General features: G+C 43.0%; 1 protein-coding gene across 1 annotated transcript; it reads left to right on the top strand.

Moving 5' to 3' along the window:
- Positions 1–22,046: 22,046 nt before the first annotated feature.
- Positions 22,047–71,688, top strand: runx3 (RUNX family transcription factor 3). Its single transcript, XM_042389011.1, has 8 exons — positions 22,047–22,166; positions 22,536–22,646; positions 41,132–41,373; positions 42,127–42,283; positions 43,796–43,900; positions 57,096–57,242; positions 63,307–63,384; positions 68,406–71,688. The coding sequence occupies exons 2-8, from the start codon at positions 22,589–22,591 to the stop codon at positions 68,885–68,887; spliced, it is 1,269 nt and encodes a 422-aa protein (XP_042244945.1). The 5' UTR covers positions 22,047–22,166; positions 22,536–22,588; the 3' UTR covers positions 68,888–71,688.
- The last annotated feature ends 401 nt before the right edge of the window (positions 71,689–72,089 follow it).

Genomic DNA, 72,089 nt, shown 5'->3' with positions numbered 1-72,089 from the left:
CACATCAGCACAGAATCTGAAGTTCCAGAGCATAATGTGAAGAGTAAACCCTGATCAATGAGATATGCATTTTGTCTGTCACTGGCTTTTGTACAAGAAACATTATGTAGTCATCAAAGGATGTTATGTCTTCAAACATAGCTCACTGTGTGATCATAACCTGCACAGTCAGCAAAGTCACTGTGTCAACAATTCTCGGAAAAAAGTGTACAGATGTTATTTTGGTGCTGCCTGAAATCACTAAGAGGAAGAATGATAAATAAAACAGATACAGATTCACAGTCATGTATACATATATTTGTGTGTGTGTGTGTGTGTGTGTGCATGTTAGCAAGGATGTGAATATGTGTGCAGGGGTGCATATCTGTGAGCATGTCTGTGTGTGATCACAGTTTTAGCCTGCTGAATAATTCAGTGTCCCCCCAGTGCGAACACTAACACTAACGGAGGGGAGCCATTAAAGATCCATGAGGAGATCATTACAGGCCGCCGCCCGGCCTTCTCCTCTGCAGCCACCCCTCCACTTCCCTGGGGCACCCCCCTCTCCAAACAGTGGGGCCTAAACCCTCAACATGAGCTCACTCTCCCGCCCAGAGCTGCTAGAGGGGCTGAGGGGTCAGAGGTTAGCCAAGCAAAGGCGTGACCCACGGCACTAATGCACTTGTAACACTTTAAAACACTTTGGCGAGAGTTAAACAGAACACGCTCTGAAGGAGGACCACACAGAGGGCCCGCTGGCTACTCTTTCTCCTTTTTTTCCTTTCCCCCTCACTACTTGGTCTGCTCTCAATGCTTCTGTTGCTGCTCTTCGGGCCAAGGTTAGAGGAAAGCGAGATGTGTAGTTTGTCTCTTTCCTCCTTTTCCCTTTTCGGTTTTTATTTCAAAACAAACTGATACACTTCCATTTATACAATTGGATGTCTTGGAGCCAGCGGTCATAAAACAACACAGATGATGTTGGTTGCAGTAGGCAGAAAAACTACTGTATGTACTCTAATGTGCAGAAATGTGGATCAAAAAACATTAAAAAAAATACACACGTCTTGACTGCTGGTTCACTAACAGTTCTGTGTTTACAGCGACCTCCAAAGAGCCAACCAATGTGTGATAAGCATCATTTCACATGTCCACTCTGTCCGCAGCACCTCGGCCCCTTGAGACTTCCGACTGTTATCGTGTCATGTGAAACCATTGGAGTGGGCTGAGGGCATCTGGCATACTGCCAGTCAACAATTAGCTCACATTGGAAGTCTCCCTGGGTGGCAAATCTAATCAGGCAAGACTTATCGCTGGCTGTCCTGTCTCTATCCAGCATCCCACACGGACTGATATTGTCACTCCCAACCACCTCTGAAACACACTTGCAGCAGATTTGATTTGCTTCCACTCTAATCATGTTGACCTGAAAAGCGGACTTTTCCATACAGTAGATTTAGAGGAAGTATTGTGAGTAGAAATACTGTGTACAGAATGCATCTGCTGCTGTCTTGTAGAGCATTGGGAACCCCCAATAAATAAGTGATAGGGCTTATTTACATATTCTCATTATGGGACTGGGGATGTTTCAAATGTAGTTTTCTGTTGAGGTTGAAAAACCTTTAATATGACTGTTGCATCTTCCATTTTTGCAGATTAAGGTAACCCCATGTCAACCTCTACTCCACTTCCATTTCCTTGAATGCAACTGTGGTATCTGTTGTTATTGTAAAAAGCCTCTTAAGGAGGTCAGGTTGGGGTCATTTTTTTACGAATGGCTCGGGTCAGAGGGTCAGCCAGCCACCAGAGTGGCAGCTGTCATTTGACTGATGACCAGAGTCCCTCTTCCCACCAGGAAGTAGAGGTGTGTGTGTGTTGGAGGCTGTGGAGTGTGTGGTTAGTTGGCAGGTTGGTGGTGGGTCTAGAGTGGTCTGGCTCCAGCCACCACGGAGCTCTCAGGCAGCAGTGGCAGCCCAGAGCACTGACAGATAGTGGGCATTATCATTTGTTAAGTGCCCCCTTCGCCTCTGGTCAGGAACACTTAACACTGCCTGTGGTCACTAAATGCTGCTGGACTGCCGGTAGCAAGGTAAAATATTCATTGTCGTGGAGTGGTGGTTTTCCTCTGCAACAACCCTAAAAGCCTGGCTTGGTTTTGTGTTTTTAACCAGGGCCCTAAAACCAGGCCTTTTACTGGACAATGTAATGGATCTCAATAGGATCTGCTTACCTTACCACAAAATCACAGGCATTGAAAAGATTCAGCCACAGTGTGGATTGAAGATCTTGTAAAATATAGGACAAATATGGAAAGAACTGTAATTAAAATAAATAAAAATTCTAAAAGGAAACACTTTTGTTTAGTAGATTTGACATGATAAGCAACATCTTCACTAAATTTGACAATTTGCACACATGCATAAATTGTATGCTGACACTAACTGGCAAGCAGATGTACTTTTCGAGGGGGATTTTCACACTCCCAAATTCCAAGTAAAACGTTTATTTCTTATGTAGGTCAGAAAATGTTTTTTTTCCTTTTTTCAGTGAATGAGTGAGTCACCTGTGGTACACTTAGATTTGGATGACAGTGTTGTTGGTGACCTTCATGAATACCATCACATCTATAACAGACGGGACTTCCCAGAAGACCCTAGCAGTCTGTCCCCCCCTCTAACCAAACCACATAGCATTTACAACTGTGTCAACACACTGAAAAAAATGATCAAGTGGGCAATCTTATTGCTGAGCTGTTGTTCTGTGCTGTTGTGGCCACTACTTGCAGCATTGTTGAATGTCAAGTCACAGAGTTGTTGAACAGACCCTCCATTTTGTTTGGTTTTAATGGGTTTGACAGAGGGGCTCCCACCTGTGGTGAGTCTGGCATTTAGCAGCCCATAAACTTCTCCCCACTCTTTCTCTCCTTCACCCCCCCTCCCCCCTCTCTCTTTCACTCTCTCCCCGCTTTGCACACATAAACGCACTGCAGTTAGTATCAGGTGCTTGTTTCCATGTGATCTGTTTCCAGTTTCATCTTTGTCCCAGTTCGGCAGTGCTTTCAGCCTCTGGTATCTGAGCACCACAGAACCCAGTTAGAGGCGAGGGTGGTTTCTCCCCCGTTCGCCTCAGACTGGCTCCCTCTCTGGCTCTCGGGCGGGCTGAGGCCTGGGGGTTGTGGGGTTCTGGCTGAGGGGAGCCCTGTCCCCAAGGGTGCTTGGTGGCATGCTTGGTCAACCTAAGCGCAGCTCAGAGGAGGCTTGAGGCCAAGCAGAAGCCAGGCTGTGGCAGGTGTGGCTATGGGATATGGGAGGAAACAGCCACATGCACAGCCACACACTGCAACTGCAAGATGCATTGCCGCCTGTTCTCTGCAAGAGTTACAGTAATACTATTATACATTGCAGAATTCATAGACACACACATATATGTAACACACTTAACTTGACTCATTGCTCATGCAGGTCAAAGATTTATGTCCCAGATGAAATAAAAAACCAAAGGCGTATTTGACGCTCTCAAAAGCTATCAGACTCTTACAGACATAGTTACTGACAAACTTAAAGGCACAGCAGCAAATATTAGAAAAAGAGAAAAGAAAAGGGTACAAGATGATCCAATATTCAGCTCATGTGCATGACTCAAGTTTTTAAATGAAACTTTATTAAATTAATGTGATTATTCTGGTAAAGCTGATTACTGGCTGTGTGCAGAATATAATTTTCATGTCACAATAAAGCTGCATAATTTTGGCATTGCAGAATTCCTGCAGGATAGAAAGGCGATTCAGTACTACGTAAATCATAGCCTGGCATACAGTAATGGTGTAAGTCAGTGAAGGACATATGTTGGATTTATTACCCACTTCAATCATAGCCTGCAGAAATGGATATAAACTGAAACAGAAAGCAAATTGTCTTTAATATCTGCAGAGAGAGAGAAAAAAGAAGAAGAGTTGAAGATGAAATTTCATCTGTGTTGTAAGATATTAGTTCCCGGAGACACCGGGCACGAGCCAGACAACCACGAGAACACACAGGGCCAGAAGCCACAGCCGCCATGAGTTTGCAGTTACTTCGAGCTTATTTACTCAGTATTTACAGTTGCAATACATGACATTCAGCCACTAGATGTTGCACTATAGCACCAACATCTCAGACCAAAACAAACGTTTGTGTCATTTACTCAATAAAGTTAGAAACAAAAAAAAATGGAAAGCCGACAACTCACGAAACTCGGATCAAACTGTCAAACTAGGCAGTGCTGATCAAATATGGATCAAGATTATGTTACTGCATTGCCTATTTCTTGCCTCAGATGTTTTCAGAGACATATTTTAGTGTACTGTTTAGCCGTAATTTGAGAAAGTTTGTGACGCGGCCGCCATCTTGGAAACGGACGTGGAGGACACGGAGGGACTCACATGCCCTAACGTGCACATGTGGCCAGTGTGGCTACCAAAATAAAGAACAGAGAAGCTCAGATAACAACACACATAGAGCGGGTGTGACTTCGTTCACTGCTCAGGTCGCCTTTACTCCACTATACCTTTACTTAGCAAATAGTTGTTTGCTGACATCCAGTTAGGCTCAATGTTATTTATTGCACCTTTAATAATGATCATTTGTCATTAGGCAACCTATTGGTGAGAAAATGAGAGGTCACTATTAAAACTTCATTTACCTCTTGACTTACAGGAGATCAGACAATGTCAAATCATTGTAGTGTGACCTCACTCAAACCACTCTGAGAGGCCTCAAAGGTGGTGTTGAATCTTACTGATTGTGTGAGTGTCTTTGAGAGGTTCTAGTGAATTTATCAAAAAATAACTCTACTACTGAATGTCTGTGGTTGATATCTCGTAAGTTCCTCCTACACTTACAAATTCAACGCAAAAATTTAGAGAGAGAATTTGAGTGTTAACGACAGGGTGACGGTGCTGTGGTTTGCTTAGACCAGGTGAGAATTACGCCACTGTTTCCATGGCAGCAGACAGACACAGTGACAGCTGAGCTGGCTCTCCTTGCATCGGAAGAGCTAATGGTGAACTTGCAGGACAGATATGCAGTTTGCAGTAATGACGTGTTTGTGAGAATGATGAGGGAAATGTTGTGAGGCTCAGGCAATGCATTATTTTGCTTCAGACTGACAAATCTATATTTTAATCTCCTCCTTTGATGCTGACTCTTATCTGAAATCACATGTTTGAAGATATCAGTCTGACAGACGTGGCTTCTGTCATCATCATAAAGTCTACATTCCCACGCCGGCTGACCGTGGTTGCAGCACCAGGGCCGAGTCACGGTCTTTCTCATGAAACCACGGCAATAGCCATCAAAAAACCAATAACTTCCTCAGCGTCAGCTCACTTCCGCCTTCTGCATATGGGGACCTGCCGTTGCTATGGTTCCCGGGCCAGCGTTTGCGTGCGAGCAACTTAGACAGACGTCTGGGGTTTCACGCACACATAACAGGAAGACGCTTGTCGTACTTCTCAACCGTTTCTCACTTCTGCCTTCTTGATTTAGGGAAGGTTGGGGAGACGTGCAGACACAACACACAACGACTGGGAACAGCAGCCGATCTCCCCACAGTGACAAAAAAAAAAAAGTCTGTCTACAAAAATATGATATTAATGCTGATGCAGCCAGTGTGATGTGTAATCGTGATGAATCATTTTCCTCAGCAATTCTGAGCAAACTGAAAGTTACAACCATTGGTTAACATGCAGGCAATGCACTTAATGCACTCTTGCACTAATATAGTGCATACTTTCAGTAATTATGTAATTAGTACAGAATCATCTTCACTAGTGATATCAGTCAAATTGCTCTCAGATACTTTTGTCATTGTGGGTGTACATGGGAGCTTGTCACCAAGATCAGTGGGTTTGGAAGGAGGTCTTCTTTCCTCATTAACATAATGGAAACATCCAGCTATTGAGTGAGACGTTGTCACAACCACAAGTGTTGGATGAGGTGATTCATATGTGCCTCTCAACTCCAGGCTGTTGACTGTTGGCTTTGTCGATGCTTATGTAAATTGTGAGTCACCCCTCTATAATTGTGCAGCCTGAAGGAAACACAAAAATTAAAAACACTGAATGAAACTCCATCTTTCATTATATTTAACCAATCAAAGATCATAGACTCTCAGTAGTGGCATTATTTTAATCTTAAGTATGAAACGGGTACTGCAAGATTAGCAATCACAAATATGCCCACACTGATCAACTTTGACCTTTAGTCACCCACCTTAAGTGTCAAAACTGAGATGAGACAGACAACCACAGCTCTCTTGTTTAAAACACACAATAGGCTTGTCCGTCTCTTAAGAGGAAGAAAGAGTAGAAAAAAAAGAAGCTGCTGCAATATTAGGGTGCCAAGTGTAAATGTTAAGCAACCATAAGAGTAGCCTTAGCTGCTCAGTGGCTGTGGGAAAGTGCATAGCATGCCTGTCGCATGGTTAAGTTTCTCTCAGAGTACAGAGTCGTCAAGCCACAGAGAGGCAAACTACACTGTAAACTCATACCGGAACCCGTCTGCGGGCTGAGCTGTGCCAAGGCAAGTCTTCCCCATGCCAACCTGTCTCTGATTTCACTCAACTACAGCAGTCAGGTCTGCACATTGCATATAGCAAACAAACCTAAAGCACATTCACACACACAGAAACCTTTCAGCAAAATTTAAAATCACTTCAGAGAAGAAATTGTATCCTTCAACATGTTTCTATTTTATAAGCAAAAGGTTCAAGTTGTGAGAGGTCACTGACATTCCACCACCAGTGCTTTATGTTATTCTGAAAGTGGTTTCAGGTTTCTTGCACAATGATGGATATCTCAGTCCAGCTGAAATTAAAATGCATACTTCTTTGTTTGTATGTAGCCAATTCAAACATTTTATTTTAAACTGGATTTCCATAAAGCTGTAAAGGTCACCTTTCTATCGTTGGTGCCGTAGGCCAGTGACGCTGACAGCAGCCTCGGACATAAACATATAAGATCCATTAACTGTGAAGTGCAGCAAATATTAGCTGTCTAGCCATAATGTCTCTTTCTTATCTACATGTACGGGCACATTTTGTCCTGTGACCTGGCTTGATGACAAGCTAGCAAACGATATCAACCAGGGAAAATGCACTTACTAACATCATTTTCCAGCTAGCTTTCAAATTTCATTTGGACCTTAACTTTAGTGAAATTTAAGAACCAAGAGCTAAATATTATGGCCCATTGAAGTAAAGTTATGTGCAGTAGAAGAGTGCTTTCAAATGCTTATGTGTTCAACAAAGGTTGAGTCCTTAAATAGCTATTGATAAGGGAAACTCGCCAACAGGAAGATTAATGGATGTTCAGGCTGTCGTTGCCTTTTTAATAAGTGTCTAGTAGCTGATCTTATTTAAGCCCAATCACATAAGTGGCTACTGTATCTTAACCAGCTTTGAGAACTTATTTGGTTAATCAGACCCAGAGGAAGAAGAATTAGGAAATTAATCAAAACCTGGCACACCTTAAGAATTTATGTCTGAAAAAGAACAAGCGGTGCTGAACCTTTTTACAAATACGTTTAGTGTTTGTCTCAAAATTATGTATTAAAAAAAATATTCATTTGTTCATATATTTGTTCTCTTTGGAGTAAAAAACTTAAGGTACAGTAATATTAATGTGTGCTATGTCAAATCTAACATTACTGTTTCTTCTGAGGAATAGTGGGTTACACACAGTGCTAGTAATGCAACAAGGCCAGTCATTCTCATACGCACATGAATCATGAGAGTGATAGCTCATTGACATCAGGTGATGTGTAATAGGTTGACGCTGCAGTGGAAAAGTATGTATGTGTGTGTGGGTTTGTAGAAACCTTTTTTTTTCTCTTTTTGCTAATTTTGTGAGGTGCAACCGAGCAGCAGATGTGGGTTGTTGTCACACACTAATATATACTTCACAAATTACTTTTAGTTGCTGCAGTTTCACTTGTGCCTCATGATGTAGGCATCTAACTGAAAGGAAAATGAAATTTTCCAATCAACCAATCCACAGCTGCATGAGGTCAAATCAGGACTTTGACAATGGCTAAATCTGTGTATTTAATATGTATGTGTGCAGGTTGAAGTACTTCATCTTTGTGACTCAGATAGTAAGTCGTGGTTTATGTGTGGGTGAAGCTGAAGCCTTTAGCTGTGTTGAGATGACTCAACTTAGCAGAACCTAGCCAAGAGTTCTGGGTAAAGAGGTTTGGCTAACCAACACCGTGAGAATGTGGCAACATACTGTATGTCCTGTTCTGTGGCAACGTCAGCCTTGGAGCCAGTCTCTCTCTGCATACATTCGCAAAAAAGGTGTTACGTTCCTTCAGAAAGGAAGTGATATTTATCAATATGAAAAGATCCAAATTGTTTGTGTAAATTCATATATAAAAAATCTGCCTTGTATTTAATTAAAATAATGAGTTGAGATGTAATTAGATGTTGTCCTGGGTGTGGTAGTGCATCACTCATCAGCATAAAACCTAAATTGACCAAAGGACCTTAAAAAAAACACCCCAATACAATTCACAAACAAATGTGACTTAAAATCATTGCTGATTAGTGAGCGAGTGATGTAGCCTTTCATGATGGATTGAAAATAGAATCAATATTTTCTAGTCAGCCGTTGTTTTACCACACCAACTGATGATAAAAGTGGCTGTTTACACGGTGTTTGAGTCTTGGCTAGCCAAGTTTGACCATACCACACCCATGTCATGTCAGACCTGTGCTGCTGCTTTCAAACCTATAGGGCACAATCATATTCACCTTGGGCATCATGTGACACCATGCCACCATGAGTCCTGAGCCAAGGCTGTGGGAATGGCAATGCACTATCTACTCCCACTCCAACCATTGTTTTCCTTTGTAGTGAGCCCACAATAAGCTCCTCATGTGGGTTGGAGCAGGGCCTTTGATAAAGCCAATGCTACTATATCCTCTGATCTTTCACCTGCTGCCTCTAAAACAGCCTGCTTCTGTTTGTGTATACAGTACAGTTACATTTGAAAATGACAAACACAAAGATTCACTGTGGAGGCCGCAAACAGAAAACAGAACTGATGACGCTACACTTTGTCTGCAAGGCTACAAGCATGTATGTTGCATTGGACACATTTAATACATTCACTGTTTAAATGTGTGTTGTGAGAATTAAAGAAACAAACATGCACCAAGCACTCACATGCACTCAAGTAGCACTCAGATAGAAACCAAATCCCCCTAGTCTTGTCTAAAACCGCGTGTCAGTCTGTAAACGATATAGAATAGAATTTATATTCACGTTACATTCACATACTCACACACACACACACACACACACACACACACACACACACACACACTCACACAGAGCAGATAGAAATACCGAAAAAAAAAGAGACAGTTCCTTCTCGGTTGTCTGCACAGCAAGCAAGCCACCAACCACAACCACAAAGCCCCAGTATGTCAGCAAACACCTGGCTATACACTCGCTCCCAGACAGGCAGAAGATACACACACAGACACACACACACACACACACACACACACATGCAACAATCTTCACACGAGCAGTAAAAGATGCACTTTGGCTTTTCCTGAGTCTTCTAAGGAAGAAGATGAAAAAAGCACCTGCTTCACTCAAAGCCATATACTGTATAATGTATGGTATATAGGTGAAGCAATGCATAGATAACAGCAGGAGTCACACAGTTTCTGTGTCGACATGCGTGTGTGTGTGTGCATGCGTGTGTGTGTGCATGTTACACATGAACCCAGTAGCTTCTAGACCTATTTAGAGCAATGAGCGTGGGAAACAACATCAAAAGTGTTGTCTCCAAAACTGAGAGATTGTTCTAAAATGCCATGTGTTACATGTACATGATGAAACGAAAACCTAAATATACTGCATATACAATATATGTCTATCACATCTCTCTCTCTCTCTGTCTCTCTCTCCATATATATATATATATATATATATATATATATATATAGATATATAGATATAGATATAGATATAGATATAGATATATAGATATATATATAGATAGATAGATAGATATGTGTGTGTAAAAATCTTTGTTGGATTATTATCATGACAGAGCATCCTAATACTGAAATTTTTGAGAATTTTCAAGTTTTATTTCCAAGCTAAAAAAAGTTGTCAGACACAGGCAGGCAGCTATAGGCATGTACTCATATATGGACACCTTTATGTAGTGTTTGCACACTACTTAGACACAGATACACAAGCTAATCTGGGTAGATGGCAAGATAGTTTTAGTAGATAGCGTGGAAATGTTTGCCAATAACACACACACACACACACACACACACACACACACACACACACACGCACGCAGAGCAGCTCGAACCAACATGTTACTCTTATCTATCTCAGCACGCATCACTCACCCTCAAACAAAGTTTTATAGCAGTAATAAAAACATACACTTGGACTCAGCTCAGCTCACTTGTTACATTGACTGCATCGTCGTATTGTTTCTCATCAGTGTGTTCAGTTTTTCTTTTTAAGGCCAGAGGTGTTTAAACCACACAACCAGCGTGTGTATTCACAACTCTCTCATTTCTACATTGGTCTTCACCACTTAGACATCAAAACCCAAGAGATGTGACAACTAACATAACCATTTTTCTGTGTTAAACGACACTCCATTCCCTCATTTATTACACAACAATGATCAATGATATAATTGTTCCATATAGAGTGAAATATAAGGGAACGAAACAATTTTTATTGAGAACGAGTGTAAATTCTTGGTTTTGTTTTTCTTATATATATGCGTGTGTGGGGTTGGGGTGCATGTGTTTGTGTTGTGTTCTTGCAGAAGGAGGACAGAAGGAGACAATTCAGTGATGCCAACAAGATGCTCAAAATTACATGTAGTCCAAAGCTGTGTTCCAAGTAAATTACTGTGTTTTAGTTGTTTAGTAAACTTGCAAACTTCAAGGACAAAATTAGAGTAAAACTGCCAATTCACAAATAATTTGGAAAATGTAGCTGTTTCTAAGTTGTACATGATTCCAACAAAGAAACCACATCCTCCACCAAAATGTTCCTGTTTGGAAATCTCATTTGGCAATTTGGTCATGTAGTGTGTCCTATCGGAAATCTGAGCTGTAGATAAATAACCATTTTTGTAAATTGTTTTTGGAATTTGTAAAATTGAAATGGATGGAATTTGGCAAAATTTGCAAAAAAGAAGTGTGTGACAGTGCAAATTCAAAATTGTGAGTTTCTTCTTATTTTTAAATGATTAGGCTGTAAATATTTTATATTTTCTAATTGTCAGCAAATCCCATGAAATAGCAAAACCAACAATGCGCTAGTACATCTTTTAACGGGTTTTATTGTGTTTGTCTCTGGCACTAAGCTCCAACTTCATTCATTATTACAGAGCACGTAAATCTTTTCATGGGATTTGTAAGCTATTTCCATTGTTCAAACTGTTTTTTGTCTGACTTCTCCATCTTGAAAGTCAGCAATAAGTGACATTTCCTGCAGCTTTCTGTTTCATAGCCAGTTTTAAACTGGCTATGAAACAGTGTCAGTTTAAGACTGATACCTCTATATGACCTACATAAGCAAACAAGATCATCAGCGAGAAGATTGGTTATTTCTATATAGTTATTCTAAATGCCAGCCACTGGGTCGGATTCCCCGCAAAATCAGTTGAAACAATTTATGGCATGCAGACCGTTGTTGGTCAAGTTCATCAACAAGGTCGGGAAAAATGCTGGTCAATCAATGACGACAGCTGATCAGCTGATATAGGGAACAGTTTGCCATTTCCTCTTACTATGGTAATGGTACGACTAAGAGCTGATCACCAGTCAGCGGACTTTTGACAATGAGTCAGAAAAAAAGCTTGTCTCACAATCAAAAGTATATGCTGGTCATCAGGACTCTGTACACACACCACAGTAGTTCAGTTTTGTTTAACAGCATTTTACTGTGTCATGTAGGTAATGTTATTTGTGTTTAGAGTGTATAAGAGTGAGATTATTGCTAGAATACAGGCAGTTAATCAGCCATGTTAAGCCTGTAGAGTTGTAGGCTGGAAAGCAAGGTTTATTGTATTTCCCAGCCATTGTCAGACTGTTGAGGTCATTCAGTAAACACAGTTAAAGGTGTAATGTGATGCATTCAGTTACTTAAAGTGAGTAAGAGCAGTCTGTGGAACATCAGAAAGTTTTACTCATACAGATGAGCTCCATATTGCACCATATTGTTTCTGTTGTGTAGAAACTGTTCAGGTGCTGGTTACACATGTATATGTTTGTAACTTTGTGTACAGGATGTTTAAAGTAAGGGAAGTCCATTGAGAAGTTTAAAGCAGGACTGTAAACTAAAGTTAGTAGAGATAGTAGAGCTGATGCAAGCACACACTCTTACAATGGATGCTAACATGTGTTTTGGAATTCAATTATGATTTATGTGTGCCTACGTTGAAGCAATGTGATGCACTGAACATCTGTATTTACACATCTTGATCACCTGCCTTTCATTAAGGTTCACTATGCCATGGCCACCCCACACTAGCTCTGTGTCCTATCATGGCCACCCGAGTGAAAATGTTCGGGATACGCCACTGGAAGCACCTATGTTTACCTAACATGCTGCATTGTAGCATGAGGGAGTACAAAGACGTTGCTAGGACGAGGGGAGGACATTTCCCGCGGTTTGATAATGTTAAAAGTAAATTTAGACTTGTTGTCGGCTTCCTGACTCATTTTAGAAAAGATGAGCGAAAAAGAGATAGAGAGAGTGTGCAAGCTGACCGCACGTTCGAGAGAAAGAAAGAGAGAGAGTTGTGGTCAAGCGAGCTTGAGAGTGAATGATGTGAGCGAGCGGCGGTAGCAAGAACAAAGCAGTAGATCAGAGAATTAAAACATTAATAAAACTGTGTTTCACATGGTTATGTTCTAAAGCACAAATCAACACGGCAACACCTCTGCACAGCCCTGCAGGAAGGTGCTGCATTGTCAGATCTGGTGGTGAATTATATGTAACCTAGGTGTATGAACGGTACTAAAACAAAGTTGACTTTGCTTTACCATCGTCATATTACAATTATTAATCTTACATAGCCACAGATACATTACCTCATCACTATTCATCCTAAAACAGCTGTGTTTAAAAAAGAGAAATAGTATTAAAAATAAGTAGCATTTTTCTTTCACTCTCTTCCAAAACAAATGCAACACTAGCCAAGATCTTTAAGTCATGAGGCAGTGGTGCTCATGGGAAATGTAGTCCTCATTCTGGGAAAACACTACCATTTTTTTGTCCATAGGGGCTTTTAAAATCAACACAAAATGAAAGTTCCTTGTAATAACTTTAAAATCCAGATGAAACAGCATTTTGAGAATATTTAACTTCTGTATCATGATGTTTTTTCAAGGGACAGGATAGACAAGTGGGACAGAACATTGGGAGGAATTTGATTTGAACGTAGAAAAGTGGGCGTCATAACGAATCCTAGCTCTGTGCAGCTAAAAAGTGAAGACTGATTGATGGGTGGATGTCGTGATATTATTAGTTGAAATTGGTTGGTTCAAGCCTACATGAGCACACATTTTGTTTTACAGGAAGAAAAAATGATTGAATTCAGATATAAGAATACAAAGAAATTGATTTTTTGTATTTTTTAGCATATATTGTTAAATAGGTGCACGATATGTCTGATGTGATCTAAAAGGGTTAAGAGGGCACTTTTTATTTAATCTGGACTTTAAAGGAGCGTTTCTTCATATAATGTTAGGTTAAGAATGTATGGTGTACACAAGGAAAGCTTATACGCATTTTATAAATAACAATTTTCTTCTGTGTGCGAACAATTTCAAATTTAGAGAAATTTAGTAGTAAGTAGAAAAGTGCATTTCCTCCTGTGAATAACACTCTTTGCGAATGCCTGAGGAGCCTATTCCATATCAAACATCAGTCTGAGCAGGAGATTCATTAGAGGTGGTCTCAAGGTGCTCTTTGACACTACAGGCACTATGTAGCATATAGGTCTTTAGACCAGGGGAGAGGTTTACGCAGTACACCTACTCTGCTGTTGTGCACCCTCGAGCCCCACCAGTCATCCAGCCTGCCAGCCAGTCCAGGGGGCCTGGGATGCATTAGAGGCCGGGGGAGAGGCCGCCCTGAGTGGCCTTCATTAGGAGCAGCGTTGCCCCCCCACCATACACCCACACACATACACACACTCCCCTCCCACAAAGGAAACACTGTATGTCTCCGTCAGAATAAAAGCCAGCCCTGGATCATAGATCAGACATGTGTAGGGCATGCCTTGCCTGGTTCTCGACTTGTGAGGAGGGCCTGCCAAAGCTGAAGGATTCAGCTACACACACACACACACACACACACACACACTCAAAGGCAGCACAGGCATGCATGCATTGCAATGGATGACAAAGAGCAATGAGCTCTGATATTAAAGAGCACAGAGGATGAACGGGGAGGCAGAGCGAGACGGGGAGACTTTGGAGTGTGTGTTCGGGGAGTTGAGACAGTGTTAGGGGCCGTCAAGAGTGCCCTGTGTCACCATCACCTCATAAAGCATCCTAATGGACATCACTCCTATTTGTCAAAGAGAGAGACAAATGAAAGAGAGGCAGCGTGAGGGAGGGGTGAAAGAGAAAGTGAGAACGACATTTTGGAGAAAAATGGTGTGTGCTATCATGTTACTGGCTTTCAGAAGACTATAAAAGGCTTACGCACATATGCCTACATTTACAGTTACACGGACACACACAGACGCAAGCGCGCACACTCACACTCAAACACAGCCGTGGGTTTCCTGGGCCCCCTCCCCTTGTTCTAGGTCAGTAAAACCCACCGAGGTACTGAAATGTGTGGGCTGCCATATGAAAGCAGGTCACTGCTACACATACACACACACACACAGAGGGAGAGACACACACAGAAATCAGTGGCAGAGTGATGCGTGAGGAGTACGGTTTCGATGCTGCCCATTACACTGAGTCACAAAATTCTAGAGAATTTAGAGATTCTAGAGGCAAGAAAATAAACATGGCGTTTTTATTTATATATAAATGAATCAGTTATTTACTTCACACAATGCTGCTAAAGTTTGAAGGTGAGGTGATTTCTCAGTGGCACTCAGAGTTCATAAGTAGTCAGATTAGATGGCAGCAGCTTTAAACATACCAGTAATGACATGTTTTAGTTACTTTAATATAGAGAACAAGATCACATATAGTTTTGAGTTTCACAGTGGTTGCATTTGCAATATGACCTTGAACAAACTACTTTTAATAGGTATCAACAGCATTCTTACATTGGCATTAAGAATGCGTGGAAAAAATGAATCATTTAAATATTAGAGATGAGGATGTTTTTAGTTTCAGATGTGTGCAAATAATAAACCGCACTACTAATTTGGTTAAACCAGCTGTTGGTAGTCTCTCAAAAAACACACTCACTCAGTCATGTGTTATCATGCTGCAAATGTTTTCTCTCACTCGTTCAAGTTGTTACTTTTAGTCAATGAAACTGAACAAACACTCGTTACACACGTTAGGTACCGCCTCTTAACGATCCCGAAATGTTTTTGTAACAAGTAAGTGAGTACAGTCCTAGTTACTGTACTCTGCTTGAGTATTTCTATAACTACATTTCAGAGGGAAATATTGTACTTTTTTCTACACATTTATTTGAGAGCAACAGAGGCTTTACAAAGTAATATTTTACATATATTGATAATATATGACCAGCTTATAGAATCCAGTACATTATTATTAATTAAATTGCCTTATTAACAATATGTAGATAGTTCAAATTTTGACAACAATCATATTGACCAAATACAACATTAAAATGCAGCTTAAATGCATCAGTAATTTTTAATCAGTATTTTTACATTGTAGTATTGATATTTTTACGTAAGTCAATAATCTGAATACTAGCACTGCCTTTAAATCTTAAATTGCTACAGAATTATTTTGATTGAGTTGAATTTCAATGTGAATCTTTCCGATGTGCAGACCAGCCAATACATTCTCCCACAGGTCATGTTTCCTTTGAACTGTTCTTTAACAAACTGTAGTACTGAAGTGACTGTTTCACGCAGCGACGCAGGGACACATGCTCACACGCACACAGTGTTAAAGTTAACCACTGTGCATCTGCTGTAGAGGAACATCCTGCCCCACACACTCTAGCATGCTTGCAAGCTTGTCTGTCACATCCGAAACCCATGTCTGAACCACAGGAAATACGTAGACGCACACACGTAGACTCAAATACACAAGCACACGCACGCAGACACGCACAGGTAATAAAACATGGTGAGAGCAACAGTCTGACATACTAACTGCAACTCTGCAAAGCGAAACTTGAGATGCACAGAAAATATGCATTTCCATGTGAGCTACATTTCAGTGGTAGTGGCGGCAGCTATCAAATATTGAAAAGAAAAAGAAAAAAGACTTCAACATTCCACCTGTGGAAGCTCAGATCCCGATGCTGCAGTGAGGTCAATGGGATCAGTTGGGTTTGTGGCAAGACCATGGTCTGCTCTATTCTGGTCTGGCTGGGGGTGAGCTGTGTGTATGTTGAGCGTTGGGGCATTTGGGGTAACTGAGGTCTCGGGTTTACGGGTGCTTTTATGTGAGGCTGCAGCACTTCACCCTCCAGCTGCTCCGTTGCCGTGATGTGGTGCCTCTGTGTACCTCAAAGCCGAGTGTAAATTTACCACTCTGGTAAAGACAAGTGGTTCACAAAACACACAGACACAATGCGATAAGCATTGTGAACCAAAACATGATAAAACTAGACGGTACTAGACGGTACATCTTCCTGATCTGATGTTCAAAGGAATAGAAACTTGAATGTGACACACATTTAGCAGTAAACAAGTCAAATATTAGATCTTACCAGCAATACTGAAGCTAGATAAAGAAAACAGTGGAAATCCTGAATTAGTGAAACTGCTTCAAGATCCAAGAGTCACTTTGACACAAATTTTGGAAATATAGTTGTAGATTCAGACACAAATCACCCCTGTCTAACTCAAAAGTAAGTAAATAAACTACTGTGCTCTATAAGTTGCTGTCCTTATGTTTAAAGCAGTAATCGCCAACATTTCTATATAAATAAACAATATGTTATCTATTAGGTTTGCTTGCAATAAATAGAAGAACTTCTTAGCTGACACAATCAGTGATAACTGGCTGAACAGAATTATGAATTTCAAGGTTCTGGTTTATATTATGAGTAAATTATGTCTGAAAAAGTAACCGGACTTCCTTCTTGAGACAGTTTTTTATTGACTTTTATTTCATGACTATATCTATAGATATATCTATAGCTCAACTAACAAAGCCACACAACACATCACTTTTTTTTCACAGTTGAACCAGCATGTATGTTTTTACATTCAGTGTCACATGACAAATGCAGGTCCACAAAGCTTCTTCTCTTTTAGCGGACATACTTCTCATACGTCATTCTCATGTGTAGCTATTCTAATGCTCCTTAATATAGAAATGTTCATAGTATAGAATAGAGAAACATCTTCAATCTTTAGATTGTTTTCAAAAAAGCAGATTACGACTTCAAACTTTACTTCATTTGTTCCTCTTCGAATATCTTAATTTGAATATTTAAATCTGTATAACTGAAGATTGATGTGACGTGATTGATGAAATGAAATGCATTTATTTTTTATTTCATAAGCAAAACTATGTGACAGCCATAAATCGTCAAATTAGCCTACACAGCTCATTGCCAGGGGTTCTGAGGGTTTTGAATCGACCTGCTGTAAAGGAAGCTGGATGCTCAGTCTTTGCGTTGGCACAGTTTCTGAATAACAGGAAGAGCTTGGGTGAAGCGGGTAGGATGGAGGCTTACTACCTGTAAACATGGTAAATTTGTCTGAAAGAGTTGCGGCAGGTGCCAGAGGTGCCAGTTGCAGTGAAGGAATACAGCTATATCTGTGACGGCCCGTCACAGGCTTTCTGTTGTTTTTGTCCTGCCACAAGTTACTGTATACATGTAGCGCTCCTCAGAAACTCTGGGATACGGCCTGCGCAGTGTGTGGCGACACCGCGGCCCCCCCCTCCTCTCTGTGTGGTTACCACAGTCTCCATGTCTGCTGGAGCCAATAAATAAATAATGGGCCCGGTGATCACTTCCAACCGTGATACTGCACGCTAAAACCACTGCATCTGGGAGTGCCTCGCTTACAATGACAACAACAACATAGACACACACATGTGTACGGACACACAAACACAAATTAATGCTGAGTTGGTAACAGTGAACTAATTTCTCATGCAGCTGCAACTTTCTAAAAACTCACATTTTGACAGAACTAACTGTGTCGACTGTTTTTCTGCTGCTGTGTTTTCACACAGGTTTATTTCAAATGTGACCAGTCAGGGAATTTTTATATGTTTTATATTTTTGTGTCTTACACTTACACTTTTGCCAACTTCCTTTTTGGTGGGGCCAATTCTTCTAGAAATACTGAGAATTAATTTAAGATTTCCAGAAAAAAATATCTGCTAAAAGTGTCTCGTGTCAATATGAGTTACAGATAAAAGTTTCAAGTACACTCAATTGGGACTCTTTTTCAGTCTTTTTATTCTTGTTCTTGTTTATTTTATAACCTGTGCAAGTTATAAGAATAGATTATGAGTATGCTGTAGTGAAAGTGAACAGAAATGAGCCTGTGCAATATAATTTGAAGAAAATGGCCAGTATGAGGTGTGAGTGAGCAGTTAGGACATTGGACCTGTGCATGCAGCCCAAAAACGGGCTCCCATGGCCTATCCTAGAGGCAGGAAGGACCATGGTGTTTGATGCAATGACGGCCACTTCATTATAAAAGCCTCCTCAAGTCCCACGCTGCATTCCACGTTTATGGGGAACATATGGGGAAGCCTGCAATTTTTAGACCACAAAATAAGCCCCTTTGCAGCTGGACGCACGACCGCACTGGGTCCTTTTTGCCTCGCGAGCCACACCCGAGAGGCGTAGGACCACTGACAGTGATTAAACCACCACAGTTTTCTCAGCAAAACAGGAGTTATATTAAGCTTAAATACAGGGGCTTGATAAACAAGGCCTGGGCAGGGGAAAAAAAGAATTGAGTGAAAGACGGCCACAATGATCTTCAGACTATTTTCCCCTTACGGTCATGGGCAGTGCAAAGCCATGAGATACATTTCAAAACATGAAGCAGATGTTTACCTAGACAAAGAAGAAAAACACAGAGCGGACTGAGGACAGAGGAAAAGGCCTTGACTCCAGCGCTTTCTTCAAATGTCAAGTTTGGACTACACTACAATGGAGCCAATTCCCGTTCTTGCACAATGCTGTGGGATGTTCCTATATTTGTTTTGCTTTTCTCTATTCCTCATTGAAAATCCAGATGCAACGTTTTTCTCTCCACAAGTGGACAAAAATAAGGAAATTGACAATAATCTGAAACAGCCTCTTCTTGTGAAGACAACAAGCAGAGAAATATATTTCTCACTTAAATGAAATCTGAAAAACAAAACAACATGAATTATTACCAGCAACATGTCTCGAATAATCACTTGCACAAATACATGCACGTTAAATGATTATAAACTGAAACAACCACAAGCCTCTGAACTGTAAAAGCAGTGACTGCACTCGTGAACATCCCCCTTTCTAAACAAGCACCAGGTCTAAACCCTGCAGAGACCCTCCACTCCAAATACTCCAGACCAACTATACCAGGGAAAAGAGACTGGATCCGGCTAGTTGAGAACAAAAAAAACAAAGTTGCAAATGTTTACAGCTTCCTATTTCTTTCCTCAGGACTTTAGCTAAAGAAGCTGAATGAAGTATAAATCAGCACAAAGATTTAGTCATCGTGTCTGTGGCCTTGCACAGAGCAGTGTTTCCATGTGGGCCTGTGTGACAGCAGTACCTCTTGTTCAGCAGAGAGAGACAGAGCTGTAATCTGTCCCTGGGCTGGCAGGCCAGGGCCGAGGCCATGTCGGGAGGCAGCAGAGGTGTTAGAAGAGGAAGCCTCGCTGTGTGTGAGGTTAAGTCAGAGGCCTGTAGTGGCCGCGTGGACGGACTGATAAAAGCCCTGGGGCCACGGCTGTGGCCTCAGCATTCGGCCACACTTGCCGACGCGCCGTGTCATTTAGCCCGCGCTGCCGCCTAACTCAACGGCAACTGCTCATTTACAGGGCAGTGCGGGCTACCAGGAAGAGCGGCAAGCACTCTCTCTAGCACACACACACACACACACACACACACACACACACTCAGAACATGGTACTGTATATACACATACAAACACATGCTGTGATCCATGCTGCAGTTTTGTCCAGCAATTAGCGGAGGACAACGTGGGCTAACATACATATACAAAGCAGTGTGAAACAGAAACACACACACACACACACACACACACACACAGGTTTCTAGGGAAAGCAACTGGGTCACATGAGTGACCAGACGGTGGTTTGGGTCTGTTGTCCCGTGGCCAGACATGGTCAGTGTGTCACTGAGAGACAGGAGAAAGGAGAGAGGAAGTGTGGATACCACAGCTTTGCAAATGCCAGTGATTTGTGCACTTACACACACACAAACAGACTGAAACACACACACATACACACTGTAGGATCGGCAGGTTAACAGCACCTCAGCGAGCAGTCGGTCTTTCTCACAGAGACTTTTCTCACACTTTTGACTCTCGTCACTTAATTTCTATTTGAATCTGAAGGGATATGAATCATTTCCTGTTTTTCTCACAACTGTCAAACTTTTAGCTAAATTACACAAAATAAAGACAAATAAAGCACGACATTGGTCTTAAATCACAACTCAGGCTGATACTGTACATGTAGTACAAGTAGCCACATCAGTGACAACTTTTCCGTTCTATAATTCAACTCAGAAAATGAAAAAGTGTGAAAACCACAAACAGGTTAAATCGCTTTGCACTTTCAGAGTGGGAAAGAAAGCCCACAAATATTTTTTGTTTTTTTTTTCATACTGCTAAGAGAAGCTCAGGTAAAAATTAGAAAGATACAGTTTAAACAGAATGTTCTCAAGCAAAATGCCGGCTGAATGTGAACTAAAATAAGTGTTATTGGGGGTTTGCTTATGTGTAGGTGTTATAAAAGCAAATATAAAAGAGACTGAGAGCGAGAGAGAGACGGAAAAAAAAGCTGTGAGTGAGGGATAGAAGATGGCAAAAGTAAAAGAAAGATGAAACAGGAGAAGAGAGGAGACGAACCAGTCAGAGTGGAGCAACTGGAACTGCTGCTTCTAATGAGACTAAGATTATGATACTATCAAGTGGTAAGTGAGGGTGGAGGTTTTGCAGGCCCAAAACCACCGGTTCTTACAAACACAGATGTGCTGTGAGTCAGACAAACATAAAACTAGCACAGGACATACATACACAGTAAAGAACAACTCGCTCACTGTTGTTAAGCAGTTAGAGACACAACACTTTCTACTCTCTTCCTGCCTCCCAGCAGTGGCAAAAGCCGCAGCTATCTCTCATTTTCTCTTACTCTTCATCTCATGCGCACGGGTCTTTCTCTCTCTCTTGTGTTTGTGTTTGCTTCAACACATTTTAATGCCTCTCTCCACTTCTTCTGCAGCGGTTTGAGTGCTCTGTGCAAACTTCACTGAGCCACTGTGGCGTAGGCCGCTGCCTGGTTTGAACTCAAAAGAAAATAGAACGTTTCCAAAACTTGGATGACCAATGAAAAGTGAGAGGGAAGACGGCGAGTCAGAGGAGGAGAAGCATGGAAAGTAAAAACTGAAGCAGAAAAACCAGAGAAAAAGCAAAGACGATAGGAGAGGAAGGGAGGGAGGGAGAGGCCCGGTGACCTCACGTGACATGTGATGTGGGCTCCACCACTCACGGAGGGGAGTGTGCGTCTGTGTGGAGGATGGCGAGGAGGATGCAGATACACTGTGGCTTTTAGCTTTTTACTAGCACTGACGCTCCAGTCAGGCCACCACCATCGTGTGAGAGAAAGAGACAGACAGACCACGCTATCAGGCTAGCTGGCTAACCTCAGACCCTCAGCCCACTGCGTGACAGAGGACCACAAATCCAACCCTCCTCGCCGGCCCGCTTCCAACGCCCGGGCTCTGTTTGGTGGGCCCCCTCTCATCTCCAGCCCTGGTGAGTCCACCTCAACACCTGGAGACACAAATGCTGCTGTTGCCTCTTTAAGCTGCCCTCTGCTTCTCTCTCAACTGCCTTCTCTCTCTCTCTCTTTCTGTTTCTTCTTTTCTTTCCTCCCCACTTCTCTCTCAAATCTCCCCTGGTGCTGCTACTAACACATGCTGCTGCTCTTTCTCTGCAGGCTTGTGGCTTGGGATTCCTGCGGTAGTCGCAAACCCTAGATTCTTGGTTGCAAACGGGCTCTGAGCTCCAGGAGTTTTGTCCTTTCGTGCTCTCCTTCTCCTTCTCTCTCTCTCTCTCTCTCTTTCCCTTTCTCTTTCTGGTGCTCTTTCATTCTGTGTTTCAATCCTGCCTTCCCTCTCCAAGGTCGGTGGAGATCAACTGCAGCGAGGGTTTCACACCTCTCTGGCTTCCCTGTCATGGCATCCAACAGCATCTTTGACTCCTTCTCCAACTACAGCAGCAGTCTACTCAGAGGTAAGTGCAGATCCTCCCCTCCCTCTCCTCTCCACTCCACTCCACTCCCCCCCCCACCCCCACCTCTTCCCACCTCCTCCCACTATCATCCCACCTTCTGTCCAATTGTTTTGAATGTGCAGCTTTTTGTCAGTTTGGCAGCTATACGTCCGTTTCCTTTGACAAAAAACACATTAAGACATTCAAATGTAAGAGCTGGCCGTTTCCTATAGTGTGAATGCATTTGTCTATCTGTCCACACTCACTCAGATGTTTGCTGAGGGAGGTTTACAAAGGAGGATCTGATTTGCACGGTAGCCCTCATCTAGTTGACTGATATGGCCCTTAAAGGCCTTTGCCTCTCCGCTCCTGTGTTTTCTGTTGGCTTGATGGAGTAGTGCCATAATGGGATTCTCACCACAGACATTCATTATCAAGTGAAACTCGGCGCTCTCTGTGAGAATACGAGCTCAGAGGCTCCATGTGACTGGGCCCTTTACTGGAATACGGCAATACAATTAAAGAGCAAAGAGAAAAAAAAACAAACATATTAAGCTCTCGCACTCTGCTTTACTTCCAGGAGGTTCTTTTGGTCTGTGTGGTGAGGTGAGTGCACTATACTTGGCGATGCTGAACACTGCCTTAATGAAGAAGCCATTTGTTGCCTATTGCAATTCCAATCAGACAGCTTTTACTTGCAAATAGTGAACCTCTTCAGTGTGCACAAAGTGGAAGATTAGAAATACTGAGTTTCACCTGATTTTGATTTGCACTTTTGTTGCATTTTTTTCCTGTAAGTGACGATAATCCCCTTGAAAACACTAAAACATTAAGTAGTCAGTCCTGACAAACAAGTTGTTAGTCTGATGGTGGACAGTTATTCCTGCTGTTCCTCACACAACCACTGAGACAGCCACCGAATGGCAGCAGAAAAAAACAAAATTTCCTTCCCAATTAAGGCCTCGTTGCAGTGTTAATTAGAGACAGCCACAGGAGAAACACTACCAGCTCCTAATTGTTTGCAGAGTATATCTTAAAATCTCTGGAGCCTCACACACTCACACACAGTCAGACACAGACAGTCAGTCAAACACACACACACACACACACACACACACAGAGTATATAGTACATCTGTGGCTCACATGAGAACAATCCTCTGATATCCTTGGTGGAACCGCAGTGATAGCGGATGATGTTCCAGTGTTCTCACAGCTTCTACAGACACCCAGGCATTTATAGTTTCCTCCTGACAAGTCTCAGGCCTTTTCACCCTTTCTTCTCTATAACCGCTGGATCTGCATCCCTTTATCTCCTCACTGTTTACAGATCAGTGTGTCACTGACTTCAGGTTTCATGGATGCCGTCCATCAGGCTTTTGAGCTGTTTAAACTTCTAACAGAATGCTCTTTTTGGGTGCCTGATTTTGATTTTCAGCCCCACCAGAGCACAGAGACGGGATGCGAGACAGTAGGGTGAAGAGGGGGGGGAGAAAAGAGACAAGCATTTAAAGCTGTAATCACCATTGGAAATCATTAGTGAATATGCAATATCCTTTTACAATTCATTCTGTCAGGAGACTGAAACCGAACTGCGAGAGAACAAAGGCCAAGAGTCATTAAATCCTCCAGTTCAATCTGAAAGCATTTCAAATCGGGACTACCTCATGTAAGCAAAATACCCCAGTGGTTAGTTTAACAACTTGCATTACACAGGCAAAGCAATTTGGCAAAAGTTCTCTTTTTTTAGACTCAAATCAAACTGAAATTAAGAGGAATGGTTACAGAAAATCAAGAAGACTGTTAAATGTCTGGCTTACCGAGCTCTGACTTTAATACTGTGCGACATGAAGCTCATGGAAATAATGTATTCATCTCTTCAGAAGTCAGGAAATACAGCTGTAAGCAACATTTCATTTATTTAAGAGATGGCACAAAAAAAAAAAAAAATATTAAAAGAGTCATTCAAATAAAAACTAAAATTCTTGATAAAAACAAAGTCATTTTGATCTTTTTTCAGTCATGCCAAGTTGACATTTAATTTGTGATAAGAAAATAACACACTGACACTATCACAAATATATATCAGCAGCACTGAACAAACACTCTGAGTCTGTAGGTGTTATATTGGTAACTCTTACACATGTCAGCCTATCTCACAGAGCAGACAGAGAACACATTTAAGCATGTGATGTGCAACATCAGATGCACTTCGCGTGAGAAGCGAGAGGACGCCTCACCTCAGAAACCTCAGTCCTCCGCTAAAGCTCAGGGAGACACACACACACACACACACACACACATAAAACATATGACACATGCACACCGAGTCACTAAGAGCAGACAGACCATCTGTCTTTCTCAAGGCGCCTAACTCTGTATAGAACACAAGGCAAAGTTAATAGTCTGACCGTTAGTATGTTGTGAGAGACAGAAAGAGAAAGAGAGATGGAGAGTTTTGTGTCAACGAGGCGTTAATCTGATGCAGACTCACAGTGCTGCTGCTGTTCACTGATAATAACCACAATGAGGCTACACCTGCTAACCCCCACACAGCAGCACCACTATTTAATAAGAAAGCAACATTTCTGAGACACGACTTTTACACTTTTTTTTTTTTTTTAAAAGCACTGGCCTCCAAAAAAAGCACCGGACTTTCCCCCTGTGAAGCAGAATTGTATAAACTTTACTGAGTTTTCTGATCCTGACATATTGGCAGTGTTTGCATCAGGTGGGGTACCTGGTTTATAGCAGCTGTGATTGGGCCGGTTGTGGTGGGTCATATCCTTGGCTCGGTTTCTGTCACCGCATTTCCCTCCACTTGGAAGGGCGGCTGTGTTCCCTGCAGGCTGTTTTATACAGGGGTCCGTTTTAGAGTGTTACGCTCTTGGGAGCCAGCTCCCTTTGTGGCAAAGAAAAAGGCCCTGGTTTATTAGGGTGGGAATGGTTTTATATGTTTGGCTTATTGCGCTGCATGAATGGAAGTGAGGGCTTGTGTGTGAGAAACGTGCCATGCCTCACCACAGTTGTAGCAAGGTTATTTTGGAGGATTCTGGGAGGTGGTCTGGTTTGTTCAACACGTTTTTTTGGGGAAGGAAAAGCCTGAGAGACACATGCACAGTGCGAGAAAAAGACGCTTTAAATGCATGCAGAGTTAAAATGAATCATTAACAGCGAATAAAGCTCAAGATGAATTTCAAAGCTCACAACCACTGACAAATAAAAAAGCACTATACAGTAGCTCCAAAAAGAAAAAGGCAATAAATTTGACAGAGCATATGGCTAGCCTCTTGTGAATTTATTAATAACACAGTCATATGGGGAAGATTTTTTTTTCTCTTCTCTTAAATTAACATGCTTGATTGGAACCTATTCAAAATCCTGCTGAGTGTGAGGCCCCCCGAGTGACGCCAAAACACGAGGACTGGCTGAGCGAGCTGAAATCTGTAACCAGATATTAAGAGTTTCAATATTCTAAAGTGAAAGCAAATAATAGAAAACGCATGACAGCCACAGAGCAGCGAAATCCTGTCTCCAATTTAGCCGAGTATAATATCTATTTATAAAACTCTGAAGGCATATTGGATAGAAGAAACGCTCTGGACTTGATTAGGGCTGTAAACGTTTTGGAGGTACTTATTTACTTTTTGGTCCGTCTCGCCGTTTTCACCGTCTGTCAACGCGGCTTTATGGGGAACACTTTCAGGGGTTGCCAGTAAGATGGCTTCCAGGTAGAGTATGCAGAGGGGCGTGCTGATTATGTGGTCGACTAATCCCAAACCTGCCTCCGCCCTTGTACACTTTTGGCTCTAACCACCATGCTTAGTGTTGCGTTGGTCAAGGTTAAAGTCGTGCTAAGTGTAGTAGTAAATACAATTTTCTGGTGGTCGGCAAGCAACCACAGGGGCCAGATTCTTTACAGCCAATCTGATAATATAGATTTATGCTGTAAAGCTTTCTCTGACTTGGGGGGGGAGGGAAAAAAAAAAGTGTTTTGAAAGGTTGAACAACTTCTATCAACAAACACTCCTGGAGGGGGAGACCTGGACATAATGCTGTATATTTCTGTAATTCTAACGCAGCAAATGTGATCTAAAGCTGGTGTTCAGCCAAGCAGGCAGGAAGAACAGTCGGCTCGGCGTCTCAGCCCCCCTGAAGTTCACTCAGAGTTATTCTGCATCTTAAACTCTGTGATCTAATTGTGCGTGGCAGCTGCGAGAGCGCTGAACTCAGTGGATGTATGCAGAACACATTCACTGAGGTCATCCTCACATGAAACAGGAAAGGCAGTGAATATGTACTATAGTCTTACATGATAATTAGAGAGCGGTGGTTAAAAATAATTGGTGTGAGGGACACAAACGTCCAGATATAATGCAAGTGATGTTAGAGGAATTTATTATGTCTAGACCAGTTTCTTTAACTGGGACCTTCAGGAACAAACTACAGGCAGGAAAATGTGCAGACTTCAAAAAATACTTGTATAATTGGATAACGAGGTGGAAATGATCAGAATATAAAATTCTTTAGCTTGATTTCTAAAAAGTAATGCCCATACCGGATGAGGCTCTTCTCTGTCTGAGTCATTTCTTTACGGTTAATTTGCTTCACTTATGAGCTGATAATATTTCATATAAACCCTTGAAAATGATTAAATCCACATCACTGTTATTGGACTCTTCATGATCTCATTCCTCTTGCATGGTGGACAACCAAATTAAGGAAAAGTCTTTCTCGCAATTTTCTGTTTCTTAATTTTGTTCTAAACCTACGCCCTAAACCACAGGCCTGCCCCACAGCTTATTATATGGTGAGGCTGGGGTTGCAGAAAAAAACACAAGTATTATTGTAAGCTAATTTATGTATTATTAACCTAAATTTATGCAGCAATTACACTGGTATATGGAATTTGCTTTCAAATTTTCGGCAAAGCTGGAAATAGGATAAACAATTTAAACTAAAACCCGGAATAAAACATTAGTTTCATAATACGTTCAGTTTGTTTTTAGTGACTGCAGCTGCAATTAGGGAGCTGTGACCTGAGTTTGACTCAGATGAAGAAGACTCATTGTTTAGACCCCTCCCTGTACAGATGTTGTCAACAACATCCTTTCTGCTACAGTAAGAGGAAAAGCAAAAACTGCCCGTGACTAAGCACAACGTCGATTGCAGTGCACTTTTGTTTTTAACATTACAGTTACATTGGAACCCACAAATTACTTTAATGGGCAGGCATGGGTCTGGTCGGCAGCACATAAAATGACTCAAACTTATGGAGATCCCACATGTTCAGAAACATATCAGCGGACAGCAACTTTTCTCCTCTCTTTTTTTTTTTTTTTTTTTTTTTTTTTTTTAGATGGAACACAGGAGGAACGCAGGGTTTTTATTTTATCACGTGTGAAAGTTTAGTGAAGATCTAAGGCCCAGAGGAACTCACTCTGTCACCATCAAAGGATTAAAAGGAATGCTTTTCACAGACAAAAATCCTTCCTCCAGACTGAATCTTCACTTCATTATGAGCAACTTTAATCATGCTCAAAACATCCTTATAGCCTATCCCTCTTCCCATAAGCAATAAAGAAAAAACTTAATTACGGTGGAGGAAAAATGCAGATAATGATAGGATGTGAGAGGCTGCAGGCTGTGAAATGTTTTCTGATTCTCTATTTTCCTCTATTTTCCCAGATTTCTTTTTTCAACTTGTTTACATACAGTTAATTGTCGTTGCTGCAATAAAACATGTTTTTGGGTTGCTTCTCCCCTCCTCTCAAGCATAACTTTAACCACAGGGAATTGATTTTTGTAGAGACAGCACTTAAAAAAATGGGATTTTAGTTTTCTCTTGGCCTATTCATCAGGGGGTATAAATAACTGACAGCACTACTAACTGCATCAGTAATGGGCCACCTAATTGTACTTTCCTACTCAGTGCTGCAAAGGGAGGATGCAAATCTGAGCGTTTAGCGTTATCTTTTATGTCACGACTAAAAGATGATTGAAGGAGTAGTTCAACATTTTGAGAAATGTTGGTTTTCTTGCTGAGAGTTAGATGAGAAGTTTGATACCACTCTCTTATGTGTCAGTTAGATACGAAGCTACAGCAAGGAGACCGTTAGCTTAACTTAGCATAAAGACAGCAAGCCTTGTCCAAAAGTAACAAATCCACCTACCAGCGCCATTAAAGCTCACTTATCAACATGTTATATCTCATTTGTTTAGACTGAAGTGTAGAAATCACAAAATGTTGTTTTTACACTTCTGTTTTTGTCCCAATTACGCATATTTCCCAAAATTGAACTATTACTGCGGAAATGAATCATCTAATTCCTCCTGTTGTCCCATATTTGCATATCTTATTCCTACATTTGCTTTTTTTTCTACCTTTGCACATCATAAAAAACCTGCAGAATTGACAAAATGATCTATCATCCCCTGTGTTGCAACAGGTTTTGCCCTGAAGTAAACTCTAGCAAGTTTGTACTTTCTCTACAGCTGCTCACTTCTGTATTGGCTCAGTAGGAAACACCATGCCAGGGATTCCCCGTCAGCTGCGCAGCAGAAGTGGCCCCTCCATCTCTTCTCCATAGTCTGTCTGCTGTAAGGTCACTCCGTCTGCTGCATAAACTCTTCTCACGGTCCCAGACGCGGCCGTCACATGCAAAAACACATTAGGGCCTTCATGGTATATATACTGAAACTGCAACTGACGTGTATACATGTGCACACACACACACACAAAAGTAATCGCCTGATGTTTTTTCCCCTGTGCTGAGTCAGAGAGGAGCAGTGCATGTCAACATGATGACCGTGACGCTTTCCCCCTCCTAAATGCTGTCTGACCTCACCGTAATAGCTGGTCAGGACTAACATATGGTCTCCCGATGCCTTAGTCCAGCAGAATTACCCACATGGTGACTAAACAGCAGAGGACTTAACTGAAAAATATCAGTGACTGCTTTCTTGATTTTATAAACTGCCAATTTGTGTCTTGCGCTTAAAAAAATATTTAACCGACTACTCTGTCCTGTGGTTACTTACAGGACTCTAACCAATGAGCCTTTCCTGTGAGATACCACCTTGTTGAATTTACTGTCCACAAAATCTAAGTCTGACCTAGAAAGCGATATTAAACCACGACTCCACCATTTGATAAAAAATTGAAGTAAGGAGCTCAATTTTTGCCGTTAGATAACACAACAACATAATCCTAACAGCATCCTCACACATTCTGTCATGTTAAAACCAGTGAAACCTCAGTTTAATTTCTCACTTTAATGAGGAGTCCCCTCAGGTCCCATTCCCCCAACTTTTGGAACCACACTTGCATGACGGCTAGCTGCGCTAACACTGCCAACCTGGCAGAGAGACGTTTGTGTTAGAGGGCCTGACGGACTTGAACACAACTTTTCCCCTTTAATCAGCGTGATGACATAAGAGGCAGACAGCGAGCCAGTCATTCAGTCAGTATATAGTTTGATTAACCTAATCACCAGGCAGCCAGACTCCAAGCTGCTGATTGGGTTTACAAACGCTCCTTGTCATCGTTGTGTCATTAGCTCGTCGTTAGCCGTGGCCGCCTTGACGTGGAGCAGCGACGTGCCGGGCCTAAACACAGCAATCAGGGGATTAGTGTGCAGTTACAGCAAAGCCTCGATGGACGCCTCAGGCTCTGAGTCAAAGAGAGGAAAGTCCTGCCTTACTATGCAAGCTCCACGTGGCCAGGGTGCTAACTGTACATAGGCAGCGCCACTACTGATTAGTGATGGAGATGATGAGAGGAAACATTCAGTCACTTCGGACACACGGGTGGTTTCCCGGACTCCAATTAAACCAAGTCCTTGACTCTTGCAAAGATTTGAATAGAGAGACTCCATTGAAAATAAGCTTTAGCCTCCAATTAGGTTTGCTTAATCTAGAACTGGGAATCAAGCCCACAAACATGACAGAAACACAGTTGCATGCAATGCAGTGACTATGCACTTGCTGCAGAAAGGCTCATGACATGTGGAGGTGATTCATTTTCCGCTGATTTAATTTGATATCAATTGGAATGATTGACAATAATCACCTACTGTGCTAGATATTGGATTTATGGGGGATGACAGTATTATGTGTTTGAGTGCTCTCCTGAGCTCTTTGGCTTGCAGGCTGAGAATCGCCACACCCTTGTTTCTTTATGATGAAAAACCCCCGAGGCCCAGCCGAGTACTTTCCAAGAGTTGTCTCACGTCTGCAGAGGAAAGTGGCACGGACACTTGTCAGGAAACCAGGTTCCTGCTCGAATCTGGTTGGATTCTGCGGTGAGTCAGATGGTGCTTGGGAGGCTGAACCCCTCTGAAGAGGGAAATAAATGCAAATTCAGTATTTTGGGTCCTCTTTGAAGTCCATTTGCACTTAAATGAGTGTGACAGAACCTGAAATGACCCCTGTTGAAAGGGTCCCTTAACAGCGATGAAAAGGAGTTGAAGGGACAAACAATGATGACAGTAGTTGAAAAGTTGGAAATGCGTAGATGCTGTGTATTTGTGTGTGTTTATATAATGCTTTAATGCGTGTGCACAATGGTGTCACACATTTACAGACAGCAGAGATTAATAAGAAGGTTTGTCTCCATCTCAAAACCATTTGAATACCAATACACAATGCAGCTAGGAACAATACATTTGGCCCGGTGCCTGGATGGCAGATTCTCAGCTCTCTGTCTTGTGTTTTGCTGGTTAGCATTCATACCATTCATTTCATACATTACATACCTCACCGTGTTCCTTCACAGTTCGAAGAAACAGCGACCTAGTCTCAAAAAATAAAAACGTGGCTTTTGTTGCAGGGAGGAATGAACAACAGCATTCCATGTGCAACCACATCAAAGGTCCCCCTCACCATGGGGCTAAATGAGGGCAGACTGTCCTGCTTGCCCCTCCTGACATGACTGCCACTAATTAACCAGAGATCTAAAACTGACACTCCTCTTCATTCATGCCTCTGGATCTTGCTCTTCGTCACTTTTTCTCACATCTTCACTCTAATCTCAACAGTTTTTTTTTTTTTTTAAATGTGCAGGGCTTCTCTTCGGGTTCCAGTGAGAGGGGACAGCCACACAACAAGCACAAAGGGGCATTGTCTGCTGGTGAAAATGTGGTTTACAGGCTCTGCTATAATGGCTTGGTGGTTGCTGGAAGCCATGCGCACTTCCTAATATTCGGCTCACATGCGATTTCATTTTGAGAAAAGACTGAGCTATGGGGCTTTGCCTTTGTGTGAGAGGGACGCCTCACAACTTATTTTCTGAGCCGACAGGCTCGGGCTCCCTTACCCCCTCCCCGCTCTTCACCCCCTCTTCCCCTCTCTGGTGGCGCTACTATATTTGTGTGGGATCTCTAGCGATGGAAGAGTAGACACAGGCTGTGTTGCCAGTCAAACGTGTTCGGGCTGTCAGACTGAACGGCTTCCAGCGCTGCGATCTGTCTCCTCTCCTCGTCAGTGGGAGCTGTTTGATCTGACAGAGAGACTCCATTAGAGACACAGGGAAGTTCAACTGCTGGGAGGTTGGATGGCTTCAGCAGTCAGAGTAGCAGCCCAGAGAGGAAAAGGTTTGCACACACAGTCTGGTTGCAATCTTGGTGTCTGTGCTGTGTATCTATAAATGTCTCTGAGCATTACTTGTCCTTATACTAGGTGTGTGTGGTTACACGTTGACGAGAGCAACGTAACAAAGCCAAACTGGGCTGACATATTTTGGGGCTCTGTTAGGCAAAGGGGTGATGACGCAGTGGGTAATGATATCATAAATGTGCGGGGCTGTTGAGCTGCAATGTCAGAGAGAGAGAGAGAGAGAGACAGAGAGAGAGAGAGAGAGAGAGAGAGAGAGAGAGAGACAGAGAGATTATTTGCTGAGTGAGATGAGTAAGTCAAATGTGCTGTCTTCTGCAACACACACCGTAGTTTGCCCTCAGTCTCACAGTGGTGATGACCTCATAAACCTGCGCCGCAGTCCAACAGAGTAGAATAGATGCTGGTGTCAAAGTGGTGAAATGGTAGACGATGGTTTGATAAATATGCATCAATGGTTCAGCCACAGACCGTTACTACACTCCCTACATTTAATGTGGCTTCAACTTCCACTAATCAGGAGGAACTCTGACAAATGACTCAATTCTACAAGATGTCTTCATAAGAAATATTAGTGCATTAGTATTAGACATGCTCACAGTAATTTTATCACCTGTTTGCACTGTTTGATACTGTAGCTGTTAAAAAAGAGAAGGGAGAGTGAATTGATGTGGCTCCACTGAAAGATTGGTCTCCTGATCTGTGTGTGGCAGCTGGGCTCTGGCAGGGCTCTGGCACTTGGGCTGCATGGCAGTTAAACTGTCACTGGCAGGAACTGTAAATCTTTTGCAGAAGGTGAATGCAGCATGACAGAGCCACAGGTGTGTGTGTATGTGTGTGTGTGTGTGTGTGTGTGTGTGTGTGTGTAATGCTTTCCAATCGCCAGTTTGTCACAATGCAACAGTTGCTTGTCTCTCTTACTGTCTGTGTCCCTCAGCCATCCTGAGGAGAAGGATCCAAATTTTTCACTGGACACATTTGGCAAAGTCAGAGTGAGTCAGGATACTGTGTGTGTGTGTGTGTGTGCTTGAGTGTATGTATGTGTGTGTGTGTGTGTGTGTGTGTCTGTAGGGGGTGGGGGTGCTGTCACTTTGGCAACGCAACTGCACATATTGCAGCGATTACCACAGCGGAAAAATGTTTTTCTGCAACATGCAATTACTACAGATTACAGATTGCCGTCCTTGCATCAGAAGCTCTCGCCAGAAAAGGAGAAACACTGTGCATGTGTGTGTGTGTGTGTGTGTGTGTGTGTGTGTGTGTGTGTGTGTGTGTGTGTGTGTGTGTGTGTGTGTGTGTGTGTGTGTGTCGTTACACACAAATAGACAGACAGACACAGAGACAAAGAAAGATGAGAAATGATTATAGCTCACACTAAAAACCACAACTGAAAAAAATAGGGGAGTTGACGTATTTATGGGACTCATTTAGATTTAAAAGTTATACTGACTTTCTGGGGTAAATAAGGACCCTGGAAAAAAATACAATCTGTCCTTCAGTGAAATGAGGAAAAGCAGAGCCGGGTATATTTCGTAGGCCTTTGTCCATCATCATCAACATTATGAAAAACATACACTGATCTCCGCATTGAGTATACAACTCCAACGCCACAAGTTATATCAAGTTTGGACTTTACATTTTGTTCCAGGTTACAAATCACCCTCAATATCAAAAAGCTTCCTTCAGGTCACACTAAACAATATAACCCAAAAGTGGTGCCCCGCAGCAAGGCAGGGCCCTATTTACAAACTCACCAGATCAAAACTCAACCCAAAGTGCTCCTATAATAGCACTGGGGCCTTTTGGTGAGCTTACCATCCAATGCTACTTTTAGTGGGTTTCCAAAGAATAAACAGGCCTGGGAACCACATCACAGACTGCTGACTGTCATCGTTGGGTGAGTGTACCCGACGGATGATGTGAGGGCGGAGCGACCATGACACCGGGGTTTACAGCTAGTCCCCCTCCCACCCTCCCCTCCCTTGCCTGCCTCGGGTGTGGTGTGCACCATTGAACTGCCACTGAAAGGGCAGGGAGGGGGCCCCGACCACGTTCAACCCCCGAACGCCGATCACAATGAGGCCATCGGATTGTCTCACTGTGCCTTTCATGGTTGTTATTGTCAACAGAAAAAGAGTGCGTCCTGATTTGAGGGTTTAAGAACTAGAGGTGTGTTTGATCTTGCAATCACGTATGCACACTCACCAAATCTCATCTGCAGCAGCCCCCTCTAGAGCAGTGATGGAAGAGGTACTCAGATCCTTTACATATGTACCAATATGTGGAAATACTTCAATACAAGTAAAAGTACATTCAGCAGAAGTAACAAAAACAAAAGCAGCAAAAAGTCCCTGTAACTCTTATGTTGTTATATATATGACATTATTAGACTGTTATTACTGATGCATCAATGTGTATATAGCATTTTATTGTTGTATCAGGTCAATGTGGAGCTAGTTTTCACTATTTCTCATAGTGTTAGTTTAGTCCGGTGGTTTCCAACCTGTGGGTTGGCCCCTCCAAAGGACCACAAGATAAATCTGAAGGGTCGTGAGATGATTAAAAAGTTAGGAAAGTAGAAAAAACTCCTTTTTTCTTCTAAATATTGGATATTTTTACCTTTTTGGGACTCATACAGCTATTCATAAACAAGCCATCTGAGAGGTTTAGAGGGGAAATCTGTCTTTGTTTCTATTGCTAACAACTCACTGACATGTGAACTGATAGACACAAGCCAAAAAGGTTTTATAATGCATTGTATTTATAAGTTTATGACATGTTTTTTCAAATGTAAAATATTAACCTGAAAAGTAACAACAGCTGTCAAACTAATATAGTGGAGTAAAAAAGTAGCAGCAAATGGATATATTCAAGTAAATGTATTTAGTTACTTGCCACCACTGCTCTGGAGGATTGGGAAACATCAATGTGGCACCACTACCAAACTTATCCTGTAATGCATTCGATATGAAATGAAGTGACAGATAGACAGACACGTTTGAAAATGAATGTAGTCTTTAAGAAGTCCATTTACATTCAGCAGACAGAAATAAAAACAGAGTTGGAGTCGTCCCCCAACAGCCATTATACAGCTCAATTGATTCCGAGGGCTTTAATAAGCCCTTGGCTCCACTCTGCACCTTTTATAAAATGTAAGCAGAGTATTAAAGATGCATGAGATGAATGTGCTCATTGTCTCCTCTGGTGACTTGCCGCATCTCAACTCATCACTCTTGCATAGTAATTAGCTGCTGGGTTTGGAAATGTCACCATCCTCTTCATCATTTTTCGTGTAATATATACTCTGAACGCCTTCAAGGATCTGGAATTGGGACCTGACACTCTACACTCATGAGTTACTGGATATATAAAGTGCTACAAGGAGCGAACGACAGAAGAAACGAGAGAAATTAAAGTAGAAATAAAGTTTCTTGAGGTCATTATGACCTAAAACAAAGTTTGAGTATACATATGCATACCAGTGATCATTAAAACTAACACAGACAGCCTTGGTGGAGTAAAAATAACATACAAATTTATATGATCAAAATTGTTCAATGTGTTTCATATTTTCCTGTCTGAACATCAAAATGGACAAAAGTGACCACCAATTGTGATGTGCTGACACATTATGTAATCAAAATTTGAGAAAGAATCAGCCATCAGAGCAGCAAGAGCCCAAAACCCAAACAGTCTGTACCCACTCACTGTTGTTTAAAAGTTTCCCCATATACTTGTGTATATAAACACTCCGACGCTAGAATATGATTTGGCTTTGAGGGGACTGGCACAAATGGCTTTGGTGACTTACATCATGCTTGTGAGTCTAATCACAGACACTCTTGTCATATCAAGCAGAAAAAGTCCATTTCATAGCGAGCTACATTTCAGAAAAAAAGGAGGGAAGGGTAAACAAGCCTGGCGTTCCACAGCCACCGCAGAATTCATCATTCATACAAAAAAATACCCCGAGCCCCAAAGTGGAGCTAATTTAATCCGAGAGGAATAAAACTCCATTTCATAGAAGTCGTCCATTCAGAACACTCATATTTCCACTGAGCAGAAACCCCCGGCTGAAATTCGAGCAGACACTTTTCGGAAGGAATGCATTCGGTGGGTTGAGGGCCAAAGCTTGCCCTGTAATTTGTGAATGTACAGAAATGTGTGACCGCCACAGCTTCTCTAAAGATAGAAATCTTTGTCTTATGTCATCACCGAACCTCAAACTATTTCTAATTGCCCCCATAGCCCCCTTTCCAAATGAATAGCTACCCATCCAAAGGCTTATGTGTGCAAGTCTGAAAATAGCCCAGGAGTTTACACAGGCTAATGGATCATATTCAGAATAAAAAAAATGAAAAACTTTAAAGGGATCTCCACGTATATGAGACTGTCCCCATCTTCAAAGTGACTTTTAAGTGGCACTGAAAGCAGTGTGGGTGGCATTTAGAGTCAGGTATAAGTTTACAGACCCCAAAGGCTTCCATGGGTTTCTTTGCTAATGGGGATCATACTCATATTAGCCTTTACAATCTGACTCATTACACATGTAACCTAAAGTAAGTGGGGTTTCCACTGGTTTTAAACACACACAGGAGGAGGAGGAGGAATCTCGAGAGTTTCTTTGTACAGACTCCAAGTAATCTTATTAGTTAAACTTAATTTTGTACGTTTCTTTAAAGTGTCATAAAGGTCCCGTTTAGACCGGTTTGGTACTGCAGAAAGATTTCATGGGGTCTTTATAGCCAACAAACCACTTTCTGGTACCGCAGGGAGCCCTTTTTTGTTATGAGCGTACATTCAGATTTCAGGGCCGGGCTACGTTGAAGAAGGCAACCTCTCAGTCACAAGTTTTCACAGAGTAACCGTCGGTAAACAATGATGTGATTTCTTGATTTATATCTGAAGGATCCATTTTCTTTTTTATCCTTCAGTGGTACAAATTGTATATGCTGAGGCCTATTTGAGGTGGGTCTGGGGTTTCACGTGTCCTCCAGGAGTTCTGTCTTGATTTCAGGCTCAACCCACCCGGATCATTAAAAATCGTTCAGGGGCACGACGGGCTCTGTCCTAAATGCCTGTGCGGCTGAAACTGTAGAAACTGCATGTTGAAATGCAGAGGTCTAAATGTGACAGGCGCCCAGAGCGCACATTACAGCTGAGCAGGGTATAGCTGGGGCGTGTGGTCACATATTAATAATGAACCAGGGCAGGAGGATGACTAAAATATCAACAGCATTGTCATTGTCCCATTCGAGCTTTATTCGAAATAGAGGCCGCACGATAGGTGAGCTGATCAGAGGTGATTTTGTTTTTGCTGTTGAGATTGTGAGGGATGCTGCTGCTGCTGCTGCTGCTGCCGTTGCTGTTGTGTAGAGTGGTTTTAGTGCAATTGTTGGATGAGCCTCAGTGATTTGGGCTTCCCCTTTTGGTCAAAAACACCAGAATCGACACACCGTAGGCCACGTTGGCTCTCCTCAGGGATCTCACAAAGTAACATTTCTATTGATGTTATTCAACTGTATACATGTCTACTGAATTCAGGAGATGGTGATAACGATTATGGCTTTATTATCATGATTTTATTACTCTGTGATTGGTGTAATTAATCTAAATAGTGAGTTATTTTTATTTTGTTGGTAACCCCCTAGATTCACCAGACCCCGCAGCAAGAAACACTGTCCTAGATAACAAGCAGGGAGTGTCAGAGTGTTAAATGAGTTTGTAGGCTGATATTCCTGTGACCTCAAAAGTCCCATAGAGGCGCTCAAAAAAAAAAAAAGAGAAAAAAAGATTTAAAAATGAGAAGAGAGAGAGATGGGAGATGTTTATTAAATGTTCAATTAAGTAATTGGATAAACTCTTAAACACTTTCTCACATTTTTCATAAGTGGTTTATATATATATATATATATATATATATATATATATAAAAGGTAGATTTTTGTTTCTGCTTTTCCTACAGAGGTGTTAGAGCATGCTGCATTGAGATATCACCACTGATAGCATGAGGTTTGTGGCCAGGTGTGATCCCACACAAACTGCTATGAACTAAAGCTCTGATGTTCAAACGTTATTCCATAATTAGAAATTTCAGTTCACATTTTTTTTTTTTTTTTCTGAGATCTTTGCTCTGCTTCTCTCTCGGTCTGTGGCTCTGACTTCGACCACTGTGATGGGGAGGAAAATTAAAGGAAAATCTGAAGCCAATCCGATGACTCCTCGCGCCAATTACCTGCACTTAATTTATTCTCGTGCAAGAAAACAACTTAAAACCCGACGCAGACGCGCACGCGCACGAAAAACAAAACGTGTTATCGATTGATTGAATTGATTTTAAATGCGCTTCAACGAAAATCCAGATGGACGATTCAATGTTTCTTTTTAGTTTTTAATTTCCTGTTTTGACTATTTTTATTTGTTTGAATTTGAGTCGGTTATTATTTTCATCATGTTTTTTGTGTAATGTTGATTTTTTTTATATCAAAGCTGGGAGAGATTTCTTAATTAATTTCTGCACCAGTTAAGTCGCAAAATCTTTTAAAAATCGTGTAAACTGTCATAATTTTAAACTCTGTCAGTGCTCAACAGACCCTACAAAAGTAAAATCATATATATTATTTTAATCGGCGTTTACTTCTAGATAAATGATATATGCATCTACAGTAAAAGCCACACAATGCAAGGAGCCACTGAATTCCCTAAATGCTGCATCAGCGATGGAAATGTAAACTCTAATCCATCACATGGCTTCAATGTGCGCTTATTAAACGAATAATCGTCAACGCATATATAATTATTTCATTTCTTCAAAAATAATTAAGCTTATTCGGATTGAAGCAAAAAGAAAAAAAAAGTGAAAAAAAAACTGACATCGGAACTTCTTACAGTGATGAAAATATCTGAAGAACAGGATTCGTTTTGCTGCTTTGGTTAAAGTCGAAATTAATTCAGATTTCCGTCTATCTTACAGCACAGATAAAAGTTTCCTTTTCTCTGCAGCAGATGTGAAATGTCTGCCTCAGACTGTCTGAGCTGACAGCGATTGAAAAGGCAAATGCGCCAACTAGTGTCAGAAAGCAGCATGGCCGATGGCGCGCAGGGTGTGCCGTCATTTGATCAGGTTCCTAATGAATTCAGCCTCTGGCACACACTTATTGCTCTGTTATGTCCTTTGATGTGGAAAAAAAACGCATTTGCCTGTTTGCTTTAATTTTCTTATTAATTTATCTTGGTCAATTAAAGTGATACGGATCTGTCTTAAACCCATAATTTCTCTTTATGAAAAAATGTTATTTACCTGCTGTGAAGGTATGAAGCCGCCAGATGCAACAGCTCTTCAAAAGCAGTAAATGACAATAACAGCACAGGTCTGTGCAGTCTAAATCCTTCTCTAGATCAATTATAAACAGCTCACATAAAAATAGGTCAGAGCAGGTGCTGTGATTGTGACGAGGACACATGTGCAGATAATTCTGCTTCTATATTAGCTGTTTATTATGTTCCCCTGTCAGACTCCTAATTCAGATTCAACACAGAGCTTGTTTGGCATTAAACCTGATTTTTTTTTTTTTTTAACATGTCAAAGTCCATCACATTTAATAACTTACACTGTTGTTTCATTTCATACAAACGGTGCCCAATGATTATAATTTCAAATCAAATTGTGTTCAAATAATTCTTTATGCAGTTCAAGACTAAATATGCCTCTCTATAAAACAAAAAAATCCTCATAATTCATAAAGTTTCTATTTCTCCCTGTTAATATATATATATATATGTTGTATAAAAGCAGAAAGAAAAGCTGTGAGATATGTATCAATAATTCAGCTCGTGTGTGACAGCAGTAAACTGGTGAAAAAAAAGCGAACCAGAGAGTGTGATTGGTCTGATGAAAGCCCAACCCAGCAGATTCATTGGTGGAAGTCATCTCCACACTCCCAACTACTAAACACTAAAATGACTCGGGTAAAATAATATCTCGGCACTCTGCACTCCGTTCAGCCTCACGGCTCCTTCTTGCGCCCTGTAACCCTGCGCTAAAGGATAACGTTAAAGGAAATCCATCTGGAGTGACGGGACAGTTCCTGTAATCGCCAGAATAACGCTGGGTTGTTGTTTTTTTTTTTTTTTTTTTTTTTGAGGAGGAGATCCAACGAGGATAAAGTTGGAAGAACTTTTACGCAGGAAAAGGACACTGATGAGCTTCTGCGACTTCAGTTTGACTGTAGATATTCGGGTTTGAGAGAGAGTTTTCTCGGCGTTTTCAGAGGAGGCTGGTGAGATCTGAAGACGCGTCTGGCAAAGTCTGGCAGTTTAGTCGAGATCACTTTCTAAAAAGTTTAGCCGAGAGCGCCAGTCAGCTGGATTGTCTTACTTTTTACACCACGGCTGGATTACCTGATCATTGCCAAGAGACTGTCTCTGATCGGGACTGAATTATTTAGGGGATTCATTTTAGATTTTAGAAGTGAGAGTTCCAGCAGTTTGTGTGGTGTTGATATATTGTTTACACGCGGCTGAAATTGTCCATCAATGTGCGTTAGATAAGAGCGCCGATCTAAGACAAGTACAGAACTGTAAGAGACTTTGGAGAGCTTTTGTTTGTGCGGTTTTAATAAACAGAGCAACCCTGATGTTCGTCGGGCTGACACATCCTGTGCAGATGATCTAGCACACAGTCATCAGCTTATTGTTTCGGTTAAGGTAGCGAGGCTCTCTTTTCACTCAGACTTAGTGCGCTCTCGCCTCCATCCTTTGCGCTCACAGTGGACTCCTGAGACCATCAGCGTCTGGAGGAAAACAAACTGTTTTTCCCCCCAAAGAGTCCTGCACGTGTGATACAACCCAGTCAGGTGGCACTGACCCAAGCTGTTGTGATGCATATTCCCGTAGAGCCGCCCACCACCAGACGGTTCACGCCGCCCTCCACGTCCTTCCCCTGCAGTAAGATTGGAGACGGCAACGGGGCCATGGCCACCCCGGGGCCCCTCAGGTCAAGACCGGACACCAGGAACGTGGTAGACGTCCTGGCGGACCACGCCGGCGAGCTGGTGCGGACCGACAGTCCCAACTTCCTCTGCTCAGTCCTCCCGTCTCACTGGAGGTGCAACAAGACGCTCCCCGTGGCTTTCAAGGCAAGACACATGGCTTCTAATTATCCTTTATAATATTTTTATTTTAAAGTACGCACCCTCTGGCTTTCTGACTGTAGTTTATGTATGAGAAATGCTTTGTGGATTTAAAAAAAAAGGAAAAAAATAGGTTACTTAGTTTCATTTATTCATATATCAGACTGGGCTGTAGACGCTGTGTTTTTGCATGTTGCAGTTTGTTGATTATACATTATTAAAATGTTCAGACAAGTTTAGTATTTATTGGCTGTAAAATGCGCCATCCAGAATAATAACATCCGAAATCAGGACAAAAATTATTGCAGACAAGAAGTCTGAAATTACAACAGATCTGAACACATTTTTATCTAATTATTTTTGTATTAGGCCATGTAATATAAGACTGAGGTGCTTTATATCTGTGGCTTATGTCAATATTATGTGTAATGTCATAATCATGTGTTTGGACGAGATCAGATGAGAACACAAGGGAAATAAATAACAGGACAAGGACAAGATAATAAAATGTATGTGACATAAAATTTACATAATTTTAATTTAAATGTTAAAAGGGTACGCTGGAGGCTTTAGCCATCCCCCCCACTTCCCCGCCCCCCTTCGACCAATTTATGCAATAGTTTGTTGTTTACATTGTGGTCAAATTGAAAAGATATTCGTGCTTAGTATTATGGGAGCCGGATGCTGTTTTACGCGCGCAGTGTGTGCATTTGGTTTGGTGACCCAGAGTGACCGCCTGCTTTCTCCGTGCTTATGCAGGTGGTGGCTCTCGGTGACGTCCCCGACGGGACTCTGGTCACCGTGATGGCCGGCAACGACGAGAACTATTCGGCCGAGTTGAGGAACGCTTCCGCCGTGATGAAGAACCAGGTGGCCCGTTTCAACGACCTGCGCTTCGTAGGCAGGAGCGGACGAGGTGAGCTCAGTCTCTTTTTTTTTCTCTCCTTCTCTCACACATACGCACACATACATCGACCTGCAAACAAACACACACACACACACACACACACGTGCACACACACACACACACACATACACACACACACACACACACACACACACACATAGAATGGCAAAGATTCTGGCTGTTATGCCATTTGCAGACACATATACGCTTATAATAATTATAGTGGATCATATTTCTACGTCTAGGTGACAGAGAACTGACAGCACATTATTATTTTTTAGTGAATGTGATAAATTATTTTGCGTCTAGGTCACCAAACACGTTGCACAGAGACTCAAATAGGTAACAGTGATGCAGTATGTTCCTGAAAATATGGCTTTTTAAATAAATTTCTGTAAATTTGGGCCTCATTTCTGTTATTCCAAAGATAAAAACCGCAAGAAGACCAAATGTGGAATCATTTAGGTATGGGTACGGCGAGTGCCCTCACTGTGCCAACTGACGTTCATGGGTGTCATCTGAAACATCTGGCCTGCGTCACGGTGCACAGTTGCGATGTGGCTGTAATTTTCTTAATCCAGGGAATACAGATAATTATCCACGTGGTGTAAGTCTGCGGGATGGATGAAAAAAACCACCTCTCAATTCATGTCCCGGGGCAATTTGTCAAACAATCCCCGCCACCATTTAGGATCCATAAAGCTTATAGAGTAATACGCTGTATTTATCATGGGCGTTGTGTTTAATTGTTGTATAAAAAACACATACCAACGGGCCTGTTCTCACGGGCCTGCTGCAATATATGTTTTGCTATATTGAGAAAATCAAAAGCTCTACATTTTCAGGCTCAAATGTCCCAGACTGAGAATATTTTAAAAGTGCTTGCTCCCAAAATTCTTCTACTAAAAGAAGCATTTTTCTTATTCCCTTCAGAGCCCTTTCTGGCCTTTTGTGGCCTTTTTTATTGTGAAGATAATTGTGAGTTAAAAAATAGAAAATAGGTCTTGTCTCCGAATTAAAAAGGAGCCTATGCCGTTAATTTCTGTAGTCAATTATCCCACCCGAGGATTCTTCTTTTTACTTTCCTCCCACGCAGTCTCTTTTTAACAAGAGATGCCTTTCTCATAGCTGGAGACAAGCACCGGACCCGCTGCATGATGCAGCTTTCTTCCCGCTGCACGGACTTTGATGCAGATGGGAGCAAGATCCTGTCTTGTTGAACAATAAACTATCGCTGTAAGCCTTTTCGGACAATCTGGAACACATTCCCTCAATAATCTAAATCATATCCACAGTCAGACGCATCAAAAGAGGTGGTCCGTGGCTTCTTTTTTTTTTTTTTTTAATTCAAAGGCTTCAGCGGGACAAAAGCCGGTGATGATTTGAAGTTGAACAAGTGAGGTATTGTTACAAAGAAAAGAAAACAAAGTTTCATAAATAAATAAGAAAAGGCAGTTTATGAAGGTGAAATCAAACATGTTATAAATCTCATAAAACTCACGGACATGATGCTGTGTGCAGGAAAGAGCTTCACTCTGACCATCACTGTGTTCACCGGACCGCCACAAGTGGCCACCTACCACCGCGCCATCAAAGTCACTGTAGATGGGCCCCGGGAACCACGCAGTGAGTACACACACACACACACACACACACACACACACACACACACACACAAACACACAAACACACACACACACACATCACACAAACACTACTATTGTTGTTTCTGAAATGCATTGTGGTGTGATGTGAGGGCTGCAGAGCCACCCAGTTGAAGCAGCTATTCCTGGTTCTGAAAGTGGGGGGTGTCAGTGACTCTACAAGCTGAAAGGTCTGCGTGAGTCATATGCAGATAATATATGAAAATCTAACACTGTGAGCGTGTGTGTGTGTGTGTGTGTGTGTGTGTGTGTGTGTGTGTGTGTGTGTGTGTGTGTGTGTGTGTCAGTTAGAAAGTCGTCACATTCAGGGGGGGAAGGGGGGGAGGGGGGTAAAAATCTGTTCACACCATCAAAAACAATCCGGTTTCCACTGAATCTGTTTAAGGGTTAAGATCAGAATTAAAACTAGTTATTCTTGTAGTGGTTGTGATAGGTCTCTAGAATAAAAGTAGGGCAGTATATTATCGTCACAAGTATTCTTGATCTGGTTTATATGTGTGTGTGGTCTTTCATAAGCTACTTTTGGGGACACATTTCAACGTAGGATCATTTAATTGGGGACAACTTGTCAATTTGGGGGCAAAAGCCACGTCCCCAGTTGGGGAAAAGCTGATTTTTTTGGGTCAGTGGTTGAGGTTAGGGTTAGGCAAGTAGTAGTGGTTATTGGTTAGGGTTAGGGTAAGTCTCCAGGAAATTAATGTAAGTCTATGCAATGTCCCCGAAAGTGACCATGATCTGATATGTGTGTGCGTGTGTGTGTAGCAGGGCCACATGGACAGGCCCAGTCAGAGGAAACTGTAAAGCATATTAAGGCATAACCCAAGACCGCTAAGAGGAGCTAAGTGAGTCTCCAAGCCGCAGGTGGCTCAGCTCAGTGGATCCCCCCCCAACCCCTCCCCCCTCCCTTCCTCCTCACCCACCCCTCACCCCTACCTTCCCCAGTGCTGGTCAGAAGGGTCGTACCTGACCCGACCACATAAGTGGCTCGTTGATTTAACACGGGGCAGACTCCGGGCCACTGTTAGCCCTGGCAGGGAGGCCCGGCGTGCTAAAGCTGTTAGCGCCACCGGTCAGCCGCAGCTACATGTGGTTTAATACTGCTGGTGTGAGAGGGTAGTGTTACTCAGATGAGTCAGGGGCTGATGGCTGGAGCTTTTTCTGAATGCATGCATGAATTTTTTTTGTTGAGCCCAAGGTGGGATAGACGAGAAGGTATAAGATTTCATGATGATTTCTATGGAGAGGTCCAGCTTTTAATGGTTCTAGTGCGCAGAGTTTTAGAAGTGTCCCATCGAGTGGGTGGCTGAGGCTTGTGCTCATATCTGTGCAGGGGGATATTTGGGACAGGGTGGATTTAGCTCAGGCAAAAGAGAGAAAGGTAGCAAGTGCCACATGGGGGGTGGTGGTGGTGGTGGTGGTGGTGGTAGGGAGGAGGAGGAGGGGGGGGTATGCCTGGCAGAGAAGAAGCCGAGGGGCACATAGAGAGGGGACCTCACCCCTCCTGCCAGGCTGGACGCTATTTACAGAGGCATAAAAGAGAACAGTGACTGCAACGGAGGGAGGGACTAGATAATAATAAACACTGTATGTATGTGTGTGTGGATGGTTTCAATTTTATAGTCTTTGGTTTGCAGGAGAAAGAAATGAAAAAGTTGAACGTGTGCGTCTGTGCATGAGTGCGTTCTCGTCTGCATCTGCGATCGTCTCCGCTTGAAATAACTGTGTGCATTAAGGACGTCTCCTGTCTGTCTGTCAACAAGTTACGGCTCCAGCTGAGGCGTCAGAGTGGCCGTGCTACTTTTACACTGGCGCTGGGTGCTATAAGGTGACACTGTTTAATATAGGGCAGGAGGAATTTAGGGCTCCATTAAACTCTGTTACACGGTGCTGAGAGGGAATTCATGGAAAGACAGAAAATAAACTTCTGCAATAGCTGATTTAAAAAAAAAAAATGCATCTGAATATTATTTCAATATGTACCTCACTCAGCTTAACCCCCTGGAACCAGAGATTGTTAGATTTGTGCAAATGTTTCAATGGCAAAGCTTATCTGAAATATGAATAATACATCCAGTTACTCCGCAGTGAAAACAGACCCGGCACCACACAGGAAATTCAAACAGCTGATCGCAGTTAATAGAAAAAGCATTTTTGAACGCACAGCATATTTATATTGTTGATTATATTGGTCTGAATGAGCTGTCAGATCTGAGACTGAGATGAGTTTTCAGTCCACTTCATTCTTTTGAAGGACTCGTGGCTTCAAAAATAGAAAATCGCTCGCAAGATGAGATAAAGGAGCTCTCATAAAGAAGCACATTCTAAGAGTAGCCTATAATATCAGTCATGTCCCTGTGCAGTCAAAGCACAGGAACACACACTACCATTCAGACATTATTAGGACCATAAAAATAATTAGATTCTTCTCTAACCACAAGGCACCACATTATATCGGCTGTACAACGTTTCGAGCCAAAGCAGAGAGGCACTTTTGCCAACACATAAAACTAACAGCATTTTTTCATTATAACTCTCATCCTCAGGGATAGTTATATAGCTATTCCAACGCTGCTTTCATCCCGTTTGTTTTTTAATTTTTCATCATCTGTATACCTCACTTTTTTGTTATCATTCATAGAGTGCAGACAGCCTGAAGCCTAACTTGGCCGCGCCGTGTTCACCTGTCCGCAGGCTGGCAGGCTGCTGGGCCAGCCTGCACTGAGCTTTACAGGCTGTTTGTGTAGGGGCTGCATTTGCATGGCTGCCTGCCGAGCCGCGGCAGGAGCTGGCACCGATGTGGGGGGGGGGGGAGGGGGAGGAGGGGGAGGAGGGGGGGGTGGTGGTGGTGGTGGTTTCATTAATGTTTACTGATCCAGTCAGGAGAACCTGACGGACAGGACTCCAGCGAGCGGCGACTCGCCTGCGGCAATGTAACAAAGTAGGCCTATACACGCAGATGGGCACAAATGAATACATATTCTCACATGCTCCATCCTCCGCCTCACACACACACACATGTAAATGGATATAAACACACACACAGGCACTATTCTGATCATGAACAGAAAGTAGGCTAAATGTTCAGCTAAGTATTTTTGTCTCCCTTGCTGCTGATTTCCTCATCACACATCCGGCATTCGTCATCATACCCCACTCCACCCCCCACTCCCCCAACTATCTGTCATACTATATTATCACACTTCTGCTGAGGCCAAACTGGAAGCACAACTGTTGCAAGCAGAAGCTCCCGCTCCACTTCTGTGTGAGAAGCGGTTTTAACAATATGCGGCTTCCAACAACAAGAAAGGACACGCTGAGCTACGAAAAGGGAGAAACGCAAAACGAATAAATAAATATGAAAGCAGATGACTTAAGTGTCGAGACCCTCCCTGTTTGTTGCTGCTATCGGACACCTTCCTACCACAACCCTGCAGGGTTATTCACACCAATTAATCCACAACTATATATTTGGTGTCCCTCTCACTCCCTCACTTATATATGACATCAGCCGCTGCCTATTTAAGAAAGGAAGAAATGATGAACTCACCACAGGACAGGCTGGGTTACAGAGATCAAAAAAGGGTCAGAAATATTTTGAGCTTGTGAAATAATGTTCATAAATAATTTGCACAAGGAAAGGGGTGGGGTGTATGTCACTTTTTTTTGAGCCTGAGTATTTAAACATATAAAAAAAACATTTCATAGAAAGTTAAGTTTGTCAATGAGTTTAAAAAAAAAAAACTTTCTGCACGCTTCAAAAGCAACGCTTTTGCAGAAAAGATCTGAAGATGTGGAGGGGAAAAAATGAAATATGTTTAAATAAAATGTATGCATGATTGATTTTGAAAGTGAAGCAAGAAAAAAAAAAAGTAGAAGAAAAGGTCACTATTGTGACTCTCTCAGAACAGAAGCCGTTTGCCTAAGTGTGAAAATCAACACTCAAAGGTCAATTCAAAATGTGTGATACTTGAATTACAATGAACAATTTTCTGATTGGCCAATGAGAGTGCAACCTTTTGACTATCCACATTTCTCACTCTAATTCAAATGAAGGCAAACAGTCCAGCCCACTCAGCAAAGGGCGCTGGTAGGTGTTTAGTATTTCATTTATTTATTATAATTTTTTTCATCAACATCGAAACCTTTCAGACCCTTTCTGCTCCCACTCACATGTCTGTGGTGTTAGAAGAAAGCTAGAAGTAGGAGAGAGTTTATTGAATGTTGAGGATGTGGGAGCTAGTTGTTCGATACCTCAGCGAGGTCAACGTGGTAATTTGTCTGATGACACAAGAAAATGATACATGAATACACCCTAAAAGCTAACCTAATTGTACAATGTATATGTTACACCGGCATACATTGTGGTAGAGCATGTCACACACACACACACTTTCCCACCCACAGGCCCGCACATCCACCGAAATCACACAAGTGCTGTCGTGTTTTGTTGCCTCTATTTATTCGGCTGGGTGTGTTCACACAGCTACAGGAGGAGAATGGCGGGCGTGGGGGGGGAGTCGGGGGTGCATGTTGGAGTTGGCGGGTTGATTCTATTTGCATTTGGCACACAGACTGTACAAAGTATGCAAATAGACAAACAATGACATTTGCTGTGTTATTTTTCCTGTGATATTGCAGTCTCTCTTTAGAGTAAACAAAAGGATAGCATGCATGTGTGTTGCTGCGTATGCATTTGCGTGTGCAGGTGCTCAGCTCACGCACCTGCCAGGTGCGTCCATCTCTTTAAGTCGGCCCCTGCGGGCCACGCCCATGCCCCACAAATCACATGAAAGGCTCACCCTCAGTGCGAATTGCTCTCTCAAAGGCAACTTTGATGTTTGAAAATGGAGATGGCTGTCTTTGAAAGAAAGGCCTACAGGTGTATCAGTGCCAGGGGAGGAGAAAAACAGTGGCATGTCTGACGCTGGGTGCTTTCCTGACTGCTAATGGCTTATCATGACACCCAGATGTATAACCTGGACACATAGTGGTCTATGCACACACACACATACACACACACACACACACACACACACACACACACACACACACAAACACACACACACACACACACACAAATAGTGGACGATCAAGCTCATGACCACCTAATTTATGATTTTATAGAACATAGTGTGCCTTAATACCACTCACAGACAGATGGGAACAGATAAAGGGAAGATTTTATGTCGTCAAAGAAATGACACTGTGGCGTCTGCCGTGACTGGAGGCCAGCGACTGTGGCGTTCTCCTTCCCTGGGGTCACTCCAGACGCGTCATACTTGGCCTCAGTGATTAGAAGTAGAGCAAATATTGGCCAACTGATAAATCCGCTGGAATGCAGCAGTGTATGTTGAATAGGTCTGGACTGATTTCAGAGAGGAACTTGTGTTCTAGGACAAAACAATCAACACATTCTGAGGTCTGAGGCTTGTGATGGGTGGCGGATGAGAAAATTGTCCTTAGGTTGTCTCTGCACACTCCGTTGTTAATGACCTTTTAGGACATTTTTATGTTCGATATGAATGACTGTGGGACTGTTGCTTACAGAGTCAATAAAGCGTAATAGGACAGACATGAAAGCATCTTTAATATAATCAAATTTTGTTGTGGGAGGGTAAATAAAGGACTGAGATGGAAGCTTTTTGACCACTGTTGCCACCTTAACCACATCTAGAAGCTTTGAGGCTAACTCCCTTTGAGGGCTAATACACACATACAGACACACACACATACACGCACAGCTGTTGGTAATCCTACTTGGGCTTTTGTGCTTAGGCTTTCCTGTGAAAGCAGAGCTAATTAGTCTAAATACCTCAACTAAGCAGAGATATAAACAAAGAAAATATACCCATTAGTCTATTGCTGGCACTTTTCTTCTTTTCTCTCCTCGCTGCCTCTATTTTCTCTTCGGCATGCTGCTGCAGCGTCAATGCACAAGTCTCTGCTAAAAACAGGAAAAAAGAAGAACATTGTTTAACATTTTGAAACGGCGCGATGTCTACTCCTCAGGCCAGTTGATGACTGTCGAGACACACAATAGCCTCGGGGTGAAATGCCCTTTCTTTTTCCACTCAGACTAAAATTTCCACCCTATATTTGCTGACGCCAGATAGAACACCCAGACGCAGTAGGAATTACCAAATTATTCACAGACAATCCCAGACAGTACTTTAAATTCACTCTGATGATGCAAGTGAGGCAGCGAAAAGACATTTTCTGAGAATCGCTGAAAAACTCGGCCAATGTCAGCTCTCTCCCCCTCTCTGTCTCTCCACCTACTCGCTACCCACTCCCCTCTAAACTCATCAGCCAAGCGTCTTTCCTGTTTACCTACCTATGAAGGGAAGTAAAATGCCCACTCTGTGTGTGCTCACTCTTCCTTATTTACTCTGACCCATACAGGAGGGAGCCATTACGACCTTTCAGCCGTAATTCAATAAAAGTTCCGATCTGCATTTAGAAAAATAAATGGCCCATGAGTGGAGGAATATTTTCTCCCCCGCTGCATTATGACAATAAACCGTTTTCTGTGTTGGGGCATCGGGGACGGGGGTGGAGTGGGGCGGTTTGTGGGAAGAAGGCACCTGCTGGTTACTGGAAAAGACGCTGTGTACCACCACCCTGCGGTTTGGATATTTATTTCTTCAGGCCTTAATGGTTAGGAACAGCAAGAAAATAATAGGTGTAGCAAGATCTTTCTTTTGCTTCCAGCAGCAGAGAAGGTTGTAATCCTCTGGGTAAACACAGAGGGAAGCCTTGGCTCTAGTCTTCAAAACGGGCTGGAAACATCACAGAAGAAGAAAGGTCAATCTTTTTAGCCTCATCACTACCGCAGCAGTCCACGGACATTATGATAACCTTAGAGAAAGTATTGAAAGTGAAATACGTGCATGCCTACACAGTGGAAAAATCACACATTTCACATTTCACACTTTTTGTTTGACCCACCTGGAATATAAATTGTCATTCTGTGGAACTGTATGTGTTTGGGGGCAAATGCAGATTATTGTGTGTGAGCTAGTATGCACTGAGGTGTGAACGCGAAGCCGTTTGACACATCTGCTGGCGTTGCATTGATGTATGTGACAGCGGCAGCTTGCTTTCCTTTCTCACAGCCTTGTGAGGCCCCCACCTTTCCCCCAACACCTCGCTGCTTAGAACAACCTGACTACCACGTATACGCAAACATGCACACACACACACCCACACACACACAGAGCAACCCCATTCACCATTAGAACTAAAATAACATACTCAAGGCAGCTTATTGCTTTAATATGATCTGTCACCGGAGCCAAATAGGCCTTCTGTGCTCAACAAGGCTAAAGTAGCAGCAGCAGCAGTACTGGGAAATATATGATGTCTGCAGGCAAGCAGCCAAAAAAGCCTGAAAAACATCCCCTCTCATATCACCCCTAACACGCCTCAACTCTCAACTAGAAGACAGTAACACACACACACTATAGAATAGCGGGACAAAAGAGGGATGATTGCTCTCAAATGTGCTACGGGCCTTATTGTATTGTTAGGGAATCCGGGTGCACTGGGCCTTATTTTGGCACCCCTTCACTCTCCTTGCCTGCCTCAACCTGCCTCACTGTAGGGCTGTCCTTGTGTGGCACTGCTTCTGTTCCACACACACACACACACACACAAACACACACACACACACATACACACACACACACACAAAGAGCTTTATCCCCTTATCAGAAAAGGAAGGCTGTGCTCTTTGCTCAAACAGTCTCATGTAGCAACTTCCGCTGTGAGCAGCTTATTTTCAGGCCTGCGAGGGGGATTTTCACACTGCTGATGTCCCCAGAGAGACTGATGCATCTGCCTGAGGGACCAGACGATCCCCCAGCTGTGGCCAGAGAGGGTGAACTATAGATAAAAGCATGCCAAAACTTTTACTGACCTCCTTCCAAAAGCTTAAATGGACATGTTTCCACAAAAAAAAAACCCTCACCACTGTCAGTGCTTGACATGTTTATGACAAAGACTTTATCTTACACTTAGTTTATGTTCCAAGAAAGAAATAGTCTGTGTAATTCAATGCATTGTGCCATAGTAATAGAACTTCATACTGAAAGTGTTATGAGACTGTTATGTAAATGAGTGCAAAGTAGTGTAATGTCTGTGTGTGGCTAGCATCGACTCATTTAGGCGCAGACGAGACAGCCACAATCACCAGCCAAGGGTAAAAGCCACATCCTTCAGGGTCAGCCTCAAAACAAGAACTTTGATTCGCCCCACTGTAAATACCCAAATGTGTGATTCGTGGCCTTGGGAAACACAGTGGCAAACACACTGATGCTTTTTGAGCTGTGTGATGCCACCAGTAATAGAACGAAAAGGGAAGTACGAGAAAGGGAGTCGGAAAGAAGCAGGGTGGGAACAAGCAAGTCGGGGGTTCAGGTCCGCTAGAGAGGAGGAAGAGGAAGACAGGTGTACAAGACTTTGCTCAACAGATGTTGAAACGTTCCCAGTGTCTGTTGAAGCCAAACGGAAGTTTGCTTTGCAGGCAAGTAGGCCTCGCTGCAACATATGTTCAACTGTCACCCCGCATCGCGCTGTGCGGTTTCAAAAGCTAGATAAGGATCCTGCACTCGGTTCACATCTCCTCAACACTTGACTTTCGATACATGAATGCATACTGCATGGGCTTCCCTGACCTCAAAGGAAAGCTAGATGCATTTTAAGTTGTGGTAATATTGATTTGACTCAACATGAGCTCATACAAATATACTACTTGAGCAGAAAAACATCACACTAAGCTGCCATTTTGTAGCCTTCGAATTAGAATCAGAAATGCATGCAGACATTTTTTTGTGTGTAATCCTATACCATACTTACCGTTGACTTTACAGTCCAGACATAGTTTTCACTGTTAAGCGTGATACACGCACTCCAAATCAATTCTAGTCTGTTATCAGGGGCCTATCAAGTCCATTTATACGACGAATACAAATATTTACACTTCAAATATATTCAGTGCAGACTTGGGTCAGGGCCAAAGCACGTATTGCCCTTTGCCGTCCAGATAGAGTTTCAGTTTGCCCCTGAAAAAGCGCCCAGCCCTTTACTAAAAAGAGCTTGTGTTTAATGTGTCTCCCTTCGGACGGGAACATATGTTCTTTCTTTCAATGGAGACAGAGACAAACAGACAGAGAAAGGGAGAAAGAGAGTATAAGTAGAGGAAAAAGTGGGGGATGAGGGCAGGAAACAGGTCGTATTGGGTGATCGTTCAGCTGTGGCCGTCAGTGTTTAAGGCCTGGCTGTCACCTTACTGAGCAAACACTGTCTCTGTGTTGAGCTGATACGGGCTTTGTGGAGGGAAGGCTGGGCAAGACTCAGTCGAGCAAACTCCTCAACTCGAGGTCTGGTCTCAAAGCATCGAGTGCAATCTCATGAAAAACAACTTCACACTTTTTGCATCACTTCCACTTCAACCCATTTCCATGCGCTTCAAAGCAGAAGGGCAAAAAAAGAGCAAAGCAGCATGTTACATCTCAAGCTTTTCTGCAGAGAAGATAAAACACTATCAGGAAATAAAAAGACACGCATACACACGCACATGCACACACAAAACAAAGCAAGGCTGAGAACGGCACACCCATTTTCTTCAAAACACAGCCGTAGCCTTTCAGTACATCGTTAATACCAGACATTTTATATCAAGCATTTTATTTGTTCTTCATAGACTTCCATAATGCTTTCAGATGATGTGACCGCTACTCTGAGAGGAGGCTAGTAAATCTACAACCTTTAGCATCCATTTTGGCTCCGGGTGTGTATTGAGCGCTGCTGTTTAGGCCTCATGTGTGCATCGGCCCCCATCTCCCAGCTCTATCTTGTGGTTATGATATCATAACGAGAAAAAAAGGGCATTCTCTCCTAAGTGCACCCTGACACATTAAATATTCATCCGACCACAGAAACCCCTCTGAAATGGTGCCGGTGTGTAGAGCCGGCACCCCTCTGGCCCTCGGCCCTGCAGAAGTAGAAGTCAAATGTTTGGCGGTCGGACTAGACACACTGCGGCTACAGCCAGGGTCAACCGGCCAAAGACAGCGTATTAACACGAGGTTTAACTGGAAGATACAGGTGGAGTTTCGCTGGTGCTACATTTCAGAGACTGTAATGATTTAGACAGATATAAAAACTATTCTTCTGCTGTTGAATGAAGCCATTCAGTAAATCAGCGAATTGTTTCCCTCCATTTCTATCTCCACGGCAGTGTTCACATCCTATGTCAATCAGAATATCAAACCTCTTAATTAATCTAACATGTGCTGCACATACAGGACAAAAAACTACAAGTCTCATCACAATCCCTAGCAGTAGTAGCAGCCACAAAAGCCAAAAGTGCTTTCCTTTAGTTGCTACAGCTACAAATCAAATCAAACTGTCTTAAAAAGATGAGGGGAAGGTAGTGTGTGAGTGTGTTTCCACACACATTGGCTTAATTTAAAAGTAAGAAAGAAAGGCAGTGAATTGGGAAAAAAAGTGTTTCAACAAATGAGAGAAAAACAGCGCAGAAAGAGAGAAAGAAAGTTTAAAGCCGCCTCTCAGTTGATTAGTGGTGTTAACAGCAACTGTGTGCCTTGGGTTAATGAGCTCCAGGCCTCATTCTAATGAAGCCTCGATCTGCTCCCCAAAAATCAACCTCTCACAGCCCACTAAACCCCCTACTGGAAGCTCCGTACAGTGTGTCGCCAAATGCAGTGTGTCCTTGCCAGCTGGAACGGGGCCACGGGATCCACAGCTAGGCTCAAGTGTGTGTGTGTGTGTGTGTGTGTGTGTGTATGTGTTTGTGGGCAGCTGAATGATCACTTTCATCCCTAAAGAGCCAGCCAATTCATCTTAGACCACCATTGGCCGCAGAAAAACTGACCAATTATCATTTTTTTTCCTGCCTGTCTGTGTTTTTTTTCCAACCAGTGAGCGGTGGGATGTATCATTTCCCTGACCTCAGCCGTTTGAGGTGGTGTAAATCTCTTAATAACTACACAAGGACACATATAGGGGCTATATTTGGAGGGCCGCTTCCCCTGGCCGCCCCTGCTCTGGAACAGACAGTAGCCACAGTGTCTATGTGGGTGATGGAGCCTGGACCTGGCGCTGTGTGTGTGTGTGTGTGTGAGAGAGAGAGAGAGAGAGTGAGTGAGAATTCTGGCCTTCATTCCTTCCATCACTGTTTAAAGAGAAGGCAGACTGGCCGTATGTGAGCATGAATAAAAAAGATATTACAGAGCGTGCGTACGCCCAGGATATGTTCCTGAGTAACGGCACGGAGCAAACTGGTGGGCCGATGGGTGGAATCACACACACACTGTCTTTTTCTTTGGGAAAACAAACAGCTGGAGAGCAGCAACAGAACTGCTGTCTCTGCTCAGACAGATTAGTCATAACTGAGTCGTTCTCTTTCTCACACACGCTCACACACGTAAAGTGCAACGTAACTGTTGATCAGTGGGTGGATTCGAAAAAAAAAGTTCTGAAGCGTTTTGTGCTGCAGTTTGAATCTAGACAGCAGGGATTTGGACTTACATCACTTGACTTTGATGATTTCACTGCCTGCCCGCGATCAGACATTGTGTCTGTACACGAGCGCCTGTGTCTGCTCACATGTGGGTTGGGGGGCGTCGAAGCTAGATATTTCTATATAGTTCGTAAAGACAGGATGGAGGGGAGGCGGTGGGTACAAACAAATGGACAGAGCGGTAAACGAGAGGAAACTTTACCCATGGGTCAGCCTCTGAGGGAAGATATATTGCCCATGGGTCAGTGGAGAGAAAGGACGGGCAAAATCCATATTGGTCCGTCTGCCTTGCCCTCTTTATATAGTGATAAAATATTCAAATCCAGCCATTACTTCACATTAGGCTACTCTGTAGAGATGCCAGGGAGAAAACCACAGAATGTATACATGCTTGTTCACACACAGTTTTGGTGCATTGATAGTTACATTAAAATCTCTTCCTCCCATTAGAGGAAGAACCCTCATCCGGACTCATGTCTGACATTTAAGGAGTGTTCACATGTAGAGCATGTGCACATATACGTGTGTGTGTGTGTGTGTGTGTGTGGACATTGTATTTGTACATGTAAGCGTACATGTGAGTGTCTACATAAAAGGAATAATCAGAGGTGGTTGTTTTTTTCTTGTTTTCCTTACCATCTGATGTGATAAGGAGCGCTAAGTGTGTTGGTTAGTTTTCCGGGTCCGGATAAAAGAGGTGCAGGAGATATGCATCACTTACTCAGAGCTAATTCTCACCTCCTGCGTTCACACACACTCACACACACACACACACACACAAAAGCTCTCTCTCTGTCTTTCTCTTTCTCTCCGTTTATGTTTAAGACTGATGACTATATGGTCTGGTAGCTTTTGTCTGGGTGTTTCCTTCTGACTAAGTGCTGTGTCAGTCAGACCTGAATGTGTGTGTATGTGTGTGTGTGTGTGTGTGTGTGTGTGTGTGTGTGTGTATGTGTGTGTGTGGGGTGGTTATTGGGAGCAGATCTCACTATATCTTGTTTTTCTTAAGCAAGACTGCAAGATTTAAATCACTTAACTTAAGCAATTCATGAAAATGCCTGATGTTGCAATTCATTCTTCATTATTCCTTACACTTTTGGGAAAACAGCATTCCTCAAGTAATTATTTTCTACCACTTATGCTATCGTTATCTGCGGATGACGCGGCAGCAGGTGCAGTTTGGGTAACACTTAGTGTCTAGCCAATGTATTTCAAGGTCTGCTAACATTCTAATAATATTTTTGTTTTGGAAGCAAGCTAAAAACACGGTGACAGTGTATCTCTCCCCCCCTTATATAACTTCCTCCTGTGTGAATTACAATGGAGGATATTGACAGCCTTCACAGCCCAAGTTGATTTTGCATTAATTACACTTCAGACAGGCAAAGAAATGTTGTTTTGCCAGGACATGTCAAACTGCCCGGCTCCATTAAGAAACTGGGGAGAAGAGAAGGAAAGGTTTTCCAAAAGGACTTGTGTTATTGTTTTTGCTATTTTGGTACAACTCTGGAAATATTAAGTGCCGTTTGGTGCCATTTTCCTTGTTGTGTAGGTGGTAAATTGGCAGTCCTTCGTTCTTCTCTGACCCGTCCTCTTTATATGGTTGTTTCAGGGCACAGAGTGAAGATAGAAGACCCTCAGAAGATGCAGTTCTCGGACAGGCTGTCAGAGATCGAGCGCTACCAGCGGACTATGCGGATAGGCCCAGTGAACAATAATCCCCGCCCCATCCACCAAACCCACCTCAGCACCACACAAGGTGAGGACAACTGATACATACAACCACAACCCACCAACATCCCCATAATCACCACAACACTGTAAAGCTAATATCCGCTCACATTAACCGCCATTACTTAGAAGTAAATAACTCCTCGAACAAGACAAACATATTTTGCTTTATTTGGCCGGAGGGTAAGTAATCTGTAATACAAATCTGTTACACATCAACACAGTACATACTGTTCACCCAACGTTAAACTAAGCCAAGTGCCCTTCATGTACGTTTCCTCCATGAGGGGCTTTTGAGTTCTGTTCCACTAATCTGGGAGCTCTTATATGTGTTGGCTGTCCGAGGGGAAGCTCATGTCAGCTCTGTCCCCGGATGCCCTGTGTCGGTGGGTCCGGGCCCCACAGCGTGCTGGGTTGAGTCTGTGGCCAGGTGGCACGGCGGATGCTGCCAACCGAGCTTGGCCTGGGTGCTGACGCTGGCCTCCGCACACCGCACACTACAGCCTCAGGAATGTAACAGCCGCCCGCTACCTTGGCAATCACGTCACTCTCAGACTGGTCGAATGTGGGGGTTGAGGGGGGCTGAGAGCTCAGACTGAGGTGGTGTGATGGAGGGGAGGGGGTTGTTTCAAGCTTACGTGTGTTTGTGTGTGTGTGTATGCTGTGAGTAGCTGCGTGGGTGATGGTTCGAGTTGGAGTTGAAGATGAGTGTTCATTCTCCGTCATTTGTCAGAACCTCTTTAACAGGATGACATGTCTGGAAGAATGCAGACTAAACACACACACACACACACACACACACACACACATAGTATGCTCTCTTCTCCCGCCCACTCTCTAGTTCTCATGCCAGCTAATGAATCTCATTACCTTTGTATCAGCATGTTGCTGTGTACAGGAGGGCTTGTTTGGGAGCGCTGGGCCGTGTGTGGGTGGAACTCTATCAGTGTGTATCGCAGCCATACACCACTGTTTGGCCTTGCGCTTAGCTTAGCCAGTGCTGAGTCACCTATCTAACAGCTGACTGTGGAGAACACAGGGTCTTTTACCCTGCTCCCCCATGTCCTTACTTACTGTTGATATTGATTTTGTTCCCTTGCACAGTCTGTACTGAGCAGAAAACATGTCAGCCCTTTTAGAAACACCAATGACTGGTTACGCTGAAAATAAACAGAGTGGAGCTTCAACACAATACAGTCACTGTGATGATAATTTTCTGATGGTTTAGCATTTGGCGTGAGCTCTGTAGGGTGACTGCCAATAAAAAGCCCCCTGCAGCTAAGCTTATACAGGGAGCTTTAAGTTTCTGAGGGCTGACTTAAATATGGGGTGGGGGTGGTGGTGGAGGGGGAGTGCTCCGGTCGGCAGGGAGAGGTGTACAGACTTGGTCCAGACAGCAGATGAGGAGCAGCTCTTTGCTCTGCTCTTGTCTGCCTCGCACAGGATTAGGATAGGAATTAGAGCGTCATAGACTTATCAGGCTTCAAAGGGCTGCGATGTTGCAACACACACATGTACAGTACACACACTGTGAGCAGAAACAACACATTAACATCAGTTGGAACTGTCAGAGACAGTAAAAGGGCTCAAGCTTCATGTTACAGCTGCCGGTGACTGGAGGCCGTGTATGTGGATTGTCTGCGAGTGAGACGGAGAAGGGGAAGGGCTGTAAAAAACCACACACCTTAATCTGTGGTATTACCATCATGACGGCATACCGCAGGGCAACAGTGGTAAAATAATTAAATAACAGAGCAGAGGGCCCTTCTCCCCTCCCACCTCCTCGTCTATCTTTTGGAGTGTCTGAGAGTCAGACTGGAGATGTATGTCGCGGCACGGATCACACAGAGCGCTCCTGTATGTGTAGGAATCAGGCAACAGACTACAACGCTGCAGCCTTACAAGCGCAGCTCAAACTCAAAATAGGCTTGTTGTAATAAATCCCATTCAAAGAAACAGAGAGGTGTTTACATATAAACAGCACACACGTCTCTGCTTTTGGCAGCCCTGCCAGACACTGTTGTATTTTGCAGATACTTTTAATCCCGGGGCCTGTTTGTTTGAGAATCGCTGGGTGATAGATCGCCCATCACCACGTTATAATTAAATGGATTCCCGTCTCGCTGTTACAAAAGATGTTTTCCATTATCCCAGGATGGAACCTTACATTTTCCCTTGAAGGCGACTAAATAAGAAAATACAGTGTCATCTCCTCCTAAAGCCCCCTTGCTTCATTTTGTTGTTTGAGGCATGAAATACCGTCTCAGTTTTGTTGTCAACAGGACACGTCTCCAGACATCTCCTCAACGCTACACAGGATTCTTAAATCAGACAGACGCACACATAGACGATTGCACCATAGGCTCACTGAAAATACAAAACACACACACGCACACACACATACACACATACACAGTTCTGTGCTAGTGTTGCAAGTTCTCCGCTAGTGCCCCAGACAGACAGGGTAATTAAGAGCTCATTACAGTGCATGCAGTGACAGGATTCCTGCACGCTGGCAGACGCTGTATACGCTGCTTGTTTTTGTTCTTCTGTGGCCACAGGTAAGCCTGCTAGACATGTAGAATGATTCTCAGCAAGGGCGGAGGGAATGTGTATGTGTGTGTGTGTGTGTGTGTGTGTGTGGTTGATAATGCGTGGTTCGACTAGCGCAGTCAAGCAAATATGACACTCAGACAATCAAGTACTAAATTGTTATTCTGGTTTTCAAAACCTCAAGTGTGGTACATGTGTATACTATATGTCTGTGTGTGGCATTTTTTTTCTTCCTCTCTTTGATACAGAATGTAGTTCATCATTTAACATCTAACTGTGACATTGCATTTTCTAATATATACGCAGTTCTCGCCAGCCTTAAGAAAAAGCAAACAGCTGATAGAAAATTAGATTTTCCTCAAAGTGCAAAGTGGAAAACAGATTCCAGTTTTACCTTGTTCCATTTTAAATGCAGACAAAACTCAACAAGCCCCTGGCACAGCCTCTAACAGGCAGCCGAGACGAAAGCGGCTCTTTTAACTTAAATGTGTTTTAACAGTGAGAGAGGAGGGGGAAAAAAAGAAATACAGCAGCAATTTAATCACCCAAAAAGAAAGTCCTGGCACTTTTGAGGTGGTATCATTTAACATGTTATTTGTTCCAACACCTGTGTGTTCCACTCTGAAGATGAATATCAGATACTAGCATAACGTTCCGCCATCAAGTCAAGTGCTCAGTGCTTTGATGAGGGCCCAAAAGTGTGTGTATGTGTGTGTGCGTGTCTATGTGTGTCTTTGTGAGTGTGAGTGTGCGCCTGTCTGTCTGAATGAGTGACCCATGTGGTGATGTTATTAAAAACGTCAGTAGGATCTTGCAGAATGATATATTACATACGTCATTTTTTAAATGCACTCAACATTAATCTTCCGAATTCAATTTCAAAAGGGAGCAAACCTCTCTATTAGTGTCACTTCCACAAATGTTGGTACCGCTGGCTTCCTCCTGCACAACTGGCACACATCTGGTGCAGCTGTGCTTTGGCCTTCTTCAGTTCAGTATGTTCAGGCTGTGGCCTCTGGACTGGACTTTACTTGAGAAAGTCCTGTTTGATGAAGGACCAGCCCAATGTAGCTGAGCCCCTCCTGCCTCGTCCACAGTGACCACACTGTTTACTCCACATAAACAAGCTGGCCGGCCCCCCAGGTTCGAGGCGGCACTCTGCTACTGCCGTGGCTGAGAGGCTCACACTAATTCACACATCCAGAATGACATGATCAGCCAATTAGAAGCAAGAGCGAGACAGGAAATTAGCACCGTCAGGTAGCCACGGTGTGGACTTTAGAGTATAGCCGTCACACTAGTTGGGTTTCATGCTGATTTCTGCCAAACCCAAGCAGGAAGCTGGCCCTCTGAGGCCAATACAACCAGAACTAGCAGGAATCTGGACCAGTCCTTTAGACACTCTGTTTTACTTCTGCACTCCACTATTTACATAATATGTCAATGGCCGCCACAGAGTTTATTTGTTATGGTGCCTGAAAGCTTCACTTGTGGTTACTCTCTTTTTGTGACCCTGAGATGAATAATTCAAACTGAAAATGTTTCTGTTCTTCAAAAAAAAAAAGGAATCTTTTGAAGCCGCCTCCTTGGTTAAAAAAAAAAAGAAGAAAGAAAAAGAGAAGTGAGAGCGAGTTGTTTTTTACCAGACTCAACTGTTTGTGTAAGTTATAATTTCACATCAGAGTCAGGCTGAGTTTTACATTTCAGCAATTACAGAAACTACATGTGTGCCATGAACAGTCTCTATTGAGTCTGGGGAGAGGGGAAGGGTGAAGGGGGGGGTGGGGGGGCCAACGAGCTCTCAGAGAGAACATAGGATTTTTCAGCCCATGTGTTTGTTTTTGCTCACGTTATAAGTGAGGGCTCAAAAGACATATCAAATGTCCCACATAGCTGAGCCAAGGCCGTGTTCCTCCCCTCTCTAACACGCTCTCTTTCTCTCTCCTTCCCTCGCTGGCGTCTTTCTTTCTCTCTTGCTTGCTCTCTCACATTCTCTCCCCGTTGCGACGCCTAAGGCCTAAGCGAAACAGGAAGCCAGCACAAGGACCGGCATTCACTGTGTCTCAATGACACGCTTCATTACGGCAGGCGCATTACATGTCTCAGAGGCGTTGCTGGATCCGGAGTCACGAGGATGGACGCCATTTTGGCTCAAACATCTTCTCAGCCACCCCTTTCATCTACACATGCACTTCAAAAGCAGCGCATGTGTTTATTTGTGTCCTCCCCAAAACTTCACTGGCACCACCCCAAAGCTACTTATTAGTGACGCAGTCGCTGCTTCTTCCCATTTCAGCCTCTGCCTTCCCCACTCCGCAGCTCCGCCCAGGGGTTGGTCCTCTTATTAACAGGGGTAATCTGTGCCTCTGGTATTGACGTTGTCTGCCGGCCAATCAAAATATTTGAAGGAAATGTTTATTTTCTTGAGCGAATCGCACCAGCTGCTTGCAAGCCTTTCTGAATAAGGCCATTTATGTGTAAGAATTTGCCATTGTGAGGCATAGTGCAGGACCTCTCAGTGACTGAGTGCTGATTTGGGCCTTTGCAAAGGAAGTGGAGGAGCTCCAGGGGAAGCACAGATCTTACACATGCTGAGCCCAGTGCGGCTATAGGTGAACAGCCCAGCGTCAGCCCCCCTCTCTGCTTCTGGCATCCTTCTCCATCCTAATTGCCACTACAGGAGGTTAGGAGTTTACTATATCGCAGTATCTCAACAGCGGAGGGCAGAGTTATAGTGATACCACATGGTTGACTGGTGCTGTCGTTAAAATTAGAGCACCAGGAGAAAAAAAAAAAGGTTAGATAAAGTGCAGGTTTCTGTCTGTGTGGTGAAAATATTTTAAGTTTCAGAATTGTTAAGAGGCATGTACACTAGACATCTGTCCAACTCGAGTGCTTTGACCGCCCATGTCCACAGTGCTCCGTGCAAGTTGTCTTGTAACAACTGCACCGTCTCAGACCTAGAGCAAACAGCCCCTGTTTGTTTCAGCCCTCCTGCGGTGTGTCCGTTGAGTGTGAAGCAGGGTCCCACGCGTTGGGCCAGTAGGTCCTCGACCCTCCTTCGCCTACTGACAGCTTGGCTGGACAGGCTACCGAGTGTCCTGCGCTTCACAGGTCTCTTCACAGGTCTGCCCCTCCAATGTCTCGCCTGAAAGACCCAAAAATATCTCCCATGCACCCATCAAGCATGTTTTTCCAAGCCTGGTCTCACCGTGGTGAGAAAACCACCCCTCCTCTTCCCAGTCTTCACTGCTCAGTCAGCAGAGGCCAACCTGTGACAGGAAGACACATCTCCAAACCGCCAGATGTCAAGACAGTTTTGACAAGTCTGTCATGAAGGGTTTTTTTGGATCATGCTTTAGATTTCTATGGCACAGGCAGTGACTTCCTCACCCTGTGCACATATACAACCCACGAGTTTCTCTGCACTCCACAAAATATTGAGATTTTACATTCCTGCACGAACAAAGTTCCTCCACTGACGTATCTCTAATAAGCAGATCCTAGTGCTCACCTATTGCTCATATTGTGTGTTACAGCAGCCCTGTGGCAGGAGCAAATGGAAACCCCCGCTTTGAAGACATGCAAGGTGGAGGAAGACCTAAGACCATGGCCAGGTAAGACACTGCCATGCCCTCTACTACTTCTAATTGTTTCACTATGCCACAGAGCTCTGTGTAACCCTGCTTTTGGTCAATCCTTTAAGCATCTGTTTTACTTTTCCTCATACAAATAGCTCGTCACAGCAGGATATAAACACAAGCAAGACTTTCCTAAGTTGACCCCAAATTTTTTGTGACTTTTAAGAAAGTGTGTATGTGCGTGGATGTGCGTATGTTGATGAGATAATTGTTGTGTTTTATGGTTGCCTTAATCATAACGCGAGGCCCAATCAACAAACAGCATGTGAGGTGAGGTCAGTAGCAAGAAATGGCCTTAATTACTAGGTGTCAGCAAACACGCTCGAAAAATACACAGGAGATAATTGCGGCACTTTGGACGGCCAAAGACAGTTCACACCTTTCAAACTGGACTTCTTAAAGAACATCTCTGAGTAAACAAAGGATTTTCAAATTAATTTATTTTGATTAATAGTCAGTGTGACAGCCTTTCAAATTGAAACAAACAATACTGAAGTGGAGAAGCTGGAAAGGCGGGCATAAAACAGGGCGTGCCATTCGTTGTGACAATTTTGGAGTCTGTTTCGTTTTGCCCGTAGGGCTCTACTACATCCCAGAACATTCCTAGGACGCCACCACCCTGCCTGCCCTCTTCTTCTTCTTTTCCTCCCACTCCTTCTTTCTTTCATTTGTTTCTTGGCAATATGGATCTTTGCTGCTGTCTAACAGCCCCCTCAGTCTCCTACCCGTCCCCTACACAGAAACCACCACACCACACCAGACGTGCTGAGTCATCCACTCACACAGTGATGAGGACACACATTCAGACACACACACATACACACACAGAAGAAAGAATGAAATGACTTTTAGATTTGGCTCACAGATCTTGCTTTTTTTTCTACAATTAATCAGATATGATTCAATGCCTGAGGCGGAAAAACAGAAATATGAATTGGAATGGAATTACATATTTACAAACAGTATGTTACTGACTGTGCAAAGCCTTTTCTAGCTAGAGATTCACTGCGGAGCAAGACATCAATAGTGGCTTGTAAAATATGATTGACTGTGATGGTTACAAAAACAATTTTTCAAGACCTCAAAGTCTACATTTGAGATTCCAGTCAACAGTACAGAAAATATGACAGAGATGGAAGAAAGCGAGATGCATCACGCTGCTACTTATAGTCACATAACTTAATTGTTACAGTAACACTTTGCAGGCCTCAGGTCAGCATCACATTACTGGACTACAGCTTCCAAGCAACAACCTTTCAAAGAAAAGGATTTACTCAACAAACAAACATATTAATCACGTCACCTTGTTTGTTGATGCATTAGGAAAATCTCAGGTTTTCTTGTAATCACAAACTTCATTTTGCTTTGCTTGTATTGCATATCATAAGTTGGGAACATGCAAAATCCTTTGCGCTCACATGATAAAGTGCTTAACGTGGTTGAGGCTTCGGGGCTGTTGACCATGTTGCCACAGTACAGAGGTGATATCATTTGCATTCGACATGATGCTCTGGTCCCGAAGCCTTAGTGCTTAAATAAACACCTGGAGATCATTTGTGTTCATTTGTGTCTCCTATTCTTTGGCCTGCGCAACAGCAGCTCTGCCCTGGCATTATGTTGCCTTGTCATCATCGCCCTGTTATCAACAGTGACGGCTCATCCTTATGGCATTCACCACAACTGAAACCAGTCAGTAAATCAAAGAGAACCTCATTACCTCTGACGGGAGTTAAATCCTGTATTGATAAAATCTATAATAAAGTGCAGCAGTGTCTCTTTAGGGGAGATATGAGGAAAAAAGTTCGAAAACCATCTCACTGTACAGCACAGTGTGTCTTTACATGTAGCTGGATGAACCTGTGGTTTTCTCGCTCCCCTTTCCATCCCTCCACTTATTTGCCTGAGACACCATTCCCTGGGCGCTGGCCGTCACAGTTTGCATCAAGCCTGAGTAAACATTTCACAGGTGAGCGCCTGGATTTGCATCTCCCCATCGCCAGCCACCACATGCGGACACACGCATACACACACACACACACATAACCTGCGCGCAATTAGACACACAGACATCACCGCCTCAAACTTGCCCTTATGTTGACAACCAAAATCAGTTTCGCCCATAACCAAATGAGGCAAACCTCCTGTCATATCTGGGTTACACGCTTGACTGTGGACTAGTGGACTTCTTGAGTTAAGCAAAAAGGAGGAGGAGGACTCCACCCTTGGTGTTGCAGAATTAAATAAGTGCATGGCGCTATGCTTCAGAGCAAGAGGAGGAAAAAGAGAGCTGGAACACTATGTTCTCTATAAAACCCCTGATTCCCAGCTACTCGCTTCATAGACTGGGAACATCACAGACGGCAGACTGTGCCAGCTAGCCCTCTGGGGTCCATCCCCTCTCCTGTCCCTGCAATTTAGTCAACACGTTTCAGATGAGCCTAATGGAGATCATGTGTGGTTTTGGGCCGCAGAGGTTACAGGCAGCTACTACTAGTCTCAGTTAGGAAGACCCTCTCTGCCAAAGATACACCACTGTTACCACAGCCACAACAGCGAAGCCTGTACTTATACTGGGTGGGGGAGGGTGGGGATGCAGTAAGGTATGCAATATGGTTAAGTGGGAGAAAAAGCAGACTGCAAAACTTTGCTTCTCAATTACAAAAGAGTTTATTTAGCCCTCTCCTCCAGAGGGAGCTACTGTACTGCAGAGAGTTTAAGGTGGTAGCAGGCTCCTCCTGGATCACAGCCAAGAGGTTGATACTGCACAAGCCCATTAAGGTGTTGTGATAAGTGTCCAGTCCAGTTTCCCCTGACAGAACACAGGAGTCGATCCCCACCACAGTTTAGCCAACACGTTTCCACCAACTCCAATTAAATGGAGATCATGTGCGGGTTGGGCCGCAGCAGCCAGAGCCATCATGTCCCCACACCACAGATCCCCTCCCCAGCTTCACCCTGAAGCCTAAATTTAGCACAGACAGAGAGAGATGAAGGGACATAGAGAGAAAGAGAGAGAGAGAGAGAGAGAGAGAGAGAGAGAGAGAGAGAGAGCACAGGCTTTTTGGGAGTCCGGTAGGAATTAGTGGGCCGACTCCACTTCACCCGAATCAACAGCAGCTGAAGGCTTGGATTTTCCTCGCGTGAAATCAGATATGGAGCCCGACTCCGGTGCCTGGTAGACTCTGGAAAAAGAAACAGCCCCCCCACCACCACCAAACTCCCTCATCCCAAAAAGAAGAGGAAATTCAACTGCAGAAATGTGTTGTTGAAAAAAAAAAAAAAAAGAGTATAGCAGGGGCCATGGAAATTGCAAAGGAACAGATTTTTTTGTAGCTGAAAATGGACCCAGTTCTCCAGACATAGGGAAAAGACATTTCAACAAGACTGTGGCACGCAAGTTTGGCATTCTCCCCCCTCAGGGCTGTGGCGTGCAAGCGCTTGCTATTTCACAAATACAAGCTCTCTTTTCTCTGCCATCCAAATCCACATTTTACACTTGCAGTCATGTGGGCACATTGGACCCATGAACGCCACATGCGGACAAACAAATAACCATGGACTGAGGTGTTTGAGTGTTTGTGTGTATATGTGTGTGTGTGTGTCTTTACAAGTAGCAGGTGTGAACGTAGCATATGTTGACATCAGGTATGAGGAACTCACCCTCGTCATTGTGCTGTACAACTAGGTTAATGGCATTTACAGTTCCTGAGTACCTTGGCCACCATGCCGTCTTCCAAAATATCTCAGTGTCATGTAGCACAAAGACTAGACATGCTTAACTTGTCAAGCAAGGCTTAATTTTTCACACTTCTAAATGAGCACTATAATAGAGCGTTGGTTGCTTTTCACCCACATACATAAAAATAACAAACTGAGAAAGCCAAAGCAGAGCTGACTACAACAGAGGTTTTCTAGGCGGAGGTCACCTAAAAAATGATGTGGTGACTTCTAACTTAAGATACTATATAAATACATATATATATAATATAGCAGAAATGTATAGACAAAACAAAATAGTCCCTCTACCAGGGTTCAAATACTACAGCAGGTGGCAGCAGGCAGCATTCAGTAGTCCTACACGACTGCAGGACTGTGAACGGGTTCATAACCGAAGCTCAGGATGTAAGATCAGCCAATAATACTCCTCAGTTAAGTGAGAGGGGCAATATGGTGTTTTACTTAAGGCACTACGTTGGTGACAGTAGCGGTCCCAAATCTCAAAGAAGCAAACTGCCAAGTCAAACCCTCCAGCAATATTTCTATTTCCCTTTTGTCAGCTGAATAAATTAGAAAGTGTTCAGTGAAATTGAAGTCTTAACAGCTGGCTTCACTGTGCTCTGTTACCTGTGAGATTACACTTAGCAGTTGACCCCTGACAGGACCTGGACTGTGATACACATTAGGTTAGAGGATATTCACACAAAAACACATTTTCCTTCCCTTCCTTCCCTTTTTCCTTTCATTTTCCTTCTCTGTCTGTCTCTGATTGTGACCGTCTGACTCTGTCACTGAAGTATGATTTATGATGAGTTGCACAACAGCGCAACAAGCCGTCAGTGCTTATACAAAGCACCCCTCAGAACTGACAATGCCTCTTTTCATAGCTCCGAGAAAGATAGAATACTGTATGTTGCTCTCCTTTTGAAGGAGTGGTAGGAGGGCCGTGGCGAGGGGGCCTTTTCATAACTTCAGTCTTGTGCATGGGGCTGTGGGATGATGTGCTGTCAGTGCTTGATGACTGTTATTAAGCAAAAAAATGTCTCAGTTCATTACTTTTGAGCAAACATTTCCATGGACAGGCATATCGCGAGAAATCTGAGCTCAGAATTGGGGGTTTGGGAAGGTTTGCTGCTCTGGAGATGTGGGTTGTTTTTTAAAATAATAACAAATGAGAATTCCCTGAGCCCCTTGTTTCATAATCACAACAGCAGTTTTCATTCATGGATGAATGTTTGTTGACTCTTGCCAATCTTTTGTTTGTGTCTTTCTGCCGACAGGGACTACAGATCTCTTCCAACAGAGGACCACCTTCCCGTCTCTGTCGCCGCTGACTGACCCTCGCTTCTCGGACCCCCGCATGCACTACCCCGGGGCCTTCCCTTACTCCGCCAACACTTCCAGCACTGGCATCAGCGGCCTCAGCATGTCAGCCTCTTCTAGATACCACACCTACCTGCCGCCACCCTACTCAAACAACCAGACCCAGAACTTCCAGTCCAACTCCTACCTGTATTACGGCACAGGCTCTGGATCCTACCAGTTCTCCATGGTGGCACCGGGGAACACTGGGGGCGAGCGCTCCCCCACCCGCCTGCTGTCCTGCTCGGGGGCCGCGGGCACCGGAGGGACCAACAGCCTGATGAACCCGGGCCTGAACACCCAGAGCGAGGGCGTGGAGGCTGACGGCAGCCACAGCAACTCCCCCACGGCCATGAGTGCCTCGGGCCGTTTGGATGAGTCCGTCTGGAGGCCTTACTGACTGACAGACAGCTAGACAATCAGAGGGTGCGAGAGAAGTGAGGGGGCGGGGGGGGACAGGGAGGGAGTGAAGAGGATGATGAACAAAAAAGCTGAACACTGAAACAAAAGGAAAAAAACAAACAAAAAAAAGAGAAATGCTGCATGTTTGTCTTTTATTTCCCCAGCACTCGCTTAAAAGACTTTCAGCGTTTTACCAACTCTCTGAAGACTTCCATGTATTTTGTACATTTTGAGTGAACTCCTGCACTGTGCTAAGACATGTACTCTTAAAGAACTAGCCTATAAAAGCCATATAAGTTGATGAGATGATGTTGAGCTGAAACTGTAAATAGAAGCGAGGGCAAAACCAGAGAAGCCATAGTAACGTTTCAGGATCATTTGTGTGGTGTAAACAGGTACTCGTCAATGACAAAAGAACAAAAGATCAATCAGTGCAGCTGATGAACTGACAAACCACAGAAGACATTCGACAAACAGACTCTTCAGACTGATCCCACTCACTTGGTAGGCGGAGAAGAGCAGCCAGACTGAATGTTTGCTCCGCGAGTGACTCGGACATCCTTCCAAGGCTTGGCTGCACTGCTGTAGCAATCGGTCTTTTTAAGCTTTAATTTTCTTTTAAGTTTTAATTATTGCAAAAACATTGTGTCAGTTGTGAAAACATCCTCATTTGCATCCAGGGCTGTTTCATGTGCTCACAGTACATATGCAGTACCTTATTGCCTAATTTATTATCCGAATGGACATGTTAGCCCTTGGTGCTACAGTATGCGGTGGATGTTTTTAACACAATTGCTGCATCTTTGAGCGAAAAGCATTTTATCTCCTCTGCTGTGTCATCGGTGTATCAACTTTCAACAGGACAATGGCTGATATTTTGAAGAATGTACTAAAGACTAAAGCAGAGGGGTGTTCAATAGTTTCTTTTTCTCCAGGAATATTCAGATCCTGTTGTGTCTACTCCTTTTTTCCTTAAATTTCTTATTCAAGCCCTTTTCTGAAAACAAATGTCCTACTCTGGTATTTTTAAACTGGATGACATGGTTTACTTTTGATATTTATTTGAGCCAAATTTTGAGGAAATGTACACATATACCCAAAAATCCATAAGCATTTCTCTCTTCCTTTCCTTTTTTATATATATACAGTATATATACCATGTTTTGTCGTTAAGTATAAATTTGGAATTTGTGTAATATATTGCTACTAAATTATAAAAAAACAAAACCTTTAATGTAATTATTTTGTCTTCCAATGTAGCTTTGATGCACTAAAAACTTTTATTACTTATGAACCACGCCCAACAGATTCTGTTAGTGAGATGGTGTATCTAGAGCCGCAACCTTTTAAACAATTTCCAAATTGCCTTCCTGCGTTAAATAAGCCATTCGCTTAATTTTTGCACTATGTTTGAACTTTCATTTCTCCTTTTCAGTTATGTATTTACAAATATCTGAAAGTCTGTAGACCTAAATATTACATATTCCTGCACATGTATTTGCTGAGCACACATCAAGTGTCCTTGTCCTTAAAAAGTCACACACACACACACACACACACACACACACACAAACAAAAACGATTCATCTTGTAATTAATAATATCATGATTAGACACACACACACATTCCTGCACCACAGGTGTGTGTGCACATTCCCCCCATCCCGAGGGCCTTTGCCCTACATTTACACATCCCTCTATCCCTGGAGGAGGAAGAGAGTGAGGATGAAGGGATAGAAGGAGGAGGTGGGGTCAGAGTGGTATCTTCTTACCAACACCAAGGGCAATTACGCAAAAGAAACCAAAAAAAAAAAAAAAAAAAACCTTCCCTTGTTGTGCACAGGTCCCTTTGTTCTGTTTAATCAGTAAGTGCTTTGAAGCCTTTATGGTCCCTGATTCTGTCTTTTCTGGTCTGAGTTACTGATCAGCATGTTGGTATGAGCCACACTAAGGCATTTACGGCATGTGTCAGGTGTCTAATATCTACCAGGAAAGTCTTCCACAACAAGGAAGATGATTAGCATTCATGACTCTGAAAGATGGCTGTTTTAGTTGCTACACAAGTGAGATTTCATTTAAAAGTGAATAGTGATCCAAAAAAAACAAACAAAAAAAAAAACAGCTAGCATTTGCAGCTCAGGTACAAAAATAAGTTATGCAAGGTGTTTTATAGATGTCACATACACAACCTCTGCCTTATTCCTCTTTTTTAATAATGAGTAACAATGTCTCATTCCTGTCTCCCTTCGATTTTTAGAGGAAAGGCTTGTTCCATGCTCTCTCCTCTGGAGCCTTCATACGGTTGAAGACCTTACTTTATTATGGGCAAAAATCATGCAGCTAGAGAAATCACATTTTTACATATACATATGTGGTTCCTTCACAAAAACCAAAGATCTTCACAACTGCCTGTAATACTGTTAGAATGTTAATGATGGGAAATATGTGCTGTAAACATTTGATGTCTTGATTGATCTCTAATATCAATCTTAATGCAAAACTAGGAAGCCAAAATGTACGTAATTTGATTTGTATTTTATTGTTTGTCGGAGTAAAGAGCACAATGATACTTTTCTTTTTAAAAGAATCCCCTTTTCCTTTTCATATAACGAAATGTTAATTCATCTTGCTCTCTTCATTTCTCTTTATGCTCAAAGCATGTACATCTGAAACTGATATGTTAATTTAAAGATCTCATCTCTGTATGTAATATTATCGTTAATGCTTCCATACTGAGTGCTTGTAAAGTTTGCGGATAATGTAGTTTTTAATCATTTTAATTAAAAAACATGTGTTTCACTTTTTGCTTCACAACTGCTGTTTATTTCATAAATCATCTTATTTTTCAAATTCATTTTACTTAAAGGAAATCCAAGAGAGAGGGTGATGACAACATCATTTTTCTTTACCTGCCCTTCTGAGAAAAATCACACCCACATTAGATTTGGGATCAGTATTTATAGCCACATTCTTCAACATTATTCGCTTTCCTACAAAACTTTACAGAGCACTGTAATAGTTCTCTGATTTTGGAGCTCAAAGCTCAAAAGTCTGGATTGTGAGGTCTTTTATAGTTTAACAGAGGGAGGTGTAGAGCGGGAAAATGTTGAACATGGAGGCACAGAGTATATATACACCTCCAGGAACCCAGACCCCATCACATCAGCTGATAAATGAGCAGTGAGGAAAAAAAACACCAT

This window comes from Thunnus maccoyii, chromosome 16 (genome assembly GCF_910596095.1).
Source record: "Thunnus maccoyii chromosome 16, fThuMac1.1, whole genome shotgun sequence".
NCBI lineage: Eukaryota > Metazoa > Chordata > Actinopteri > Scombriformes > Scombridae > Thunnus > Thunnus maccoyii.
The sequence above is the reverse complement of the archived record's forward strand: the minus strand, read 5'-3'. Positions and strand labels throughout refer to the sequence as shown.

What these genes read in the sequence shown, in the direction of transcription:
- runx3 (XM_042389011.1), top strand. Translation starts at nt 22,589, where the DNA reads ATGGCATCCAACAGCATCTTTGACTCCTTCTCCAACTACAGCAGCAGT. An exon ending in CGCTCCCCGTGGCTTTCAAG is followed by an intron (nt 41,374 to 42,126) that starts GCAAGACACATG and finishes GTGCTTATGCAG; the next exon opens with GTGGTGGCTCTCGGTGACGT. An exon ending in CGTAGGCAGGAGCGGACGAG is followed by an intron (nt 42,284 to 43,795) that starts GTGAGCTCAGTC and finishes TGCTGTGTGCAG; the next exon opens with GAAAGAGCTTCACTCTGACC.